This window comes from Zeus faber (genome assembly GCF_960531495.2).
Source record: "Zeus faber genome assembly, chromosome: 7".
Lineage (NCBI taxonomy): Eukaryota > Metazoa > Chordata > Actinopteri > Zeiformes > Zeidae > Zeus > Zeus faber.
The window spans coordinates 18,657,772-18,729,860 of NC_137203.1; the positions used below are offsets into that span (position 1 = coordinate 18,657,772).

At 43.3% G+C, this 72,089-nt stretch overlaps 3 protein-coding genes across 3 annotated transcripts in view; 2 read left to right on the forward strand and 1 right to left on the reverse strand.

Moving 5' to 3' along the window:
- The window catches only part of LOC307233036 (versican core protein-like), a gene marked incomplete at both ends in the record, with an annotated part of 14,788 nt that extends 10,968 nt beyond the window's left edge, over nt 1-3,820 (forward strand). Inside the window, 2 exons of the mRNA XM_080004248.1 lie at nt 1,485-1,730; nt 3,792-3,820. Of these exons, the coding sequence (XP_079860374.1) occupies nt 1,485-1,730; nt 3,792-3,820 (275 nt within the window). The remainder of the gene's footprint in view (nt 1-1,484; nt 1,731-3,791) is intronic.
- A 22,695-nt stretch (nt 3,821-26,515) lies between these two features.
- On the forward strand, nt 26,516-38,552 carry LOC307232751 (uncharacterized protein; the record flags this gene model as incomplete). Its single annotated transcript, XM_080003896.1, has 8 exons — nt 26,516-30,035; nt 30,197-30,310; nt 30,449-30,562; nt 32,341-32,499; nt 32,798-32,880; nt 36,220-36,364; nt 36,476-36,658; nt 36,776-38,552. 8 exons carry the CDS (start codon nt 26,516-26,518, stop codon nt 36,931-36,933), a joined length of 4,476 nt encoding a protein of 1,491 aa, XP_079860022.1. The 3' UTR covers nt 36,934-38,552.
- Nucleotides 38,553-41,132: 2,580 nt separating this feature from the next.
- On the reverse strand, nt 41,133-52,289 carry hapln1a (hyaluronan and proteoglycan link protein 1a). Its single transcript, XM_080003495.1, has 5 exons — nt 52,212-52,289; nt 51,998-52,122; nt 45,590-45,931; nt 42,572-42,874; nt 41,133-42,228 (listed from the first exon to the last, which is right to left on the reverse strand). Exons 2-5 carry the CDS (start codon nt 52,086-52,088, stop codon nt 41,939-41,941), a joined length of 1,026 nt encoding a protein of 341 aa, XP_079859621.1. The 5' UTR covers nt 52,089-52,122; nt 52,212-52,289; the 3' UTR covers nt 41,133-41,938.
- Nucleotides 52,290-72,089: the final 19,800 nt, after the last annotated feature.

The following is a 72,089-nucleotide window of genomic DNA, read 5'->3' on the forward strand; positions in this document are numbered from 1 at the left end:
GAGAGATTAGAATGGAATAGGGGAGGAGGGGAAACATTTGAGGGAAAGGGCAAAAGGGAAGCCCATCAACAACAGTTAAGAAGGATCTACATTGAGATTGGTCTTTTTAAACATTAAAAAAAAATGGTCAATTTGATTTGTGAGATTGAACAGTGTTATTAACTTCAGGTAGTCGACCATATGGATTGGTGACCGCCGCAGGATAAACACTTGTAAACGACTGTGGGAGGGCAGACAGAATGGAAAGCTCAGGACAACTTCAACAAAAACAACCACAGTAGATTGCTCTGAGTTTATGTGCAGTTCAATTCCTTTATATGGCTATATGATGCTTTCAGACAAGGTAGGAATTAAGTAAAAGTACAGTCTTGAAATTGAACAGAAAAGCTACGTTCATAAATAATGCGTAATGTGTTTTTTTGTCTGTTTTTTCTTAGGAAGGAAAGTGGTGATAAACCAGACTTCCTTTGTGGATTTGTCTGTGGAGGGACTCAGTACATCTCCCCCTCTGCACATGATGTCAACCACCAATCCTGTCAGCTCCACTGTCTTCCTGTCGCCGTTAGACTCCTCTACACTTGCTCCTATCTCTGAATCTGTAATGCAAACAGAAGAAGAGTCTGCTCACTCTTCAGTTGCCACAAATCCTCCATCCATGTTTTCAACCACTATGGTCCCACCGCGTCCAACTCCAACAGGCCAGGAAGTCTTGGAAGACTTTACCACCATTAGTGAGGAATCACAGGATGCCGTCCTGACCGCAACATCCGCAAGTGACTTTGACGTTGGTGACTTCATTAATGTGAATGTAACTCAGGAGGAGTCCGTTCCACCTGGTGACACCTTCCCAGCGCCATCAGACATATCAGAAAGCACTGATCAGCCAGACACTGCAAGGGTCCATGTCAGTGACACGACAGCACCCTTGTCCAGTCTCACTGAGGAACCAGATGATCATTCTGTGATTGAGGTGGCCACTATCCAACCTGACATCCCCATAGAGGTTGCTTCTCCCAGCACAAAGCCAATGTTTGCTGTGGGGAAGACAGAAGAAACCATTCTGGAAACTGGGTTCACCACAGAGATGATTGACCTCACTGACACCCAAACAGTCCCAACTGAACTGACCTCAGAAGATTTTTCCAGAGACTCTGGTGAGATTGACATTGGTTTGCCTGGAGAAAGTCTAACACCATCGAAGCCAACACAAGAGGAACTGGGGGCCACAACACCACCGGTGTTACCACCTATCAGTGATGATGGTCACTCAACAATACCAACTTCTACCATTCCTACCACCATTGTCACAGAAACCACTTATATTTGTGACACAGAACCAGGCAGTGTGGGGGGGATCACCCCAGCCACCACGGTGGCCACACCGGTTGTTGTATATAAGGAGGAAACCAGTGAGACTCCTACTCAACCCACACCTAAACCCTCCTACATTACGTCTGAGACTCCCACTTCTCCACATATTACAGCTTCCCTTATGGACAGTGAAACATCAAGTGAGGCTCTGACATCATCATCAACTGTCCAGATCTTTGATCAGTCCAAGACTCCAGAATCCAATAGTCAGGCCCTGACAGACAACCAGGACAGAACGACGAACATTGACAGCGAGTATTTCGAATCTCCTCTCATGACTTCAAGTGTGGACCCCCCCACAAGGACCACAGAGACTGTAGCAGCAGAGACGCACTCCATTGAATACACCACTGAAAGAGGTATGTCCCATTCAAAATTCATACAGCTTTTTTTGCATTGGTTGTTTTCTGTTTGAGTTAAAGTCTTGAAAAGTCTTCTAAGCTATTATAATGTATTTGCAAGATTTTATCTTAAGACGCCAATGCCAAAAGATTTTCAAAAACCGAGTCCAGGTGTATCTTGAAGCGATGGGTCTTCAGTCTGGTGTTTAGAGATTCTTCCATCTTAAGAGTAGAGGGAAGATCATTTCGTCATTGCTCTCCTCAGAAGGAGTGGAGTTCTTGTACCAGTTGTTGTGCTAGGCAAACTGCAAAGATGGAATAATAGAATGATTGAGCTGGAGTTTGGAACTTGACCAGTAATTGTAGATAGGGGAATCATTTTGTATTGATAGGTTCAGGGATATCCAGTGTTTGTTAAAGTGTATCGATTCGATGTGATATTCATAAACATTTTTAAATGTTTTTATTTGTTAGAATAAATCTAATATATCAGAATTTTGATATGATCTTCTATAACAGCATATCTAATTTGCAGTCAAGGGGGAGTATTTTTTTACAGATGTTTTATTGTGGGAGTTGTGCCGGATGATTCTCCCTTGATGATGTTGTCTTTGTGTCCTGTTTCTCTTTGTGGCAAAAGGCCTTCTTGCTTGGTTTTTAGCCATGAATCAAAGACTACCAGTTGCAGAGTTTTCCTTTATTTTATTTTTGGACATTATTGTATATTATTATGGTGTATTATTTAGTATTCCAAAGTTGTTTTGTTCAAGATACAATAATCAATTTTCGAACACACTCTGCTGTGTTGTTTGATTATAATTGTTTAAATGTCATGATCCCACTTAGCCTGGGGAGTCAGATCTTTGTTTAAACATTTATTTTGTAAAGGACCAGGATCAGTTGTTTTGCTGGTTCACTTTATAAAGTGTGTATGTCTGTCTGTGTGTCCTTTATGGAGGACATTTGTTAAAAGCGACTTAGTCTCACGACCACTGCAGTCTGTCCAGTTAAGCAGCTGTCCACACAATGACTTTAAAAAATGTACAAGAGAGAAATAACACAAAGGGCTGGGGGGTTGAACCAACAAACTCAACCAAAAATGACCAGGTATTGTGATGAGCTTAGCATAGTAAATCATTTTATATTAAAATAGTTTTGGCAGTAATAGTATCCAAATTATCACTTGATCATATTTTTCAAGTGTTTTTAGACCAATAATCGGTTGCCATTTGGTTGATATGTCAGCAAAGTGAACATTGGATAATGGTTGTATTGGAATTCTTGTCGATCTATTGTAGCGTTGCGGGGTAACTGAACGGGTGGAGAAGATCGGCAAGAAGACGATGATGCGTTCGTTAGCTCAACCGAGCCTGATTTTATTTACTTGCCGCAGCAACACCTAACTGCTGGGCTGAGGTGTCCCTGGTAACAAAGTGAAACAGGCTGGCTAACTCGCTGGTTCTCTCCTTGTTTCCTGCTGCCCGGACACTCTTCCACTTAACCCCCAATTATCCCACCACGGAAGAAATTCCTAGTCAATTACCCAATATGGTGAACACCTCCCTCAATAAAACATTGCAAAACAACAATAGATAAACAGGAACTTATACCAAGCGTTACACTATCAGATCATTTCAGTCAGTAATTTGAAGGAGCCTATTTAACAGTTTATTGGATAGTATCTGGATTTGATATATATATATATATATTATGTATTATGTCTCACATAGGAGATAAACAAACAATACCACATTAATCAAGCAATTAAGAAAAAAATGAACAAAAAATTAAAAATCAGTGAATTAATTAATGAAATAATTACTTAATTACCCTATGTAATATTAGAAATAACAGTGAAGGAATACACAGAGCAGCCACCACTGCATCATTTCCAGATGGTTCAGTTCTCTGTCCATCTTCGAAGCAAACATTGTGGTTACTCCTTTAGTGTCCCTGAAGAGCAGAGCTCCTGTGTTTGAGGAAGTGAATCTAGTGAAAACTGCAGGGTTCTCGCGGGTTGGCCTGATGTTTTGGCAGCGTTTTGGTGTTTTGGCATTGTTCATGCTATGCTTGCTGCAGCATCTGCTTTGGACGTGCAGGTGTCCTAGACCGCTCATAGAATCATTGTCTGTTTAATGAAGAGCACGTGCAGAGAAAGAGCACAAAGTGTGGTCAAGATGATGCCTAGAGGACATTTGTGTGTGTGTGTGTGTGTGTGTGTGTGTGTGTGTGTGTGTGTGTATGCTTCTGTATGTGGAAGTGTTGTATAATTGAGTTCAATTGTTTGTATGTCTGCCTCACCCATGTTTGGATTTATGCTTCCCAAGGACTCTGTGCCTGTTTGCAAACCCAGATGCGTTCATAATATTTCTGTCCTTGTTGGTGCCTGTGTGAGGCTCACTGACAGCTCGTCTGGCACTGGCAGCGTGGTGCTGGCAGTCTACCTGAGTAAGCACAGATGACTATGACTGTCCTGGGCACGGTTCAGACTGGACGCCACCTCATCGTTGATGTCATCGCGAGCACAAAGTCTCCCCTCTCTGTGAGGACAGCTGGAGGCTGCCTGGCTAAAGAGAGCCCCTTTAGGGAAGACCTGTGGAAAATATTGTCTAATGATAGTTTGCATTGTAGTGGTTTTCTCTGTTTTGATGGAAACACCATCAAGAATAATGCAGAGAAAAGAGGTATTGTTGCGCTCTAATGGGATTGTCACTTGTTTCCACGGGAACATTTATTTATTTACAGTGTGTATACAATGTTTTAATGACTTGTTGAAAGTTGATACAAGACGGCTCGTCAACCCCAGATGTCAAAACACGTTGGAGCAGAACTCTTCTACTTGGGAACGGAACATTTGTTAGATACTCATTCTCCCGGGACCAAGTAGTGTGAATTTAATGTGGGGTTTTAAACATATTTGTGCCACGCAGAAGAATACTTCCACGGCAAAATAAGAATTCTTCCAAATCCCTGAAACCCTTGAATAACCGCAGGATGACAAAGTGCCTGTGTGGCAGCTGAAGTAAAGGATTTGTGGACCTTACAGCAGCATGGATGTGGATGAAGGAAGGACTTATCTCCACAGCTGAGTGGTGTCAATTGCTGGGCTTTCATTTGAATTTCTGCATAATCTATCCCTTAAGGCAGTGTTTTTCAAAATCTGGATCACGACCCATGTGTGGGACGCAGGAGAGTTTAATTGGGTCGCCAAATCAAATTGTAGAATTTTCTCTTTTAAAACGATATTTCTATTCACAATGGACCTTCGAGCCACATTAGTGAGTTCCTGAGGTGTAGACTATCTTATCTCCCACTTTATTTTCCAGCAAGTATTATTATGATTACAATGACACTGAATTGTCAAAAGGTAGAAGTGCTGTTAAAGGGGACCTGTTATGAAAAACTCTATTTTTTAGTGCTTGTGCACATCCATTTGGGTCTTGATGGACCTACTAATATGCAAACTGTAAAATAAGACAACCCAGTCAGTATTTTGTGAGTTGTCTATTTCAGAAAACCTGTCATGAAACAAGCTATTCAGATTTGCAGCCCCTTCCTACATCATTTAGGGCTTCAGTAGAATTAGAACCCACCCCCCTCCACCTATGGCTCGAGCGCCACCGGACCCGTTCGAATCGAAGCTAAGAGTTAATCATGGAAACTGCTCTGTTGTTGGCTGCAGAGACCAGCACAAATATTTTAAAAAGAAAGAGGAATTAATGCCAACTGTCCATGAAGAAACTACAGATGATGGAAATTTAAGTATTCAAAAAATTATTGTCCTTCTTGCTTATTTCTCCCCTCAAATTTGTTCAGAAAGATTCAGGTGGACTGATGAGGTGAAATCAGTGAAAGTTGACTTACTTCATACAACTGGCTCACAGAACTGGGGCTCACAGTTCTGGAGTGGGCGTGGGGAGCAGCAGCATCTTCATTTACACATTGAAACAGAGTGTCAGGAACAGGAGGCTCATAGAGGCATGTTAGAATGGCTAGAATGCTTAATCTGAGTGGTATTTTCAGCAAAAAACTTCAAAGACATGTTTTGGGTACCTCAGAGACCTTTTTTGACTTGTTGAAAAGGATCCTTCTGTAATAGGCCCCATTTAATATTGGTGAAAATACGTAATTTTCTTTACTGATGATAGGAGAAAAAAACAGACACCATACTCTGCCTGAATGCAATTATTAGCCTCATTTTATTTGTAAAATTTATAAATACTCTCTACAACAACACCAGCATAAAACAAACTTATGATATATCAAACATTTCTCAGAGAAATTATTGGTTTACCTATTGAAGCTACAGTAACAGTGTTTAATGCAGAAATGTCTGTGAATAAGATATTGAGAGATATTTATTTAGGCACAAATTTGCTCTGCTCAAGATTAAAATTGAGTCCCTGGGAAAAAAAAGGTTGAAAAACACTATCTTAGGGGACCAGGGAAGTGCATGTGTCATATATGTCATTGTGTGTGTGTGTGTGTGTGTGTGTGTGTGCGTGTGTGTGTGTGTGTGTGTGTGTGTGTGTGTGTGTGTGTGCGTGCTTGCATGCTTGCGTGCGTGCGTGTGTATGTGTGTCGTACACACTGCATGTTCGGCAGGTCCATTGTTTCTCCGCGTTCCCAGGCCTTCACAGTTTTAAACAGCTGTCTGCATCTGGCAACCGGGGCTGATGCAGGTGTTATCCATCGCAACCAGTAATCTTAGTGAATCGCCACTTGTGGGAAGCAGAAGTAAAAAGCAAGATGGAAAGAGGTGGAGACTGAGAAAGAGAAAGAGGTAGAGAGAAAGCAAAAGAGAGAGAGAGAGAGGAGAGAGGACAGTGATAGTGTATAAAGGGGATGTACTTTTTCTGGAAGAATTCTTTAATGTTTGCATTGCAACAAGTAAACATTAATAAACAAATATGGCCTTGCAATACCAAAGTGGTCACAGACCACCACCGAGCGCTCTTTCCTTCAAGCCATTCCTTCAGGCAACCTGCCTTACACATAGTTCTAAATGCGTCAGATAAGAATGTGAGTCACGCCGAAGAATTGCCTATAATTTGTACAAGTAAACCAACATTAAAGTACATGGGTAGGTGTGAGCTGGTAATTGGCAAGAATAAGAGCCCTTGTGTGAGCATAACATCTGATGTGATTCTGATGTTTCTCTCCAGTGAGCTGACATGCGTTGGACATTCAGTGGATCTCAGCGAGTGGTGTTTTGCTTCAGTGTTCCTCTAATTTGTCTTGCGAGGTGGCAGAAGAGGATGTCCATCTTTGCTCAGGGGCTTAGCTGAGCTCAAAAGGCTTCCTGGGGAATCTGTCAAACCACTGAACTTACAAGAATATATTATTAGCTGGTGGTATACTGTATGGGTGATAATGTTTGCTATGAAATGGAAATAGAATAAAACTGCTGCTGTGTCACCCTTTGGATATCGGCAGCTGCCGATACTAACTCACATATGCTTCATTGGATTACTGTTATAGATCTGATCCCTATTTTTGGGATTATACAGCGCTTGTCTTTTGTTCTATGAATTATCTCTGTGGTAAAGCTCAGATATATATATATTTTAACAGCTTATTTTTTCCTTGTGTTTTTAGTTGACGAGGATTCACAGTCTCCTGTCATCCCAGTGGTGCCTGACCAGAGCACTCCATCATTGGTGGACGGTGAACCCATTCTTAGTAGTGGAGAACCAGACTTCTTCTCCCACGCTGCTGTCACCATCACACCAACTGTAAGCTTTATAAATGGCAAATATGAGATCACGCTGGAACCACAGGGCTCAGAAACGAAGGAGGCCTTGAGTGACCCATTTGTGACAAAGGTGGCTCTGGGGACGAGCGATGAACTGATAACAGTATTTGATTATAATTTGACAGATATCCCTGTTGATAACACCCTTGAATCTACAGAAGACCCTTCCTCAGCCATCTCATTTCCAACCTCCACAACCATCCCAGATTTTGATGAATATGACCCCTATTTGGTTCCAAATGTTGAATCAACACCCCCCCAAATTCTCCCTGAAGAGCCTTACCTGTCAACCCAAGGTCCTGTGTTGACAGACACAACCACTATATCAGCCTCAACAATGGAGGAAATGTCTTCATCCCAAGCAACCTATACAGCTGAGCCTAGCACTGCTGCAGAGGCCACAGAGGGACTAAATGATGTCACACCTGCCTCAGCTGAGTTTGTTGCTACATTAACAACATCTCAAGCAGAGGCCGACACAGCAGCTGAACAGGCCCAAAGTTACACGCCCTCAACCGTGGCTGATGTGGGAACTACCACTGTCAACACTATATCATCAGAGACAGAGTTGGGGGAGACAGTAACAACACCCACCATCGTCACAAGTGACTCAGAAGTTAGTCACACAGAATTGTTTGCCGGCCAGTCTTCTATTTCTCCCACAACTGAACAATTCACAGCCACAGATAAGAAAAATGAAAAAACTAGCACATCTCCAGCTGCTACAACTGGGCAAGGCACGGCTCAATCTACTTCTCGAACACTGTTTGCTCCCACGTCTGAACCATCAACCGCTGACGTAGAGCACTTAACTCAAATGAAGGAAGGCTCAACTCAGGAGACCCAAACCTTCATTGGATCTTCCAGCACCGCAGAGACCGCTTTAATAATTAGTGGTCCAGCCTCTCCTCAAGCGACTGCCAGTGCGGAGATGACACCAGCTTCAAATATAGGTGCAGAATCACCTCTACAAGTGTCTGCCAAAACTGAGTCTATGGGGAGTGCAGTAACAACTCATGAAGAAAATACAGGTAGCCAAATGCCCTCATTGGCTGTTACTGAGAAAGATATAAGGCATGCTTTTACTAGAGTAAGTGAGGGCTCAGGGGCCGAAACCCCAGACTTATTTTCAACCATCCCTCATTTATCCACAAAAGAACATATCTCTCTACAGACCACAGAATATTCAAGTTCAAGGCCTACATATACAACAGATCAGTCAATGATGGAGAAAGAGGTAACAGCATTAACATCTGTTTTTTCCATTAATGAGTCAGAACCAACCAACCCATCTGCTTCTTCAACACCCAAACTCACCGAGGAGGCTATTGCAACAACTGCTTCTCCATTATACGATGTCATTGAAATGATAAAGACAACAATGTCCTCTTTCACAAAATTCTTCAGTGAATCCACGACACAAGATGCCTCAATAATGACAAAAATGCCTGAACAAAGCCTGGATACACCTAGAGATGAAAGTACCAAACCCTTTAAGTCAGAAGAACAAACAGTTAGTTCTGTCTCTGGTGCATCAGACAGAATCTTATTTTCTACTGCTACAACTAAGGACAGTGGCTCAAAAACTACATTAAACACTTGGACTTTAACAACCACAGCCTCATCGACATTAACTGCTGGAAAAACAACAATATCAGTTGAAACAGCCAAGACTGGAGTGACATCGGTTTCTACTAAAGAGATTTTAACAACATCACCTTTTTCTATGTCTAGTACAGAGGAACTGACAACTCTTACAGCTGAGGAACAGAGTGCTCCTCTTACAGCTACAGAAGAACAGGGTTCAGGGACTGCAACTCCTGTGATGTTCACACAGTTGCCTCCAGTCACAACATCTTCACTGTACAGCACAGAGGAACCCCCTAAAACATCACCAAAGGTAACAGAAATTGGTTCCTCCAGTTATTTTAGTGCACAGCCAACCAAACCAGAAACAGCAACAGATTTCACTCAGACAGAGAGTGTTTCTGCAGAGAAAGCATCAATTGGACCAGAGGCTAGTTCCATTTTCTTAAACACAAGTGAAGAAGGCTCAGGTGATCCAACATCTGACATATCTTCTAAAGATACTATGACTCAACCAGCAGCAGCATCTTCACTGTACAGCACAGAAAATGCAACTGCGACAACAGAATCCAAGAAAACAATTGACAGTTCAAAGACAGCTACAGCTGCATCATCTTTGTACAGCACTGAAAAACCAACATCCATGTCACCTCAGTCTCCACATAGTTTTAATGTAAGTCAAATGGACAAGTCATTATTTACAACAGAGGAAAGTTCTATTTTGTCTTCAACCCTTGAAGAGAGTTCTGGTGAAACAATGTCTTCCTTGTCGACTCAAGAAACCATAACTGTAACATCTTCCATGTTCATTACAGAGGAACCAAAAATGGAGTCTAGTGTTACTGTATCTTCACCTCCCATCACCTCTGCAGAACGAACATCAATTTCAGCTGAACGACCAGAAAGAACAAGTATAGAAACTTCCCCACACACTATTGAAACAATTTCCATAATCACCACTTCAGATGAAGAAAGTTCAGCCCATCAAGCAACTGATATGTTTGGTAAAGATACCGAAAGTACCACAGCCTCCTCATTGTTTAGTACAGAGAAACCAACAACTTTTCTATCTGAGGAACAGAGTGCTGTCACAGGACAAACAGAAAAGACCTCAGTTTACCTCATTACTAGCAAGACACAAACCAGTCTTCCTCTTACAGACACAGAAGAAGAGGGTTCTGGTGCCACAACTCCTGATATGTTCACAAAGATGACTCCTGTCACATTTTCTTCTCACAGCACTGAGAAACCAGCATCAATATCACCTGACACACAACAGACTGTTTCTGAAGAGAAAGCATCAATTGCACCAGAGGCTAGTTCCATTTTCTCAACAACTGGTGAAGAAGGCTCAGGTGACCCAACATCTGACATATCTTCTAAAGAGACTGTGACTCTCACAGCAACAGCATCTTCACTGTACAGCACAGAGAAAGCAACAGCGACAACAGAATCCAGTGAAATAATTGACAGTTCAAAGACAACTGTTACAGCTGCATCATCTTTGTACAGTACTGAAAAGCCAACATCCATGCCACCTCAGTCTCCACATAGTTTTACTACAAATCAAATGGACAAGTCATTGTTTACAACAGAGGGCAGTTCTGTTGTTTCTTCAACCCTTGAAGGAAGTTCTGGTGAAACATCGTCTTCCTTGGCGACTCAAGAGACCGTAACTGTAACATCTTCCATATTAGGGACAGAAGAATCAGAAACAGAGTCTAGTGTTACTGTATCTTCATCTTCCATAACTTCTGGAGAACCAACATCAATTTCAGCTAAAATAACAGAAAGGATAAGCACAGAAACATCCCCACACACTCCTGAAACAAGTACCATACTCAGCACTTCAGACAAAGAAGGTTCAGCCCACCAAGTAACTGATATTGTTGGTAAAGATACCGAAAGTACCACAGCCTCCTCATTGTTTAGTACAGAGAAACCAACAACTTTTCCATCTGAGGAACAGAGTGCTGTAACAGGACCAACAGAAAGGACCTCAGTTTCCCTCATTACTAGCAAGGCACAAACCAGTCTTCCTCTTACAGACACAGAAGAAGAGGGTTCAGGTGCCACAACTCTTGATATGTTCACAAAGGTGACTCCTGTCACATCATCTTCTCACAGCACTGAGAAACCAGCATCAATATCACCTGAAACACAACAGACTGTTTCTGAAGAGAAAGCATCAATTGCACCAGAGGCTGGTTCCATTTTCTCAACTGGTGAAGAAGGCTCAGGTGACCCAATATATGACATATCTTCTAAAGAAACTGTGACTCTCACAGCAACAGCATCTTCACTGTACAGCACAGAGAAAGCAACAGCGACAACAGAATCCAGTGAAATAATTGACAGTTCAAAGACAACTGTTACAGCTGCATCATCTTTGTACAGTACTGAAAAGCCAACATCCATGCCACCTCAGTCTCCACATAGTTTTACTACAAATCAAATGGACAAGTCATTGTTTACAACGGAGGGCAGTTCTGTTGTTTCTTCAATCCTTGAAGAAAGTTCTGGTGAAACATCATCTCCCTTGGCGACTCAAGAGACCGTAACTGTAACATCTTCCATGTTCGGTACAGAAGAATCAGCAACAGAGTCTAGTGTTACTCTATCTTCATCTTCCATAACTTCTGGAGAACCAACATCAATTTTAGCTAAAATAACAGAAAGGATAAGCATAAAAACATCCCCACACACTACTGAAACAAGTACCATACTCAGCACTTCAGACAAAGAAGTTTCAGCGCACCAAGGAACTGATATGCTTGGTAAAGATACCGAAAGTACCACAGCCTCCTCATTGTTTAGTACAGAGAAACCAACAACTCTTCCATCTGAGGAACAGAGTGCTGTAACAGGACAAACAGAAAGGACCTCAGTTTCCCTTATTACTAGCAAGACACAAACCAGTCTTCCTCTTACAGACACAGAAGAAGAGGGTTCAGGTGCCACAACTCCTGATATGTTCACAAAGATAACTCCTGTCCCATCATCTTCTCACAGCACTGAGAAACCAGCATCAATATCACCTGACACACAACAGACTGTTTCTGAAGAGAAAGCATCAATTGCACCAGAGGCAAGTTCCATTCTCTCAACAACTAGTGAAGAAGGATCAGGTGACCCAATATCTGACATATCTTCTAAAGAAACTGTGACTCTCACAGCAACAGCATCTTCACTGTACAGCACAGAGAAAGCAGCAGCGTCAACAACAAAATCCAGTGAAACAATTGACAGTTCAAAGACAACTGTTACAGCTGCATCGTCTTTGTACAGCACTGAAAAGCCAACATCCATGTCACCTCGGTCTCCACATAGTTTTACTACAAATCAAATGGACAAGTCATTGTTTACAACGGAGGACAGTTCTGTTTTGTCGTCAACCCTTGAAGAGAGTTCTGGTGAAACAACGTCTTCCTTGTCGACTCAAGAGACCGTAACTGTAACATCTTCCATGTTCGGTACAGAAGAATCAGAAACAGAGTCTAGGGTTACTGTATCTCTATCTTCCATAACTTCTGGAGAACCAACATCAATTTCAGCTGAGAAAACAGAAAGGACAAGCTCAGAAACATCCCCGCACACAACTGAAACAAGTACCATACTCAGCACTTCAGATGAACAAAGTTCATCCCATCAAGCAACTGATATGTTTGGTAAAGAAACTGAAAGTACCACAGCCTCCTCATTGTTTAGTACAGAGAAATCAACAACTATTCCATCAGAGGAACAGAGTGCTGTAACAGGACAAGCAGAAAGGACCTCAGTTTCCCTCATTACTAGCAAGACACAAACCAGTCCTCCTCTTACAGACACAGAGGAAGAGGGTTCAGGTGCCACAACTCCTGAAATGTTCACAAAGATGACTCCTGTCACATCATCTTCTCACAGCACTGAGAAACCAGCATCAATATCACCTGACACACAACAGACTGTTTCTGAAGAGAAAGCATCAATTGCACCAGAGGCTGGTTCCATTTTCTCAACAACTGGTGAAGAAGGCTCAGGTGACCCAATATCTGACATATCTTCTAAAGAGACTGTGACTCTCACAGCAACAGCATCTTCACTGTACAGCACAGAGAAAGCCACAGTGACAACAGAATCCAGTGAAATAATTGACAGTTCAAAGACAACTGTTAGAGCTGCATCATCTTTGTACAGTACTGAAAAGCCAACATCCATGTCACCTCAGTCTCCACATAGTTTTACTACAAATCAAATGGACAAGTCATTGTTTACAACAGAGGGCAGTTCTGTTGTTTCTTCAATCCTTGAAGAAAGTTCTGGTGAAACATCATCTCCCTTGGCGACTCAAGAGACCGTAACTGTAACATCTTCCATGTTCGGTACAGAAGAATCAGCAACAGAGTCTAGTGTTACTGTAGCTTCATCTTCCATAACTTCTGGAGAACCAACATCAATTTCAGCTAAAATAACAGAAAGGATAAGCATAAAAACATCCCCACACACTCCTGAAAAAAGTACCATACTCAGCACTTCAGACAAAGAAGTTTCAGCCCACCAAGGAACGTATATGCTTGGTAAAGATACCGAAAGTACCACAGCCTCCTCATTGTTTAGTACGGAGAAACCAACAGGACAAGCAGAAAGGACCTCAGTTTCCCTTATTACTAGCAAGACACAAACCAGTCGTCCTCTTACAGACACAGAGGAAGAGGGATCAGGTGCCACAACTCCTGATATGTTCACAAAGATGACTCCTGTCACATCATCTTCTCACAGCACTGAGAAACCAGCATCAATATCACCTGACACACAACAGACTGTTTCTGAAGAGAAAGCATCAATTGCACCAGAGGCTAGTTCCATTTTCTCAACAACTGGTGAAGAAGGCTCAGGTGACCCAATATCTGACATATCTTCTAAAGAAACTGTGACTCTCACAGCAACAGAATCTTCACTGTACAGCACAGAGAAAGCAGCAGCGACAACAACAAAATCCAGTGAAACAATTGACAGTTCAAAGACAACTGTTACAGCTGCATCGTCTTTGTACAGCACTGAAAAGCCAACATCCATGTCACCTCAGTCTCCACATAGTTTTACTACAAATCAAATAGCCAAGTCATTGTTTACAACGGAGGACAGTTCTGTTTCGTCTTCAACCCTTGAAGAGAGTTCTGGTGAAACAACGTCTTCCTTGTCGACTCAAGAGACCGTAACTGTAACATCTTCCATGTATGGTACAGAAGAATCAGAAACAGAGTCTAGGGTTACTGTATCTCTATCTTCCATAACCTCTGCAGAACCAACATCAACTTCAGCTGAAAAAACAGAAAGAACAACCACAGAAACATCCCCACACACTATTGAAACGATTTCCATAATCAGCACTTCAGATGAAGAAAGTTCAGCCCATCAAGCAACTGATATGTTTGGTAAAGATACCGGAAGTACCACAGCCTCCTCATTGTTTAGTACAGAGAAACCAACAACTTTTCTATCTGAGGAACAGAGTGCTGTCACAGGACAAACAGAAAAGACCTCAGTTTCCCTCATTACTAGCAAGACACAAACCAGTCGTCCTCTTACAGACACAGAGGAAGAGGGATCAGGTGCCACAACTCCTGATATGTTCACAAAGATGACTCCTGTCACATCATCTTCTCACAGCACTGAGAAACCAGCATCAATATCACCTGACACACAACAGACTGTTTCTGAAGAGAAAGCATCAATTGCACCAGAGGCTAGTTCCATTTTCTCAACAACTGGTGAAGAAGGCTCAGGTGACCCAATATCTGACATATCTTCTAAAGAAACTGTGACTCTCACAGCAACAGCATCTTCACTGTACAGCACAGAGAAAGCAGCAGCGACAGCAACAAAATCCAGTGAAACAATTGACAGTTCAAAGACAACTGTTACAGCTGCATCGTCTTTGTACAGCACTGAAAAGCCAACATCCATGTCACCTCAGTCTCCACATAGTTTTACTACAAATCAAATATCCAAGTCATTGTTTACAACGGAGGACAGTTCTGTTTCGTCGTCAACCCTTGAAGAGAGTTCTGGTGAAACAACGTCTTCCTTGTCGACTCGAGAGACCGTAACTGTAACATCTTCCATGTTCGGTACAGAAGAATCAGAAACAGAGTCTAGGGTTACTGTATCTCTATCTTTCATAACCTCTGCAGAACCAACATCAACTTCAGCTGAAAAAACAGAAAGAACAAGCACAGAAACATCCCCACACACTATTGAAACGATTTCCATAATCAGCACTTCAGATGAAGAAAGTTCAGCCCATCAAGCAACTGATATGTTTGGTAAAGATACCGGAAGTACCACAGCCTCCTCATTGTTTAGTACAGAGAAACCAACAACTTTTCTATCTGAGGACCAGAGTGCTGTCACAGGACAAACAGAAAAGACCTCAGTTTCCCTCATTACTAGCAAGACACAAACCAGTCGTCCTCTTACAGACACAGAGGAAGAGGGTTCAGGTGCCACAACTCCTGATATGTTCACAAAGATGACTCCTGTCACATCATCTTCTCACAGCACTGAGAAACCAGCATCAATATCACCTGACACACAACAGACTGTTTCTGAAGAGAAAGCATCAATTGCACCAGAGGCTAGTTCCATTTTCTCAACAACTGGTGAAGAAGGCTCAGGTGACCCAATATCTGACATATCTTCTAAAGAGACTGTGACTCTTACAGCAACAGCATCTTCACTGTACAGCACAGAGAAAGCAACAGTGACAACAGAATCCAGTGGAACAATTGACAGTTCAAAGACAACTGTTACAGCTGCATCGTCTTTGTACAGCACAGAAAAGCCAACATCCATGTCACCTCAGTCTCCACATAGTTTTACTACAAATCAAATATCCAAGTCATTGTTTACAACAGAGGGCAGTTCTGTTTCGTCTTCAACCCTTGAAGAGAGTTCTGGTGAAACGTCTTCCTTGTCGACTCAAGAGACAGTAACTGTAACATCTTCCATGTTCGGTGCAGAAGAACCAAAAACGGAGTCTAGTGTTACCGTATCATCATCTTCCATAACCTCTGCAGAACCAACATCAACTTCAGCTGAAAAAACAGAAAGAACAAGCACAGAAACATCCCCACACACTATTGAAACGATTTCCATAATCAGCACTTCAGATGAAGAAAGTTCAGCCCATCAATCAACTGATATGTTTGGTAAAGATACCGGAAGTACCACAGCCTCCTCATTGTTAAGTACAGAGAAACCAACAACTTTTCTATCTGAGGAACAGAGTGCAGTCACAGGACAAACAGAAAAGACCTCAGTTTCCCTAATTACTAGCAAGGCACAAACCAGTCGTCCTCTTACAGACACAGAGGAAGAGGGTTCAGGTGCCACAACTCCTGATATGTTCACAAAGATGACTCCTGTCACATCATCTTCTCACAGCACTGAGAAACCAGCATCAATATCACCTGACACACAACAGACTGTTTCTGAAGAGAAAGCATCAATTGCACCAGAGGCTAGTTCCATTTTCTCAACAACTGGTGAAGAAGGCTCAGGTGACCCAATATCTGACATATCTTCTAAAGAGACTGTGACTCTTACAGCAACAGCATCTTCACTGTACAGCACAGAGAAAGCAACAGTGACAACAGAATCCAGTGGAACAATTGACAGTTCAAAGACAACTGTTACAGCTGCATCGTCTTTGTACAGCACTGAAAAGCCAACATCCATGTCACCTCAGTCTCCACATAGTTTTACTACAAATCAAATAGCCAAGTCATTGTTTACAACGGAGGACAGTTCTGTTTCCTCTTCAACCCTTGAAGAGAGTTCTGGTGAAACGTCTTCCTTGTCGACTCAAGAGACAGTAACTGTAACATCTTCCATGTTCGGTACAGAAGAACCAAATACGGAGTCTAGTGTTACCGTATCATCATCTTCCATAACCTCTGCAGAACCAACATCAACTTCAGCTGAAAAAACAGAAAGAACAAGCACAGAAACATCCCCACACACTATTGAAACGATTTCCATAATCAGCACTTCAGATGAAGAAAGTTCAGCCCATCAAGCAACTGATATGTTTGGTAAAGATACCGGAAGTACCACAGCCTCCTCATTGTTAAGTACAGAGAAACCAACAACTTTTCTATCTGAGGAACAGAGTGCTGTCACAGGACAAACAGAAAAGACCTCAGTTTCCCTCATTACTAGCAAGACACAAACCAGTCGTCCTCTTACAGACACAGAGGAAGAGGGTTCAGGTGCCACAACTCCTGATATGTTCACAAAGATGACTCCTGTCACATCATCTTCTCACAGCACTGAGAAACCAGCATCAATATCACCTGACACACAACAGACTGTTTCTGAGGAGAAAGCATCAATTGCACCAGAGGCTAGTTCCATTTTCTCAACAACTGGTGAAGAAGGCTCAGGTGACCCAATATCTGACATATCTTCTAAAGAGACTGTGACTCTTACAGCAACAGCATCTTCACTGTACAGCACAGAGAAAGCAACAGTGACAACAGAATCCAGTGGAACAATTGACAGTTCAAAGACAACTGTTACAGCTGCATCGTCTTTGTACAGCACAGAAAAGCCAACATCCATGTCACCTCAGTCTCCACATAGTTTTACTACAAATCCAATATCCATGTCATTGTTTACAATGGAGGACAGTTCTCTTTCGTCTTCAACCCTTGAAGAGAGTTCTGGTGAAACAACGTCTTCCTTGTCGACTCATGAGACCGTAACTGTAACATCTTCCATTTTCGGTGCAGAAGAACCAAAAACCGAGTCTAGTGTTACCGTATCATCATCTTCCATAACCTCTGCAGAACCAACATCAACTTCAGCTGAAAAAACAGAAAGATCAAGCACAGAAACATTCCCACACACTATTGAAACGATTTCCATAATCAGCACTTCAGATGAAGAAAGTTCAGCCCATCAAGCAACAGATATGTTTGGTAAAGATACCGGAAGTACCACAGCCTCCTCATTGTTTAGTACAGAGAAACCAACAACTTTTCTATCTGAGGAACAGAGTGCTGTCACAGGACAAACAGAAAAGACCTCAGTTTACCTCATTACTAGCAAGACACAAACCAGTCGTCCTCTTACAGACACAGAGGAAGAGGGTTCAGGTGCCACAACTCCTGATATGTTCACAAAGATGACTCCTGTCACATCATCTTCTCACAGCACTGAGAAACCAGCATCAATATCACCTGACACACAACAGACTGCTTCTGAAGAGAAAGCATCAATTGCACCAGAGGCTGGTTCCATTTTCTCAACAACTGGTGAAGAAGGCTCAGGTGACCCAACATCTGACATATCTTCTGAAGAACCCGTGACTCTCACAGCAACAGCATCTTCACTGTACAGCACAGAGAAAGCAACAGCAACAACAGAATCCAGTGAAACAATTGAGAGATCAAAGACAACTGTTACAGCTGCATCGCCTTTGTACAGCACTGAAAAACAAACATCCATGTCACCTCAGTCTCCCCATAGTTTTACTTCAAATCCAATATCCAAGTCATTGTTTACAATGGAGGACAGGTCAGTTTGGTCTTCAACCCTTGAAGAGAGTTCTGGTGAAACAATGTCTTCCTTGTCGACTCAAGAGACCGTAACTGTAACATCTTCCATGTTCGGTGCAGAAGAATCTGAAACGGAGTCTAGTGTTACTGTATCTTCATCTTCCATAAATTCTGTAGAACCAACATCAATTTCAGCTGAGAAAACAGAAAGGACAAGCTCAGAAAAATCCCCACACCCTCCTGAAACAAGTACCATACTCAGCACTTCAGATGAAGAAAGTTCATCCCATAAAGCAACTAATATGTTTGGTAACGATACCGAAAGTACCACAGCCTCCTCACTGTTTAGTGCAGAGAAACAAACAACTCTTCCATCTGAGGAACAGAGTGCTGTAACAGGACAAACAGAAAAGACCTCAGTTTCCCTTATTACGAGCAAGACACAAACCAATCTTCCTCTTAGAGATACAGACGAAGAGGGTTCAGGTGCCACAACTCCTGATATGTTCACAAAGATGACTCCTGTCACACCATCTTCACTGTACAGCACAGAGGAACTCAATAAAACATCACCAAAAGTCACAGAAATTGGTTTCTCCAGTTCTTTTAGTGCACAGACAACCAAACCAGAAACAGTGAACCTCTTCACTGAGACAGAGAGTTCAGGTGGACAAAGTTTTGATATATTTACTGATGAATCGTTCATTTCATCAACCATGTTCCCATCGTTGTACAGCACAGAGAAACCAATAGTGACTACAGTATCACATGAAACAACTGATAGTTTAAGGTCTGTTGTAACTGCAGCGTCTTCACTGTACAGCACTAAGAAACCAACATCAATGTCACCTGACACACAACCGACTGTTTCTGAAGGGAAAGCGTCAATTGCACCAGAGGCTAGTTCCGTCTTCTCAACAACTGGTGAAGAAGGCTCAGGTGACCCAACATCTGACATATCTTCTAAAGAAACTGTGACTCTAACAGCAACAGCATCTTCACTGTACAGCACAGAGAAAGCAACAGTGACAACAGAATCCAGTGAAACAATTGACAGTTCAAAGACAACTGTTACGGCTGCATCGTCTTTCTACAGCACTGAAAAACCAACATCGATGTCACCTCAGTCCCCACATCGTTTTAGTACAAATCAAATGGTCAAGTCATTGTTTACAACGGAGGGCAGTTCTGTTTTTTCTTCAACCCTTCGAGAAAGTTCTGGTGGAACATCTTCCTTGTCGACTCAAGAGACCGTAACTGTAACATCTTCCATGTTTGGTACAGAAGAACCAAAAACGGAGTCTAGTGTTGCCATATCATCATCTTCCATAACCTCTGCAGAACCAACATCAACGTCAGCTGAAAAAAAAGAAAGAACAAGCACAGAAAAATCCCCACACAGTTCTGAAACAAGAACCATACTCAGCACTTCAGAGGAAGAAAGTTCATCCCATCAAGGAACCGATATGTTTGGTAAAGATACCGAAAGTACCACAGCCTCCTCATTGTTTAGTACGGAGAAACCAACAACTCTTCCAACTAAGGAACAGAGTGCTGTCACAGGACAAACAGAAAAGACCTCAGTTTCCCTTATTACTAGCAAGACACAAACCAGTCTTCCTCTTACAGACAAAGAAGAAGAGGGTTCAGGTGCCACAACTCCTGATATGTTCACAAAGATGACTCCTGTCACATCATCTTCTCACAGCACTGAGAAACCAGCATCAATATCATCTGACACACAACAGACTGTTTCTGAAGAGAAAGCGTCAATTGCACCAGAGGCTGGTTCCATTTTCTCAACAACTGGTGAAGGAGAATCAGGTGATCCAACATCTGACATAACTTCGAAAGAAACTTTGACTCCAACAGCAACAGCATCTTCACTGAACAGAATAGAGAAAGCAACAGTGACGACAACAAAATCCAGTGAAACAATTGACAGTTCAAAGACAACTGTTACAGCTGCATCGTCTTTGTACAGCACTGAAAAACCAACATCCATGTCACCTCAGTCTCCACATAGTTTTACTACAAATCAAATGGACAAGTCATTGTTTACAACAGAGGAAAGTTCTATTTTGTCTTCAACCCTTGAGGAGAGTTCTGGTGAAACGTCTTCCTTGTCCACTCAAGAGACAGTAACTGTAACATCTTCCATGTTCGGTACAGAAGAACCAAAAACGGAGTCTAGTGTTACTGTATCTTTATCATCCCAAACCTCTGGAGAACCAACATCAGTTTCAGCTGCAATAACAGAAAGGACAAGCACAGAAACACCCCCACTCTCAACTGAAACAAGTTTTACACTCAGCACTTCAGACAAAGAAAGCTCATCCCATCGAGCAACTGATATTTTTGGTAAAGATACCGAAAGTACCACAGGCTCCTCATTGTTTAGTGCAGAGAAATCAACAACTCATCGATCTGAGGAACAGAGTGCTGTAACAGGACAAACAGAAAAGACCTCAGTTTCCCTTACTGCTAGCAAGACACAAACCAGTCTTCCTCTTACAGACACAGAAGAAGAGGGTTCAGGTGCCACAACTCTTGATATGTTCACAAAGATGACTCCTGTCACATCATCTTCTCACAGCACTAAGAAACCAGCATCAATATCACCTGACACACAACAGACTGTTTCTGAAGAGAAAGCATCAATTGCACCAGAGGCTGGTTCCATTTTCTCAACAACTGGTGATGGAGGATCAGGTGACCCAACATCTGACATATCTTCTCAAGAAACTGTGACTCTAACAGCAACAGCATCTTCACTGTACAGCACAGAGAAAGCAACAGTGACAACAACAAAATCCAGTGAAACAATTGACAGTTCAAAGACAACTGTTACAGCTGCATCGTCTTTGTACAGCACTGAAAAACCAACATCCATGTCACCTCAGTCTCCACATAGTTTTACTACAAATCAAATTTCCAAGTCATTGTTTACAACAGAGGAAAGTTCTATTTTGTCTTCAACCCTTGAAGAGAGTTCTGGTGAAACGTCTTCCTTGTCAATTCAAGAGACCGTAACTATAACATCTTCCATGTTCAGTACAGAAGAACCAAAAACTGAGTCTAGTGTCATTGTATCTTTATCATCCATAACCTCCGGAGAACCAACATCAGTTTCAGCTGCAATAACAGAAAGGACAAGCACAGAAACATTCCCACACTCAACTGAAACAAGTTCCACACTCAGCACTTCAGACAAAGAAAGTTCATCCCATCAAGCAACTGATATTTTTGGTAAAGATACTGAAAGTCCCACAGCCTCCTCATTGTTAAGTACAGGGAAACCAACAACTCTTCCATCTGAGGAACAGAGTGCTGTCACAGGACAAACAGAAAAGACCTCAGTTTCCCTTATTACTAGCAAGACACAAACCAGTCTTCCTCTTACAGACACAGAAGAAGAGGGTTCAGGTGCCACAACTCCTGATATGTTCACAAAGATGACTCCTGTCACACCATCTTCACTATACAGCACAGGGGAACCCAATAAAACATCACCAAAAGTCACAGAAATTGGTTTCTCCAGTTCTTTTAGTGCACAGACAACCAAACCAGAAACAGTGAACCTCTTCACTGAGACAGAGAGTTCAGGTGGACAAAGTTTTGATATATTTACTGATGAATTGTTCATTTCATCAACCATGTTCCCATCGTTGTACAGCACAGAGAAACCAATAGTGACTACAGTATCACATGAAACAACTGATAGTTTAAGGTCTGTTGTAACTGCAGCGTCTTCACTGTACAGCACTAAGAAACCAACATCAATGTCACCTGACACACAACCGACTGTTTCTGAAGAGAAAGCGTCAATTGCACCAGAGGCTAGTTCCGTCTTCTCAACAACTGGTGAAGAAGGCTCAGGTGACCCAACATCTGACATATCTTCTAAAGAAACTGTGACTCTAACAGCAACAGCATCTTCACTGTACAGCACAGAGAAAGCCACAGTGACAACAGAATCCAGTGAAACAATTGGCAGTTCAAAGACAACTGTTAGAGCTGCATCGTCTTTGTACAGCACTGAAAAACCAACATCCATGTCACCTCAGTCTCCACATAGTTTTACTACAAATCAAATGGACAAGTCATTGTTTACAACAGAGGGCAGTTCTGTTGTTTCTTCAATCCTTGAAGAAAGTTCTGGTGAAACGACTTCCTTGTCGACTCAAGAAACAGTCACTGTAACATCTTCCATGTTCGGTACAGAAGAACCAAAAACGGAGTCTAGTGATACCGTATCATCATCTTCCATAACCTCTGGAGAATTAACATCAACTTCAGCTGAGACCTCAGGTTCCCTTATTACAGACACAGAAGAAGAGGGTTCAGGTGCCACAACCTCTGATATGTTCACAAAGATGACTCCTGTCACATCATCTTCTCACAGCACTGAGAAACCAGCATCAATATCACCTGACACACAACAGACTGTTTCTGAAGACAAAGCATCAATTGCACCAGAGGCTAGTTCTATTTTCTCAACAACTGGTGAAGAAGGCTCAGGTGACCCAACATCTGACATATCTTCTAAAGAAACTGTGACTCTAACAGCAACAGCATCTTCACTGTACAGCACAGAGAAAGCCACAGTGACAACAGAATCCAGTGAAACAATTGACAGTTCAAAGACAACTGTTAGAGCTGCATCGTCTTTGTACAGCACTGAAAAACCAACATCCATGTCACCTCAGTCTCCACATAGTTTTACTACGAATCAAATATCCAAGTCATTGTTTACAACAGAGGGCAGTTCTGTTGTTTCTTCAATCCTTGAAGAAAGTTCTGGTGAAACATCGTCTACCTTGGCGACTCAAGAGACCGTAACTGTAGCATCTTCCATGTTCGGTACAGAAGAATCAGCAACAGAGTCTAGTGTTACTGTATCTTCATCTTCCATAACTTCTGGAGAACGAACATCAATTTCAGCTAAATTAACAGAAAGGATAAGCACAGAAACATTCCCACACACTCCTGAAACAAGTACTATACTCAGCACTTCAGGCAAAGAAGGTTCAGCCCACCAAGTAACTGATATGTTTGGTAAAGACACCGAAAGTACCACAGCCTCCTCATTGTTTAGTACAGAGACACCAACAACTCTTCCATCTGAGGAACAGAGTGCTGTCACAGGACAAACAGAAAAGACCTCAGGGTCCCTTATTACTAGCAAGACACAAACCAGTCTTCCTCTTACAGACACAGAAGAAGAGGGTTCAGGTGCCACAACCTCTGATATGTTCACAAAGATGACTCCTGTCACATCATCTTCTCACAGCACTGAGAAACCAGCATCAATATCACCTGACACACAACAGACTGTTTCTGAAGAGAAAGCATCAATTGCACCAGAGGCTAGTTCCATTTTCTCAACAACTGGTGACGAAGGCTCAGGTGACCCAATATCTGACATATCTTCTAAAGAAACTGCGACTCTCACAGCAACAGCATCTTCACTGTACAGCACAGAGAAAGCCACAGTGACAACAGAATCCAGTGAAACAATTGACAGTTCAAAGACAACTGTTAGAGCTGCATCGTCTTTGTACAGCACTGAAAAACCAACATCCATGTCACCTCAGTCTCCACATAGTTTTACTACAAATCAAATGGACAAGTCATTGTTTACAACAGAGGGCAGTTCTGTTGTTTCTTCAATCCTTGAAGAAAGTTCTGGTGAAACGACTTCCTTGTCGACTCAAGAAACAGTCACTGTAACATCTTCCATGTTCGGTTCAGAAGAACCAAAAACGGAGTCTAGTGATACCGTATCATCATCTTCCATAACCTCAGGAGAACCAACATCAACTTCAGCTGAGACCTCAGGTTCCCTTATTACAGACACAGAAGAAGAGGGTTCAGGTGCCACAACCTCTGATATGTTCACAAAGATGACTCCTGTCACATCATCTTCACTGTACAGGACAGCGGAACCCATTAAAACATCACCAAAAGTAAATGAAATTGGTCCCGCTAGTTCTTCCTTTAGTGCACAGACACTCAATCCCGAGACGGCTAATATTTTCACTGAGACAGAGAGTTCAGGTGGACATGGCTCTGATATATTTACTGATGAATCGTTTATTTCATCAAGCGCAATTTCTTCTTTGTTTAGTACTGAGAAGCCAGTGGTGACGACAAGTTTGCATGTACCTGCTGAAGAGTCTCTTCTTCTGGTATCCACACCCTCTTCAATGCTCAGCACCAAGAAGCCGATGGTAACAGACACAGGAACGATTGGTGTCTCATCGTCAGTTTCAACTGTTATTTCCTCATTCTATAGCACTGAAAAACCTGCTCAAACTACAACTACGACATTGTTTCATACCACTGAAAAACTACTCAGTACTGACGCACATACAATGACCACAACAATATCAGAAAACATTGCCCCAGCTGAGTCAGACAGTGTTTCTACTACTAAACCAGCTTTTTTGTACAGTACAGAGGAAACAGCATTCATACCCAGCATCACATATTATGAACAAGGGTCTGCGACAGTGTCACCAGCTGAGGCCACCAGCAAATCTCAAGACCAAAGCACTGTGCCTACAGATGAAACTGAACTGATTGAGACAGAGTTCTCATCTCAAGATTCAACGGTTGAATCTTCCTCCCAGTCCACTCTACATTTTACCACACAGGAGCCTACATCTGTTGCTGAGATATTAGTCTCAACGAGTAAAGCTGACGTAATGGAGGAAATTACAGCATCAGTGTTTGAGGAAAGTAGTGGATATGTGATAGATACAGAAAACTCTGGGGACGACATATTTATGACAACTACAGTGTTCACACCGGATATACTCACTGTAACACCTGCTGTGTCATTCACAAAACAGTCTACAGATGAAACTCCTTTGGAAACACCTTTTGTGGCTGGACAGCAAGAACCCTTAGTGGACAACACAGTTACCACATCAACTACACTGCCGACAGACAAGGCCAGTGTGAGCCCCTTACAGGATACATCTACTTTCATTGACATGGAAGGTTCTACTAGCTCCTCTGCAGAAGATGACCTGGAGTCAACTCCTGACACCTCAGAAGATGAACTTCCAATGGAGACAGCCACCAAACCACAGGATAAATTTACTGTTACCACAGTTGGGACTGAGATGGATCATTTGCAGAGCCAAGAAAGTGTTGACAATGGAGCCGTACTTTCTGAATCAATGCCCTCCGTCACAGATGCAACTGCAAGCCCCACTGAGCCAGCTACTTTTAGTACTGCACCCCTCACTCGAACAAGTTCACTTTACACTGAATCAGAGGGTTCAGGTGTCCAGACAACTGATATGTTAATTAAAGAGGCTGTGTCTTCAATGTTAAGCACAGAGGATCCAATAATGACAACAGCTTCCCATAAAACTGCAACAGCTACCAATTTGAAATCTGTTGTAACAGCTTCTTCTTCTTCTTCTTCTTCTTCTTCTTCTTCTTCTTCTTTCTTAACCACTGAGAAGCCAATCTATGTCAACTTAATAACAACAACAGCACGTACTGTTACATCAGGTCACACAAACTATTCATCTCCCTCATTAATTGACAAATCTACATCTATTCCATCCATTACGTTGATAGACGAAGAAAGTTTAGATCACCAAACTTCAGGGATATTCACCTCAATACCAACACTAATCACATTCGGAGAAGCCACAGGCGAAACTGAATCTTTTGTTTCAGTCACACCGGGGTCTGAGGAGCAGGCTACCTCACAAGAAGTCCCCATTATCCCCGATACAGAAAGCCCCATCACCTCCAAAACAACACAGTTTCCCACTTTTAGCATTGGGGAGGAAGAAATAAGTACAGGTGAGCACTCAACACAACATTTTTATCCGACCATAACACCTGATGGAGCTCTAACGTCAGTCAGTGATGACAGGATTCACATCACATCTATGTCTACCCCTGTTCCTTCTATTATTTACCATAGTGTAACAGACCAACAGGTTATGATCATTAGCCCCACAAACAGCCAAGCCAAGACTGACTTAACTGACCAGACCCCTACAATGGTCCTTCATGGGGCCAAACCATCAGCCACCACCACCATTATATTCACAGAAGAAGCCACAGATGAGGATGAGCTGTTCTCTACAGTCACAGACAGCATGAGAAAAGGCAGCTCAGAATCTCAGGTCCTTACGAAAGATGATACAATCATCGACGCTGACACTATTTCTATGGTTCCCTCCTCTCCATTTTATCCCACCATCCAAACCAAAGAAGTAGGGGGGGTGACAGCAGTTACCATGACCCCAATGCTGGAGGTGACTGATGGACCAGAAGGCTCAGGAAATGATACTATCATGCCTTCTCGTGTGGATTCTGATTCATCATCAGAATCCACTTCTTCTGAATACTCTCATTTGAGTTCAGAATCAACTAGCAGCCATACAGGGATCAAAATTGTAGTGACAGAAGCCAGTCTTCACTCTAGTAGTGAGTCATCTAGTACCGAGCCTTTAACATCTATAACACAAGCAAGCTCTGCTGCGACTTCAGCCAAACCAACTGCACAGCTGATGGAGAAGGATTTTTCAGGCGATGGCATGACTAAGGAGGACAGCAAGGCTACCACAGAGACCCCCTATACTTCCTCTATGTCTTATCAAACCTTCACTGAATCAACAGACAAAAGCGCATACACTCCAGCGTCCAGTGAAGAATATATGGTCAGCTTGGATTTTAACAACACATCCACAAGCTCATTAAGCGCACCCTTAAAACCAACGAGTGATGGCACAACTGCTATATTTACTGGAGAGCCTATTGCGGCACATGTAACAGTCTCATCAACCTCAAATAAAACTGCAACGGAAGAGACTGAACAGCCATTAACAAGTACTTTCTCTTCACTGAATACCACTGAGATGCAAACTCTTTCCTCCATCTCTGATGCAAGCCGGGAGAGTACCTCAACTTACCAAAGCAAAGAGTCTGTAGCAACACTCCATCCTGTTTATAGCACAGGAGAAACAGTAAGCACAGTACCAAGCTCTGTCTCTTCTCTTTACAGCACTGAAAAAACAACAATTTACTCTAAATCAGATACCACAAATGAGAATGGCTCGGGTGAGCAAGCCAAAGATATGCTCACTGAGGCTCAAACATCAAAAGGTGAAGAAACTGATCAATCGACTACAAAATCAATTTCATCAACAGCAGTGCCTTTTCATTATAACACTGAGGAAACAAAAACAGCTTCTTCACAGCAAATATTTTCATTTCAATCAACCACCACCACACCATCAAAGCCAGAGGTAAAAGTTGAATTTGTCACCACTTTTGTGCCAGCACTGGAAGTAGCATCATCTGCCGAGTCTTTCCAGCAGGCCAGATCCGAAATCACATTTACTCATTCCCCCTCAGACATTGCCTCGGAGGAAACTCAGGCAGCCACCACCATCTTTACGGTATCTGCTGAGAGGACAAGCCACCACTTAGACAGTGCTCTCTCCACTCTTGCTCCAGAGACTGAAGATTCTTCAACAACAAAGCAAGATTTGATGCATGCAGCATCAAGCCAGGCAACTGTAATTCAAGAAGTCAAAACTACTGGTGGAAGTAGCACAGAGAAATATACGCTAATCAAAGACACTTCCACACTGTCCCCCGTAACAGTTTCGGGAGAAAGTAAAACAGACAGTGAAAATGTCTTGACTCTGGATTCAACAGAGAGTGAGGAGATTTTTTTCACAAAAAGCACCTCTTTTTCCCCTTCAGCCATGAAATTGAGTTCCACCATAACATCCAGTGTATCCACAGAGAAGATTAAATTATCAACCACATTCATCCCCTCCATGTTTAGCACAGTGAAAACGGTGATGAACACAGCGTCCGCTGAATCGGCAATACCTGAAAGCCCTAAGTCTTCTGTAACTGCGGCTTCATCGCTCTACAGCACCGAGAAACCTACCACCGTCGCCGAAGAGCAGGAAACAAGCACATCACCTCCTGCAATCGATAAAGAGAGCTCACACACAGTTCACTCAGTACTCAGTTCCACCTCTACCCCAATGTCATCGCAATACACAGACGGAGAGGGTTCAAGTAGTGAGTTACCAGATAGGTTGTCTGCTAGTTCTGTTATCATTCAAGCTGTCTTGTCTGAATCCAGCACAGCCCAGACCCATCATATAATTTCTACCGCAACCCCACATCAAACCTCTACAATCTCAGAAGAAGAACGCTCAGAAGCTCAGACCAAAGCTACAGTCACCACAATCCCTCCGATGAACCTGTCTCCCAATCAGACCTCAGAACACAGCGAATCAACCTATCTTCCTCACTCGCCCGCCGTCACGGTAATTCCACCAGAGGCTGATGTTGTTGTCCAGTTTGTCACATCAGTTTCTCCTGTATCAGACCTAATAACCTCCCAGGAGTCATTTGAACAAGCTAGATCTGAGGTCAGCCTAACACACCGTCCCAACACTGACCTTGCTTCTGAGGATACATCAGTAATCACAACCAGTCCGACGCTGTCACTTGATCAGACCAGCCGGAGTACAGAGTCAACTGCCTTCCCTGTAGCTGTATCCTCTTTAGATGGTAATGGGACAGCTGAATCAACAACAGAACCTGTTTCAAGTGGTGCAGAAAATGCAGTTATTGAAAATGGACAAATTACTAGTTCCTCAGATCACAGTTCACCATCCACTACCCCAACCGATACAGACATATCAGTAGACTATGAAGCGCCAGACCTTTCCACAATTGAATCAATTCCAACATACATCCAAACAACCCCTAAACCTGAAGTAGCAGCTGTGTCCATCACAGCATCTGCTTCTCTGCCTCAAACATCTCAAAGCCAGTCTGTCAGCTCGGAGAGCATGAGCAATTCCGGAGAGATGGTGACAGCAAGCACCACAATAAGGCCAGAGAGTGACAAGGTGGAGGATATCACAATTGAGCTTTCGACTTCCACGAGTAGCTCGCCCTCTGTCCTCATTACTAAGGCCGATATTGAATCTTCAAGCTCAGAAGGTTCCTCAGGTGAGGTAGCGGCTACTGAGAAGCCAAGTGAGGACAAACCCTCCCTGCCTCCAGGTGAAATCCAGACTGTATTCAAGGTAGATGCACCCACAAGTTCACCGATGATCGAGCCTCCAGATACAAAAGAAGAGTCTACCGCTGTTGAAAGCTCCTCTGACAAAGTGACCGAGATGGAAACTGAGACGAAGAAAGCGACCCCGGCCGACACGCAAAGACAGCCGGGTTCCGTCGCATCGGTCGGTACCACTCCTTCATCTGTCCCTGAGGATGAGGATGAGGCAGTGGAGCGAGGCACAACAGTATTCACACCGCTCGTAAGTGGAGAACTGCCGCCCGGAGGAGGGGAGACCACCATCTCCGCTGAGACAGGACTGGACGTAGGCCACACTATTGTCGGAGAGACCGTCGAAATTCCAGGTTGGCTTCTTTAAATGTCTTTTTAATGGTATTCACTGACTATTATTTTATGAAGATTGAACGTCAAGGAAATAAGCCACAAGATTGTCTTAAATAATTTTCTGCCGTTGCCTGTATATTATATCCCGTTTTTTTGGTTTTTTTTGTTTGTTTCTCAAAAGGGGTCCACTCATGTACAGAAAACATTTGTTTGAATGGAGGCTCATGCTTGAAGAGTGGCACGATCCATACATGCAGCTGTGCTCCTGGTTACACTGGAGTCCACTGTGAGACAGGTATGTCAATAATGATTCCTCTAATTACCGTAACAGGCTGTAAAATACGTTATCAACGAATAGACCAGGACTTAATAACTATCCAAAGTCTAGAATCAAAAACTCCAATTGACAGATGCATGTCTTTTTTCTATTCAGATATTGACGAGTGCCAATCAATCCCGTGCCGTAATGGAGGAACGTGTGTTGATGGGCTGGCCTCCTTTACGTGTGTCTGCCTTCCCAGCTACGCTGGACTGTTTTGCGAAGAGGGTAAGTTCCATATCACTGTGATAAAATGAAACAGTAACATATCACTACTTCGTATGTCACAACCATTCCTTTAAACTAATGTAAATAAAATGTTTAATTCTAATGTTGAGATGACAATTCCAATGAATACCAAATGCTTTACATCTTGTTTTTTGTGTGAATTTTATGAAAAGTCAAGAAGAAGAAAATTTAGCTAAGCCCTTGAGACACAAACTGGACTGACTAGGCTCAGTATCAGTTATTTCGATAGAAGGAGATTCACCTCAGTAAAAGTTCGGTCTAGTTGTTACAGCAACTCTTTCACCAAACAGCAGGACTCTGTCTGATTTGTCTCCTAGGCAATAGGTGAGTCATAAATGCTGATTTTATCTCATCAGGACAATCACTTTTTACTGTCTCAGCGTAGCGCGGCCTGAAGGTAGTCGGGAGTGTTAATGGTCGGTTGACTGAGCAGGTTGCCTGGGGCCTGGGTTTCCAATAGCGCCAGACAGACAGTGCACATTCTACACAATAACTTCCACATTGCACAACCATTTTGTTATCAGGGCCAGCCCAGGTGTGGTAAATGCTCCAGGTGTGCTAGAGTTCAAATATCGTCACCTAAAAGAGAAAGTTGAGTTGAGGTCCTGTAGAAGCTCGTTAATACTTATAAATCTCATCTTTTTTTTTTTTTTTTTTTTACCTGAGCTGTCAGCATGCTGGGCATACAACATGGAGTATTTTTATGCCATTACATCTAGGACAGAGTTAGTCTGCAAGTGGAGTTCGAGTTCTCAACCTGCAATGCAACTCTTTATTCATTCTTAAATCGTTATGAAATGCTGCAATAACTCTGTCCTGTGGACGACCTGTAGGATGACGAGAGCACAGTTTTTGGTCACAAAGAACCACCACCAACCCCTCTCTGTGGAGAACTATTTATCATGTTTGGGTCTATAAATAGAATCTTGATGAATACCGTTATTGATGGCGATCATCAGAATAACTGCCACCTGCCTTTAAGGGTCTTTGCTGTTTTGGCAGCTTGCCATTTTACTTACTTCATCCCCATTGCCGCCCAGATTCACCCCGAACACATTCAACCCGAGGCTTCATCCATATTGGCCTAGTTGTCCTGACTCGTGTCCCCCACCCAAAATGTTATTAAAATCACTCAACGGTGAATCACACCCAGGAATTGTGTACCAAGACACAGCTGCCGACTTGGTCTTGCTGAGAAAGAGAGAGAGAGCGGGAGAGAGAGAGAGAGAGAGAGAGAGAGAGAGAGGGAGAGGAAGAGAGAGAGAAAGTGAGAGAGAGAGAGAGAGAGAGAGACAACCGAGATGTCTGTTTAGTCTGTGACTCACAGCTGGATTTAGGAGGAGAGTCTCGATAAAGAGAAATAAGGAAGCGCACACACACACACCCACACCCACAGACACACACACACACACACACACACACACACACACACACACACACATATACACACAAATACGCAAGAACATTATAAGCAATCGTTTTCAGAACCCCCCCAACATATTTCAACCTCAGGGCCGATCCGTCTATCCCAGCGACTAGTGTTAGCATGATAATGTAGGGATAGAATGTAGGGAACCAAGGGGCTTGGTGGAGAAGTGGTTGCCCGTGACAACAGCCATTCTTACAAGACAGCGGTCATCATTCAGAAATAACTGGCCGCTCATTACTACTATTGACCCAGTGAATCGCGTATCCCACGGAACCGTGTTAAAATACGTCATAACGGTTTCCTCTCCGCCTCTCCTACCTCTAACCAGATACGGAGATGTGTGACTACGGCTGGCATAAATTCCAGGGCCACTGCTACAGGTACTTTCCCCACCGGAGAAGCTGGGACACCGCAGAGAGAGACTGCCGCCTGCAGGGGGCGCACCTCGCCAGCATCGTCACCCACGAGGAGCAACAGTTTGTCAACCGTACGTTTGTCAAACTACGACTTTATTATATAAACATGTCTGTCGAATTAAGTTTAAATGAGCTCGATTCCAATCCCCCCCCCCCCCCCCCTCCCTCATTAAAAAAAGAATGTAAGTAGGCCCGGCGAAAGGAGATTCATGCGTAAAAAATGCTTTTGATGTTTCTGTATTTTTTTTTCCCTCTGACTCTCACGCACACGCTGAGTGCTTTTTCTGCCGCTGAAAAAAAGTCCAAATAAGGGCAAATGGAAACAGAGGGAGGTCAACCTGTTGTGCCTCACTCTGCTCCGTATCGCAGGTCTTGGCCAGGACTACCAGTGGATCGGCCTGAACGATAAGATGTACGACAGCGACTTCCGCTGGACCGACGGCAGCACCCTGGTAAAGAGACCGGACCCCTTTCCCGCACGCTTTTTTGAAATTTTTTTATCTTAACAAACATAGCACCGCGTCTCTGTAAATATTTGGAAGCGAAGCTGCCGATAGATAGGCTCGTGTGGGAGAGTCCCGCTTTGGCCGTTTTCACCGCGGCTTTCTCATGACGTACCCTCTCGTCTTCCCTACCCGCGCCCCGTCGCCCCCGTCGGGCAGAGTGAGCGTAGGATGGGCGGAAATGTCCGCCGATTCGCGGCTGCTGAGGCACATTCCAACGTCGTCACGAAACGGTGAAGGAAGGCCCCGGCGGCCCAGAGCCAGTGGCTTTATTCCGTTCGGCTCGCAAGCGGGAGCGTGTTTCTTTGTTTTTCGGTTTAGGGAGCAGAGCACCTCCCCCGCCCCTCCGCTACCTTGGAAAGTGGCTAATTACAATGTGCGTCCGTGTCGCACAGATTGATGTCCTCGCTTCAAAGACAACCCACCTCCAGCGGCAGATAAGGGGAAGCATGGGGGGAGGAGGTGACCTGCCTGGAGAGGGGTTGAAACGATAAGCGCCGTCCACCCCAACCCCCGCTCAGCTGAGAGATGGAGCAGGAGCGGAGGGGTGGAGGGGTGGTGAAGGGGAGGGTGTGAGTGACGCTGTCTGGGGGGGGGTGGTACGACAGGCGTGGACAGGTATTGTTTCTCGGCCCCCATCAGCCATCAGGAAGCTCAGCAGGCAGCCCCGCCACCTGGGGGGGCGAGTGGAGGAGGGGGAGGAGGGGGCCACCAGAACGACAGACACACAGATGGACAGCACCTGTTTATGGCTGCAGAAAGAGGGGGGAAAAACACAAAACAGCCCAGGGTGCCCGGGTGGGTGGTCACGCCGCCGTATCAATCCAAATAAATACAATTAATCCCTAAAAATCCGAGGCGGATTTCTGAAACGGTTCCAGTTATCCAAACAACATGAGAAAGGTCTCACGTTGGACTCTCCAGCTTCGCTGATGAAAACTGATTTGTTTCAAGGTTGTGAAACGGCTTCGCGGGGCTGCTGTGTGTTTGGGGGGGGAGGGTGGGGGAGGGGTGGGCGTGGTGGGGAGGGGTGGGCGTGGTGGGGGGGGGTAATCCGTTGGTTAGCTCTGAGCGAGCCAGGCAGGAAGCCGGTGTGTTTGCTAACCATAATAACAGGGTAGCGGAGCCCCCCAAGGCACGGCCGGGGGAGTCGAGGGTCACAGCTTTGAAGAGGTCGTTTGAACCTCCAACACGTTGAGAGACTGCAGGTATTATCAACGCGAGGGTGAATTCCTCCCACTGCCACAGCTGTGTGTACGTTATACTGTAGGGGCAAAAATTAGGGGCATCCGCACGTGCATACGTGTTGGTGTGTGTGTAACATTGTGGAAAGCATAATATAGAAGGAATGAAATGCCAGGGTAGCAGTATGTGGGATGTCACGTGTGTTCCCATCAGCTATGTAGAGAAACATATCTTAAAACAACCGTTTAGTCCGACTTAATTTCTATCGATGGAAATTTGGATCCGAGAGGCAAATTCACAAAAGGATGGCGTGGCTTTTGGGGACTGTTAAACCTACGCAAATAACACAAAAAGGAGCCGTGTAATTCTCAAAGCACCCGCAGAGGGTGAAATGCACCCCTAACTGCGTTGCCACGCAAATAGCGTCTCGGCGCGCCGATGCTATTTGCACATATTTGAATTTGGTCTTATTCATACATTTGACACAAAATCGGCCCCTTTCTATGCAAATGGGACCTAATTGCAAAAAATATGCAATGAGGTATGCTCCGCCCCCTTGCGCGATCAGAGCTTACCTGTCAACATTGGCATTTGAAAATAAGGGAAATTGTTGGGGAATCCCCCCCCCCCCCCCCCCCCCCCCCGGTGTTTCCAGTGATTTGTAAATAATATTTTGTAATTATTACTGTAATTATTATTACTGTCACGGCATCTGAAGTTAGTGATGCCTTTAATGCTTAAAAAGCAACTTGTTGAAATATTGAACTATTTATTGTACAAAAAGGCATCACAAACATTGACAAAAACAGCTCCAGAATTTCTGTTAAACTCAAAAGATATCAAAAAAACAACTAAAAGTTCAATGGAATAGCGATAAAATGAGAATTGGCATTGAACCACAGATGGCATTAAATGTCAGGACCATGGACAGCTCTGCTCAAGCCAATTTTTATACGAGAAAAAAATGAATGAAATTTAAGGTTATTATATACGGAAGAGTATTAGGACCACGCGGGGGAAGGCCTGGGCCACCACACGGATGAGTTTGGAGACCCTATAGCCCCCGGAGCCGGGCCACTGCACCCGAAAGGCTGCAATGTTTGGCCCGCACTGAAAAAATGTACTTTGTGGTAGAGTAAAATATATAAAATTAACCGTTATTTTTATTAATTAACTGTCAATTTCTACATTTTAATATTAAGATTCAATGAGAACTATAATTTCTTAAAAATATATATAGTAAATAGTAAATATATACACATTTTATTTATATATAAATGATCTGTGTGGGAAGAGTATGTTTTATTATATATTTACTCATACTGTTTAAATGTGTGTGTATATATATATATATATATATATATATATATATATTCACTGCACATTAACCTAAATAAACTAATTAATTTTTGTCCAAAAGTATTGCTTGTTTGAATTCGCACATCTCCGTGGATCGTGATCCACAATCAGATGCAAAACAAGGGCAAATTGCACTCAGCGGCAAAACTTCAAGGGCGTGTTTGTGCTGTCATATCATTAGCGCAATATCTTTTGTGGCTGGGACGTTGAGACGGGGCAGACCGCGAGCGCAATCGATACGCAATTCATGGCGCTTTTAGCAATTTGGCATTCTTTGCGAGTTCGCCCCTCGGTATAAACCAAGCCAAGCTGAAGTCACAGCAAGGTGAAATAGCATTTTGCTGCATTTGCGCCCTCTTGTGGACACCCTGACAGGACATTCGGACAAACTGCGGTGAGCTGTCGCTGAGGGGAAAACCTGCTCACATGGAGAGCAGTGCAGGATCTCTATTTTCAGGACCACTTCACTAACCCGCTGACCTTTGCCTCGTAGGTGGCTCTAGTTTGATATCACGCAGCTTTTCGGGTCTTCCAATTACACATGGAGGATAAACTTAGCACTTAAACCACGGGTGGCTCAGTGGAAATGTTTATATAGGTGCGATAATACAAATCCCTTTTCTGGAAATGTCTATCCAGACCCATTTAGGTCGCAAGACACTTTCCTGTCTCTCTCCCGAGTGGAATACAATTACTAAGCGATGTTCCGGAATCTGTGAAATCTGTGGAATCTTCTCTTCTCAGCAATATGAGAACTGGAGGCCCAACCAGCCAGACAGTTTCTTCTCCGCCGGCGAGGACTGCGTGGTGATGATCTGGCATGAGGACGGCCAGTGGAACGACGTGCCCTGCAACTACCACCTCACCTTCACCTGCAAGAAGGGAACAGGTAGACAGAGAGAGAGAGAGAGAGAGAGAGAGAGAGAGAGAGAGAGAGAGAGAAACAAACCATATTCCTCTCTTCTGCCTTTTCTGTCGTCCCTCGCTCCCCTTTCCTCAGTGGCATGCAGCCAGCCCCCTCTAGTGGAAAACGCCCGAACCTTCGGCAAGCAGCAAGAGCGTTACGAGATCAACTCTTTGGTGCGGTACCAGTGCCAGACGGGCTTCATCCAGAGGCACGTGCCCATCATCCGCTGCCGGGGCAACGGCCGGTGGGACATCCCCAAAATCGCCTGCATGAGCCGTGAGTGAACCCATGATGTTCCGCACGCAAGCCGATAGATTCACTCGTAAATTGACAGGTAGACGGATGAGAAGCAACATTTTAACCCTCATTCACTCTCCTGTGTCTCTCCCCCAGCGTCCAGCTACCAGAGAGCCTTCTCCAGGAGGCACCACCACGGCAGCCTCTACAGCATCAACAACTTCAAGCAGTGGCCCCAGGACGCCAGCCGCTTCCTCCACCACCGCTACCGGGGACGGAGGGACGTGACTGGACGCAAGCTGCGCAGGCAGTGAGCCGCTGACATAGAAAAAAAGATATATATATATATATATATAAAATGAACTCCACCCGACGGGAGCAAAAGGACCCTCGAGGAAAAAGGAAAGACAACAAGAGAAAGCTCATCAGAGACGCGTCTGAGGATCGTGTTGTTTTCTTGCATTGGCGAAGACAGAGGAGCCCGCGGTGCCTTCATAAAGACGTCGGTGATATCTTTGGAAAGGTGCCCGAGATGCCAAGATGGAGAAAATACTTTCAGCCGGCTACTGGAAAAACAAAAGAACATTCTTCTACTCTTTTTTTTTTTTTAACTTTTAACCAAATTGCGCATTCATGACAGAACGTGTGCTGCTTCCTCCTTCTTTGACAGACTGTGTTCCCACACATCACCACAAGTGTTCCGTATACGCAGAAACAAAAATTATAGCGCTTACGTCATGTAATGGAATAACGTTTTTGAGAAGTTCGAGCAGGACTTCGCACATCTTGATGATTATGAATGCATATCTACGGCAAAGACCTCTTTGCCCAGCGTTGTACTGTTGAAATATGGATGTGCCTTGGTTCCATACAAAGTCGTCTTCATCCTTCAAAATGTATTCATCCTCAGTGGAGGAAACAGACATATTCAGCAGTCAATGCCGTTTCAGTGTAATAAGATGCAGAACATGTTGCGCCCGATCCCTTTTTAAACTGCTGGAGACCTTTGCAATGGCAGCTTTGAAATGACCAAATCTTACCAATGTCGTTTATTCCCATTTCAATACGTTGAAATCACTCCCACCGATCTAAAGCCATAGTCATCACTAAGAACTAACAGAACTAAGAACTAAGAAAGGGAAGAGTGTGGCTGAAAACAAAATATATTTTTCTGATAATCTGTATTTTCTACACTTTAATGCACAAAACATACAATTTCCTACTATGTTTACAAAATATATATCCTACATATAATCGCAAATGGTTATTTGATGTGATAGTGATAACCCTATAGATAACGTTCCTTCCCTTTCCTTTGGCTCTATGTAACTCAACAGTGGAGAGAATGTATTTTGTGAAAGATATAAGACTTGAACCAGAGATGCATATAATTTATTTACAAGCTGCTCGTGATCCTTCACAGATAATACAGGATCCAGTCACCCGGCACAGCAATGAATAGTGTTACCACATCCCGAACGTGTGTGTAGCGGCAGACCATCCACAGCTTGTGTAAATGGGGTGTGGTGGAGATGAGAACTTACTAAGCACAACATTTAAAGCATTTCATTAAGGCCCTAAAGGACCAAAGAGGAACGAATGCCCCATCTGTTGCGATCAATGAATTATTGTTAGCAAAGACAGTGTGTGGTCTCCAGCGGTGTGTGTGTGTGTGTGCATGCATGCGTGCGTGCGTGCGTGCGTGCGTGCATGTGTGTGTGTGTGTGTGTGTGTGTGTGTGTGTGTGTGTGTGTGTTTGTGTTCGTTCCTACATTGAAGTGCACACAATATCATTTTTTTGTATTTATAGCATAAAAATTTTGTATTTTACAATGTGAATGTCTGGGATGTTTGTGAATGTATTTTAAAAAGCCGTCGAAGCTGTTCCTCTCTGCTATCCACCACGAAAGTAATAAAAGGAAACAAAAATATACATTTTATTTCAATGTTTGAATTTATTTTGTTTGCTCATCAAGATGAATCAATTGGTTAATCAAGTTGTGTCATGGTTTTATGACTGTGGGCAATGAGAGGACGAGACTGTGGTTGATATGATGTAGTATGGCCAGAATAGCAATAGGTGGCGCTGTCACACCAACGCTCCCGTTGGCTTTTCACTGCCGGGAGACATTTATTTTCCTTTTCACACTGACCAAAGAAAAGTTCAAAATACCCTCCCGAATCAGAGTGAAGGTTTTCGGTTTTAAAAATGTTTTGGTGGAAATATTCTCAGGGTTATGTAAAGAGTTTGTCTGAAATACTGCCTTACCGCTGAAGACTCATTTCACCACTGCCCCACTTTCGGGGTCCCAGGGCCCCTTGCACGCAGGCTCTTTTCAGGCAATACGTCTGGAAAAACGCAGTTGGAGCCCCGTTGCCCCAAATCCCTCTTTTTTTTGGACGGGGGACGGTGAGAAGTAATGAATGCCAGCGTTAAAATGCTGACGCAACAAAAGCGAAACAGTGGCAGTGCACTCATATTCTGCCTAAACGATTCTGATTTAGCGGCGTGGACATGACTCAGAAGTCATGACTCAAACGAAAACATTTGGCGGAAACACACCCACAGCACAACGAGAAAAGGCTCGAGGTAAACGCAGCGCGAGTAGCTCAAGTTGATGTGAGCAATGCGAGTTGAAGTGTTGCGGTTCTGCGGTCGGTTGCAGCTCTGTCATTAGAGCAGGTTTAACTTTGTGATTGGAGGTCGGACGGTGGAGCTGGATGTCCCAGCGAGAGTAAACCCTGCAATCTTTACTCGTTAAATGCAAATGTGTAATGAAAACAAGAAAATTAGGGGGGGGGGGGGACAACTTTCTGTGGTACGGTTTCAGAAAGGAATTCTGTTTCTGGCCGTCCCTACTGCTTTGTGGTCACCGATGACAAGCATTCCTTTATTATCCCAATAATCCCCCTATGCAATTTGACTCTATACCTGCAAATAGATATAAAGTTATATTATATACAGTCTGCTATTGATTGCTATTAGTCTTGATTTTGTACATTTAAAAGCATAATGAACAATGTCAGACCTGCTGTGGGGGTGGCGGAGGCACCAGTTGGCAGCAGGTCAATGGACGCCTCAGCGTCCATTCCACTGGCATCCTGCTCCTCTATTAAACTAAATCTGCGTTTCCACAAGCAGCCCCTTTAAGACTGGGCTACTCTTTCTTTTGTTACATTTGGGTTGGCACAGAAATAGAAAAAGCAAGTGAATTAATTAAGGGGACAAAAGAGGGGAAAAACAAAAACATCAGCCTGCGCCGAAAGCACGTTTCGTAGTTTGCAGACGTTGTAACAGAGAGCCTGAATCTCCACTTGAGAAATGCTGATTGGTTCCGGGGGAAGTGACGGTTTACTCCATCACTGTATGTTTAATTGAAGGAAACTTTGTTGAGAAAGAGTGTTTATTTTCAGTTCCCTAAGTTGGTCCAAAAGAAAATGACAAAGCTCACCTTTACTAAGTTAGATGTTTTTGGTGATTATGAAGAGTTATGAAGAGACGACCATGTGCAGTCGGGGATAATGTGCAGCCAGCCGTCATCATGGCAAAATAACACTTTTTCACTCCGAAGAGTTGGCTGCCCATTGTCCCGCTGATTATTAAATGAACACAATACAATGAGACTTGGAATTATTTTGATTTGAAATCGCTTTTTAACTTTATAACTAGAACTAGAACTAGTATGCCGAGCACGTTGGCGTGCTTGCCGACTACAGAGCTTCCACGGAGAAAAATAGTCCACAACAACGTAGAGAACTATTCACCCAACAAAATAAAAATAAAAAAACATTCGCCCCGAACCGATTTACTGTTGGTGAAATGTGAAATTGGACATATCCACATTCATCTCAAGCCTTCCATTGAAATTGTCATGGAGGCGACAGTGAAGACGGTGTGAAATGAGTGATGTGAATACAGGCAGGAAGGGCTGGTTGCCCGCGGCAATGGTCATTATTTACAGATCAGCTTTGATTATTCAGAAATGGCTGACTCACTGTATTAACTGATTATTGACCAAAAAGAACGGAGTCTTCCACGGAGCCGTGTCACGTGAGACGATGCAAAGCCTGGCTAACCAGACGCGTAGCAGATCCAAGTCTAAGCCGCCGGAGGGCCAGGCGGTCCGGCCAAGTCCAAGGGAATTTGTGACAATTTACTGCAAACCCAAATCTTTGGGTTTTCGCGTCGCCTTGTAGAACGGAGACCAGCTTGGATGTTGAGGATCCTGGTTTTTGAAAGGACAACAGAAAGGGCCACCCCCAACGTGTCACCCGTCCCAGAGCTCCTTTTGACATCACCAGTAAACTGTTAATTGTTTCTAAAGATAACATGGCTTAATTTTTACAGCCCAGTAACCCCTGAGTTATGGATCTCCATTTAGACGCAGCGTGTCAGAAGTACGCTGTACATCACTTAATTGTTACGAGTTTCTTTTTTTAAAATTTCGTAAATAACGTAGATAGGATGAAATCATAAATGAACGCTCATAAAAGGAAAACACAGTGACTGGCATTTGGACCAAAATCGTTGTTTTTAATTTTGATCATTTCAAAAAAAAAAAGAAAAAGTCAAAAGAGACAGGAAAAATAAATCACAAAACAAATACAATTAGTAATAACCAACACTATAAATGAAAAGAAATTAAACCATGTTATACAAGTATAAAAAACAGAAAGAAACAGGAAAAAAAAGGCTTTTCAGAGGGTTTTTTTTGCACATGAATTAGTCTTATCAGAGCCATCCGTCAAAAATAAAAATAAAAAAAGGCGGTCCACACGTTTACATTCATTTTGTTGTGAAACAAAGCTGCTGAAGGTTTTTTTTTTTTTTTTTATCACATCAGGTTTGGTGGAAAGGCAATAGGTGATTTGGGAGAATGTTTCTTTGCTTTCTGCGGCTCCACGGCAGCAGCTCCGTTACATGTTGGACTCGGCGACTCATCTCAGCTCGTCGTCTGAAGGGCTGTTAGGATAGTTGTGTCATACATTTCCTTCTTTAGCTGGATTTAAAAGCAATTCACCATGGCTCTAAATCTCTTCACATTCAGCCTTTAAGTCCTTGTCTCGTTATCACATTGTACCTCAGTAAAAGAAAAAAAATGCTTCGTCACTTTTAGTACTAAAATAAGGTTTACAGTTTTTACTATTTGTTTCGAAAGATGAAAACAAATCACAGATTCGGGAATAAAAAAAAAAAAGATAAAAAAAGAAAACTGTGAATGAGCTTGTGCTGGTTAAGCTCTATTGTTTAGCTTTTGATTATACTGGACGTGGTTGTTTCTTTGGTGGTCTTGGATTCACTGGTCACCCGCCACCCTGTCACTCCGCGGACCTGAAGCAGTAGACCCCGTACAGCTTCTGCTTCTTGTCGGGGAAGCCCACGAAGCGCACGGCCGCCTCGTCGGGGCTGCAGTACTTGCGCGGCCTGGAGATGGGGTAGCGCACGCTGCCGTCCGCCAGCCAGCCCGAGTCGCAGCGGTCGTAGCCCTGGAGCTTCCAGGCGGCAAACATGTGTCCTACATTGGCGATCTCCGCGCCGTCGTCCAAGCAGGCCTCCACCGCCTCGTCGTAGGTCAGCCTGTGCGGCTGGTCCAGCCAGTAGAAGAGCCCTGGCCAAAAAAAAAAAAAAGAAGAGCCGTGAGAGGAGGTTCACAAAAAAAGAGCCAAAGAGAACTGACAGAGAACTCTGCCCTCCAACTCAGGTGACCAAGAAACAACAACAAGTCAGTCTATAAGAAGGAGGCAAACTTTCGGGAAAAGAAAGTGACGAAGACGAGGGCAACCCCTGATGTCGCAGTTTTGAATGAAATTCTGGGACGTGTAGTGGAATCCAACCAACACGGATGACGCTCTGGATTACCACTTTAAACCGAATCAAACCCCATATAACCTCACATGAAGTTAAAACCCATTAATAAGTTCAACAATTAAAGCGAAAACCCAGGAATTTACCGTTGAGCGAGGGAACGAAGCAGAAAGCGTCGTACTGGTTGTTGGCCTTGTCGCGCTTGCCATAGCTCCTGATGCCGGCCTCGGTGTTGGCCCCGCCGCAGGGCTCCCTGGGGTCGTTGATGGGGTACTGCACGGTGCCGTCGCTCAGCCAGCCGGCGTTGCACCAGTCCATGCCGCTGTGCCACGCCTGGAGGAGCTGCTCGTAGGAGGCCATCGTCGCGCCCTGCCCCACACAGGCCCGCTCGGCTTCGTGGAAGTTCATGTTGTAGCGTCCCAGACGGGGGAAATAGGGGAACACCACGCCTAGTGGACAGAGAAGACTTAACAGAGACTACATAATACGACCGCCCAATGCGGCGACCACCAAACATAGCGACTGCCCATTCAGAGGGAAGCATAGCATAGCCGTCTTTGAACGCAGTGACTAGTCGTACAGGTGAGTGTCTTCGTTTCTTCAGCTATCAATGTCAAACTTGGTGCAGTCCCCGATAGAGCCGTCCTTGGCGTTACTGTGATTGTTTAGATATTGCAACAGAAAAACGGAAATTCATTGGCTTTTATCTCAGTCATTCTTTACCCAATCCCTTAATTTTATGGCAATCTCGCCCAGGCATGTCCATAGAACTTATATACCAAATGAGGTGTTATTTGGACGTACGGTTCATGAGGAGATTTTAAAAGATTTTCCAGAATTTTCAAGATGGCGGAAGATTTATACAGATGGACTTGTTGAGCATGAAAAAAATACAAAAATGGCTGAGGTTTCTTTAAGGTTTGACTGATTATTCTAGCGCCGCACTGTGGCCCAATTGGTTGGGCTTTTAAGACCCTAGTTTATCAGGTTTACTATCACCATGCCAAATTTAAAAATAGATTCCACGATCCAGGCCTGAGATATATAGCAGTTGATAGCGGTATGATAAATATAATGCTAATAATAACAATGATTATAATAATAATAATAATAATAATAATAATAATAATAATAATAATAATAAAAGTAATTTTAATAACAACAATAAATATAGCTGCATGCAGCAATACACGGGGTCCAGGGTAGTCGGCCATTCGTTATAGTTCAATGGACGAGACTGCTTGGCCCTTTGTTCCGGTGTGTTTTGTGATGCAGACGTCCATTCGTTTCGGCCTGGTAACAGTGTCATTTTATGATCGGGCGGTGTTTGCGGCTGTGGGTGGGTGCACTACGCCCCATCTAACGGGTTATCATTCTGAGGTAGAGCTTCATAATTAAGGGCTGCAATGATAATCACGATTATTTTATATTTGCAGGATGCACAGATTATTTAATTTGCCACGCATGGATAATTCAGATCAGACAAAAAACAAGGAGAAATTGCACGCAGCGGTAAATACAATCGGCGAGCGGGCCGATTGGAGCCATTAACACCGCCTGCCGGAGCCGACAATGATCCACGGAGTCCTGGCTATCTCCCTATAACGGTGTGGTAGAGTGCAGTGCTATCACATGATCTGTGTGCAATAATAATAACAATAATAATAATCATTATTATTATTATTATTATTATTAGTAGTAGTAGTAGTAGTAGTACTAGTATTTATTATTATTTTTTAAATTATTATAATTATAAACTAAGCTAGGCTCAATCAATGTGTCAGATCTTCTAATTGTCTCCAAATGTTTTTAAGCATTTTTAAACAAGACATGCACACTGCATTTTCTTTGTTTTATTTCCAACACCATAATGATGTTGATTTATGATAATTTGTTTTCAATTACAGAGAGAGAGAGAGAGAGTGTGTGTGTGTGTGTGTGTGTGCGTGCGTGTGCGTGCGTGCGTGTGTGTGTGTGTGTGTGTGAGCGTGGTCTCTAAGGTCGGTTGGGGCTCCACAGGGAAGCTGGCGTCTAGTCTGACAGTTTTTAACTTAACGCCTCACTACTTGTAGACTGTGGATAGAGTTGTTGTCTCCCAAATGGGCGGACTTCACTAAATGCCTCATTTCATGGCTGGATGCACCTCTCCAGGGGAGGAGGGATCATTGCGGCCAGGCTGGTTGTTAACTTCTGCCCATTTAAAAAAATAATAATAATAAACTAGCTGCTTTTTTAAACTACTGTGTTTCAGCAGTAGGACACAGAAAGTTATTTATTCATTTAATAAATATGTTTTTATTACATTTTTATTCAATATTTTATCTTATTCTATTTATGTTGATTCGTTTTTATTTATATTATATATATATATAAATATTTTTTTTTTATGGTCATGCATCTTTTGGAAAGGAAGAGAGGTTGTCTTAAAACATGTTTGTTGATCTTCTTAAGATCATTTATTTTAGTCCATTGGCTGTAAAACATGTTGTTGTGTTGGGATGGTGTGGTTTGAGCAGCCACACCTGTCCTGGGTCTAGGTAATTGGGGATCCAGGATCAGAGTGGCTGCATAGCTGTTGCTTGTTGGTTGGTCTAACAAGCAACAGTTAGACCAATGTCTATCAGCTCCTGGGCTTATTCCAACTGGCCAACTCTCTGCAATAAACTGTGTCTGTTTTCTGTGCCGGAGGACCCTGAAAACGCTACTTGTGTGGCGTGTGGTAGGCAGAACTGCCACACATGTATTTCAACAAGCCCTGGCAAAAACAAAATGATTCCTTCATGGATATAATTTAATATTGTTCAGTTTAAACTCCTGTCTAATGCAACTTTTTGTATCCCCCATCCCTCATCCAAAGTTTGGCGGTTGCTTTCAGCCATTTAAAACAATGCAATATAATAAAAAAATCTTTTAATTGAGTTCAATATATTTCCTATTTGATTGATCCCAAGTTTACTGATGCTTAATAATCCTAATGTAGTGTAATGTGGAGACAGTAGCTTCAGTAAAACAACCATACTTTTTATGAGGAATCACAATGTACAGTATACAAGAGCACAATTTCCCACAGATAACCTTTATCTCATTGACCTTTCAAGTTGGAAGCACTTGGAGGGGATGCTGTGTAAGCCAGTAGACATGTTAAAAAAATAAAAGAGCCTTACCATTGTCACCTTCCACCTTTAGGACAACCTCCTGGATGCTGTCGTCCATGCCCTTCATCACCTCGCAGCGGTAGTTCCCGGCGTCATCCGCAGAGACGTCCATCATCACCAGGGAGGCGTCCTGGTCATCGGCCTCCCGAAGAAAGACTCGGCCGTTGAGGTCGCCGAAGCTCTTCTTGTGGTACCCCATGGACACCAGCACATCCTCCTCCTCTTCCTGGGCATTGTTCTCTTGGACCCGGCTCCACTTTACCCGCATGCCAACACTCCCGAACGACATCATGTCTGAGCTCGTGTCCAGCCGACAGGGCAGCGTGACGTTGGAGCCCAGGCTGGCATGAACTGGCACGAAAGGAGAGAAGAGGGTGGACTGAAACATCTACATTTGGTGGAGGCCCGGAAGTAGAGGACCAGTGGAGAGCCGGAAGTAGAGGACCAGTGGAGAACCCGAAATAGAGGACCAGTGGAGGACTGGAAGTAGAGGACCAGTGGAGTAGTTTAGTAGAGTACAAGTGGGGCACCGGAAGTAGAGGACCAGTGGAGGACCGGAAGTAGAGGACCAGTGGAGGACCGGAAGTAGAGGACCAGTGGAGGACCAGAAGAAGTTGTTATTACACGGCTCCCTGGAATACCTCCATGCAGATTGGTCAATAACGGCAATCAGCGGTGAATTATTTCGGATAACTGTTGCCAGGGCAACTACTTCTCTGCCTGGTTTGATGTCCCCAGTTTCAACCCGCTTACAATAGAGGGCTGTGGATAAATTCTCCAACTTCACGTTCATTACAGGAAATAGGTTTGTCATACGTTGGGCAGAGTTATTTTTTTTTGTAGGGTGAATAGTTTGCTACTTTGTGGGTGATTTTCTTAGCGGAAGCTTTGCAGTTGCCAAGCTTGCGCCGTGCTTTCCGCTCGTTAGAAAATGAGACATGCTAGTTATAAAACCATTCCAAATCAGTATTTCGTCTCAATGTATTATTTTATTTAGTAAGTAGGAATGTAATACGCTGAATAATGTGCAGCCAGACAGTCATTGTTGTAGAATAACTCCCTGCAGGGTAATCGGGGCCTGCTGGAAATGACCGACTAGCTGCACATAATCCCATGTGTAATGCATCAGGTTCAAGGTTGTTTCTGTCTCTATTCCCTTTTCATGATTCCCCTGCTCTGTGAAGCTTTTAATGTTAACTTGAGAGCAATAAAGACACCTCAGGTTTTTAAAGACGCCACTTTCAAAATAGGTTTAAATTCAGCTTACTTTACGGTTGGCACACTCTCCGCCATGGGGATGCTTGTCTTTGTGGTGCAGAAATATTGTGCTGACTCTTCATTACACACACACACACACACACACGCACACACACGCACACACACGCACACACACACACACACACACACACACACACACACACACACACACACACACACACACACACACACACACACACACACACGCACGCTGACAATAATGAGCACACATCGTTCTCTGTGAGAAAGTCATTCAATCGGCATAGATCGTGTCTGGTTATTAGATGCAGCCGTGGGGACGCCAGTCGCCGGTTCCTCCAGCCAACATCTGTCTTCCATCACAGCCTTCCTGCTCCAATCAATACCAGTCCGTATCAGATGATTCTCTGTTTTAACTATTCAATAATTAAACGAAGATAAATCCTGTTAAACTCCCATTATGTGCTTTGTCTGCTACATTATTTATTTTGTTAAACATATTGGGAAAGCTACCAATGGAAGTTAACAGCCAGTGTCTGTATCGATACCTATATCAATTCAATCCAATGAGAGGTGAGCTATTATTCTCCGAGATGACCGTTCCCACAGTCTCCAGTGACCCCCCACCCACCCACACACACATGCACACACTCTTCCACGATAAACATTCAATATAATTTGTTTGCTTTAGAGCAGCCCACCAAAGGGTGTCCAGTGCAGACATGAGCACCTGGGGGTATACATGACTTTTGACCCCCACACCCCTTAAAGGTTGAAGGGGGTCAAAAGTGGTGCTGGCTATTTTGGTAAAATAAATACATATATCACGTCTCAACCCTTCTCCTCACTCCTTAAAACAATATTTGATCTTCTACGTCTAAGTCTTTACCTTATGCTCAAAATGTCTCTTAAAAAACCAAACCTTCCCACGCGGGCCGTTCCAGATAACCCCGCCACCCTAATTTCTACCAAACAAGGCCACACACAGCATTCCTCTCCTATCCCATGGTTTCAGACAACCAAACAGACCTTAATCAACACCCTCCCCCCGAGTCCTATCTGCCCTCATGTTTCAGCAGACGCACATCTGGACTTCATACTGCTGTCTTCAAGCGTCAGAGTTTTCGTGTACGGATGGTTTTTATTAGAAGGCGCTAGCCGCTGACAAAGCTGATCTCCCTTTTCCTCTTCCCAGCTCACACCACATTCCCACTTCTTTCAGAAGGCTGTGAGAATTCTCCCAAAATGTCCTATCAACCAACGACCCCTACTCAGCTGCCGGCCACTCCCCGTCACCTCACTTGCACCTTTGCTCTTCGCATGGTAGACGTTAATTGGCAGCTTTAGCACTTTCCCCCTATGTTTTTTTATGGGAGAAAGCATTATAGCGTTTAACGCAGTACTTTGGGCTGCTTTTGCAGTGGCACCAAGGAATGTTTCCCCGGCTTCTCGCTTTACCCCTCGCACCGCAATTCCTCTGCCTGGGTAATAGTCATATAAAGCGTGATTTAAACCTGTAAGGTCTCAGTGGAATGACTCAACCGCTCTTCGAGCGGCGTAGGCACTGGGTGACGTCGTCAACACCGGCTCACCAAACGTACCGGCGTCCAGGATTTACAGCTCAGAGTTTCCAGGTTTCCGAGACTCTGGAGAGCTACAATGGACTCATTGTCTGGAGGTAGGGAAACACGGTTCTATTTGGAGGCAAAGCCAACAAGTGATTGGAGTCTTCAGCTGAGTGATAGAAGGAAGGTGTTGGACGAACATCAATGTGGATGCCATTTACACTACATTTATGTCTTCAAAGAGAACTTCGTAGAGGTAGCAGATGTTTTGAGGCAACTCCATAGACCTACATATGCCTTAGAAAGACCGGGAAAGATTTCTTTAATTTCTTCCTCTTATCCATTGGCTGCCACATCATCGTCTATGCAGTTCAGGGATGATTCATATTTGCCCGAATATTCATACAAATGTGTTCGTAATATTATGAACCGTTCTCTGGCTCTGATTTGAAGAGGGGAAAGTACTGATACTCCAGCCAACCAGCACCTTTGGCCATTTTACCTCGCCCCCCCCCCCCCCCCCCCCCTCTCTGAAAGTTTGTAGCAGCCACTGATTGAAACAGTCTGCTGCTTTGAAACACTGAGCGCTGCATTAACAGGTACATTAAAGCGCTCCCACAAAAACGACGTGACCTGTGGGCTCTGGATCTACAGCAGTTTAACTAGGCCGTTAAAATCCCAAAGAATAGCCTGCACTGTTTGTGGCTTTTCATTCATTAAGGTGGAAGGGGGGGAAAGAAAATATTAATTTCAGAGTTTAAGAGCATATGTCTCGGTGCCATATTTTCTGGAATGCACGGACACGCATGTTACTGTATGTCACGGTGCGTACCGTATATAAAGTTGAAAAGCGGAGCAGCTTGAGACGGAACGCTTGACGACGTCTTATGGCTCTCGGTCAATACAGAGAAAGGAATTAACAAGCACAGCTGGAGAGGCACAGTGGTACTACACACTCTGCAATAAACTGCTCTCTGCTCACAACACACACATGCTATCAATGTGTGTGTGTGTGTGTGTGTGTGTGTGTGTGTGTGTGTGTGTGTGTGTGTGTGTGTGTGTGTGTGCGCACGTGTGTGGGAAGCCATTGAAGAGGGGAAAGTCTTTCCTGCAAACATCTTATGTTATATTAAACAGGAGAATTGTGATTGTTTTCAATCCTTTCAATCCTCCTTCAATTGCTTTCCACTTCTATATTTTTCAGCGTGTAAAGGTATAAACTGTGATTTTATATTGTGGCGCGATGCTGTACATGTGTTTTTATTTATTTATTCATGTTGTGTTCAGTAACATGGTTCTGCTGCTTTCTTGGCCCTCTCAAAGGGTCTCTTGAATTAATCAGAATCTCAAGTTGAATAACCTGATTCTATCTTTTCCAGTCTCCGTTCCAGGCAATTCCAGTTCAAACACTCGACTGGAACCCTAGCCCCTTTGCAGACAAGCCCCCCCCCCCCCGGTCCTAGCAACCGGTAACCCTGGTAACCAAAAAACACAGTGCCCAGAGTTTAACGAAATGTAGAGTTATAGATGGAAAGATGCCGTTATTTGGCATCTATTAAAAAAACAAACAAAAAAACAGCACCTTTCTGTGGTGAGTCAGGAGGTAGAGAAACAGCCAACGCCTGTGCACACACACCCCAAAATACTGGGAGAAGGTAAACTAACCCACTGAGATGATATAAAACTAAATTGGACAAGAGCCTTCAGATGAAGTGAAGTAGGAGATTGACATCATCAAGACGCACATGCACGCACACACACACCCACACACAGACACGCACACACACACCCACACACAGACACGCACACACACGCGCATGCGCACACCCACACACACTCACACACACACACACACACACACACACACACACACACACACACACACACACACTCTCCTTAAAGTCTATATACACTGACAAATATAGACATACATTGTCTAAGATACGTACACCGGCCCACACACAGACAGATAGACCCACCCACCCACCCACCCACCCCCACACACACACACACACACACACACACACACACACACACACACACACACACACACACACACTCTCCTTAAAGTCTATGTATACACTGACAAATATAGACATACATTGTCTAAGATACGTACACCGGCCCACACACAGACAGATAGACCCACCCACACACACACACACACACACACACACACACACACACACACACACACACACACACACTCTCCTTAAAGTCTATGTATACACTGACAAATATAGAAATACATTGTCTAAGATACGTACACCGGCCCACACACAGACAGATAGACCCACCCACCCACCCACACACACACACAAACACACACACACACACAAACAATGTGGAAGGTATCTGGCTGTTTAGACAATCGTACGTCATCCCAGCGCTGTAAAACACAGGACTTCCTCCCATTAGTCAAGTCTTTATCTGCCTCGGGGGAGGGAGGGAGCAGATTTGACTATCGGCTCAGTGACACTGAAGGATTTTGCCGAAAACGCATGAAATATCACTCGTGAGCCGTGAGGTTGCCAGTTCCTCTCTCTCCATATACAAAAGTGGACCTATGATTTTACGTAAGAGAGCTCTCTCATTCCATCATTATGGCATTTCTTCTCTCAAAATATAGTACATAATATCATATAATATACAATAATAAATTCTGTAATTAGGAATACAGGAGAAAAGACACTTGTGACATAACCAATTTGTGAACATTTTTTCGTCATACTAATTTCAGCCACCTGCGTTAAATTCAACCCATCCCTGAACTGAAAGGAAGTGAAGCGGCAGATCGTGCCCAGTTCCAATGAAAAGCAGTGAGACTGTGACACATTGAGAGAGTGCAACCATTACTACTAGCCTGGCTCCAGTTCAGCCTCTGTGAGTGGCACGCTGATTTATTCACTGACCGCTCATTCCCCAGTGCTGCGGTTTGGTGTAATGTGGTGTGGGGTGGTGTGGCTTTCTGATCCGTAGGCAGAAACTCAATAGCTCTGTAGAGAGTCCCACTATGCATGTCACCCTGGAGAGCGTTGCAATGCCTACGCAAAAGCCTTGTTGTAGCATGAGCCCTGTGCTACGGTTCCACTCTATTTAGGTACTTTACACATCTTCTAGAGCAGTGATTCTCACCCTTTTTCAATATCAAGGACCCTATTTGATAAGACTTTGTCTCTGGGCATGCCAATCTGTCAAGATCTTCATTGTTAGGTATGATTCAGTCCAAACTTCCATACCTGTCCATAAAGTACTATAGTTTGGGAGATAACATAAAAACCAGGATCAAAACAGTCATCAAAACATTATTGTAAATACCCTAACGTCTTCTAAATGAAACAATGGTGAAGTTTAACGATTTGTCGTTTTGGGCTGGGGACCCCTCTAGGACCTCTTGAAGGACTGCTGGGAGGTCCCCAGCTCCCCATGTTGAGAACCACCGCTCTAATCTACAGTTGAACAGACAACAAAGAAATGCATGCAGAAACATCTAGATCCACTGAGGTCACAGAGCAACTTCCGCTTCCCAGACACGCACTTCAATTCACATACATTGCACCGATAACCAAACAAAATGACAAACATAGACACATTTCAATATATTTTTGTGTCTTACCTGTTATTGGTGCAGTAGTGCTCTTGACCTGGCTGTCCACACTGCTCACCAGGGTCAAGGAAAGCAAAGTGGTGCAAAGCAGACTCAGCATTTTCTCAATTTTTTCACTTCAAATGGCCTCTTGGCTGGAAATGCAGAATAAAACACCGATATTGGCAACTGCGCTAAGTTATTTTAATTGCAAATGTTTCGGGAGAATTAAATGTTTATTAACTCGCTATCTATCTCCTCTTCTTTCTTTCTTTCCGCCTGCGTGGTGCATCAGCCGCCGGTTGTGCTCCTGGTAACTTTGGGCTCCACACAGGTCCTGCAAAGTGCCTTTTATTGAAGCCTAGTGTTGTTGAAACCACTCCCCCTCCTCTCAGCCCATCACCCTGCAACACACCACTCAGGCTTCCCTTTGCCACATCATTCATGAACAAGTCCTCACCGCTCTGAAAGAAAATGCAAGACACGCCACAGAACTAAGATAAACACGTATTCAGAATACACTTAACATGCTAACAGCCTTTCACGTTTTCATTGGACATATGAAAAAAAAAAATCAACTTCCATTGCTTTTGTAGATATATTTTTTGCACCTGACCCTGCTTTTTAACTCTTTGAATTCTGAACAAGGCTGGTGCAGTGTGATGAATAGAAGCAACCCTCTTTCTCCATCCTCCACGTTCTACTTTCATTCAGTAACACCAACACTGATGCTGCAGCCTTGGATCGATTGATCCATACCTCTACTATCAGTACTCCATGATCGTTTCGCCTTCACTCTCTCTGTTTTTCTCACACTCATTAACTTCCATATTTAACACCATATCATGGACTCAGCTGAAGATTGCTGAAAACCTCAGAAGATATAGAACTAATTGGCTGATAACCTGATGATGAGCCCATGTGGAGAGGGTTTCCCTATTTAAAGCCCTCATTGATGTAGATGGCTTTTCCCGTCAGTGGGGTGGAGGCCAGAGGAGGAAGGAAGGTGGCAGGTTGAGCTGCCACATCTAAACGTTTTCTCAGCCGAGTGCCGACACGATGATTGTCCTTGATAAATGGGATGACAAGGAGGTGGAGGAGAATCCACTGCAACTGCTCTTCTAGACTTCGCTCCGACAGCAGTATTGTTCCAGCTGGAGGAATCGCCCAAACCCAGCCCCATTCAGCCACACCCCGTCTCCACTCCACTGTCTATGCTTCTTCCTTTCTGTGGTCCAATCTGTATTTCCATCCAACACCCAAACACTTGAGCCTTATACCTGTGCCATTAAAAGGAACCAGAAAGACTCTTTTCAAGTCCGTCCTTAGCCCTCGGCACATCCTCTCCAACTGAAACCTTCCATCCTTGAATCCTCCAGACTCAGAGATCTAAGGACATGTTACGGCCCTGTGGGCTCAAAGACCAAGGATGGATCTATAAACACACACACATACACACACACACACACACACACACACACACACACACACACATACACACACACACACACACACACACACACACACACACACACACACACACACACACACACACACACACACACACACACACACACACAGACACGGTTCCGGGGTTTGGTGTCCAGACAGCTGTGATGATGACCTGACCGTAGGAACAGATGGACAATCCCCTGAGAATATTGGATGCATTGCCATCGCCGTTGCGGACATCCTGCTGTTTAACGCATACATGATGCTCTGGCGCTCTTCTCTTAAAAAGTAACTCCAAACAAAACAAACAAAGAGAAAGAAAAGATAAAACTGGTTATTCAGACATAATTAATACAGGCAACCACATGTCTGAAAGAAAAAGAAAGGTCCGGTCGAACAAAATCAATCAGTTCAAATATAAAGTCAGTTCAAATATAAAGGTAATAGGTTACAGAAGCAGCTACCGCATGAGCGATAAAGGATACACAGCGGGGGATCAAAGATACCATTGCCAAACTGGGTTTTGGGTTTCCCAAATCCTTTATAGAACATCTAATCCACATGCTGGAGCTGTAAATATTTGGGTCATCATAGCAATTGCATTTGAGCAAGCTTCGCAGAGTGGTATAGTCTCTGGGCTATAGGAGGCACTTTGAGGCTTTATTTACTCATGCTGGGTTCCCAATGCGACATACAAATCTATAGTTTCCTGCTAATAAAAACAAGCAAGCTTTGAAGTGATTGTCACCCAGACTTTCTCTGGGATCCGTCAGGGACGGCGCGTTCCCTCGGTTCTCTGCTGCTGCATGAAAGCAGGGAGCGCTCGTATGGCGCAGTTTGACCAGATGCACTGGAGAAATAAAACTGGAGGAACATTTCAAGTGGAAAAGAAGTCTGTTTGCCAAACATATTGTGGAAGGAGCAATAGAGGCACTCCAACTCATTCAGATGTGTGCAAAAACATTCACCATCAGCGTGAAATTCAATAATTTCATGGTTTATATCAGTACTTAGACTTTCCTGTCATTCATCACTTAACCATCAGTTTTTCCATTGACGTTTTAGTCGTTTATGTCTGTGTACAGCAACCTCTGTGTACAGAACACTTATATATATACTGTATATACTGTGTGTATATATATATATATATATACAACATTAAACATTACATCATTAAAACCACTGACAAGTGAAGTGAATAACATTGCTCATCCCGTTCCAATGGCATCTGTCAAGGGGTGGGATATATTAGGCAGCAAGCGAACAGTCAGTTCTTGCGGTTGATGTGTTGGAAGCAGGAAAAATGGGCAAGAGTAAGGATCTGAGCGACTTTGACAAGGGCCAAATTGCGATGGCAAGACAACTGGGTCAGAGCATCTCTAAAACGACAGGTCTTGTGGAGTGTTCCTGGTTTGCAGTGATTAGTACCTACCAAAAGTCTTCCGATGAAGGACATTACATATCATTTACATTTAGCAGACGCTTTTATCCAAAGCGACTTACAATTATTCAAACACCGACGGACGCAGCCATCAGGAGCAATGAGGGGTTAAGTGTCTTGCTCAAGGACACTACAGCATGCTAGCAGGAGGAGCCTGGGATCGAACCAGCAACCTTTAGATCACTAGACGACCAGCTATACCGCCTGAGCTACCGTCCCGGTGAACATGGACAACCGGTGAACAGGCGACAGGGTCATGGGCGCCCAAGGCTCATTGATGTGCATGGAGAACGAAGGCTAGCCGTCTGATCCGATCCCACAGAAGAGCTACTGTAGCACAAACTGCTGAAAAAGTTCATGCTGCTATGAAAGAAAGGTGTCACAACACACAGTGCATCACAGCTTGCTGCGTATGGGGCTGTGTAGCTGCAGAATGGTTAGAGTGCCCATGCTGACCCCTGTCCATTGGTGAAAGAGACTACAATGGGCACGTAAGTGTCAGAACTGGACCATGGAGCAATGGAAGAAGGTTTTCATGTTTTCTTCGGCATTATGTGGATGGCCGATCCAATCGAACATCTGTGGGATGAGCTGGAAGCCCGATCCATGGAGACCCCACCTCTGAACTTCAAGGACCTAAATGATCTGCTGTTAACGTCTTGGTGCGAGGTACCACAGGACACCTTCAGAGGTCTCGTGGAGTCCATGCCTCCACGGGTCAGAGCTTTTTGGCAGCAGGAGGGGGACCTTCACAATATTAGTAGTTATTAATGGTGGTTTTAATGTTGTGGCTGATCGGCGTGTATACAGCTTAAGCTAACAAGTTCAAGTTTGTAGCTGTTCCAATTCGATTTTTTTTTATGTGTTTCTGGAAAGAATAAAACTTTCGATTGAAGTATTAGCCACTTTTGGTCTAAATGCTCCTTGTAACATATTGGAAAGTGTGGCATACATGATTACATGACATGTTCATGAGAATGGGACATGTCTTGGCTTCATGTCATAATGCATAGTTATTTAGTATTTGTGTATATGTCCAATGTAACCTATGCTGTAGATTGTTAGGGAATGTCTAGAGTTTAAGGATTTGAAGTCCCACCCAGAGACGCTGCTGAGAGATGACTCTGCTCATTTTGTGCCAAGTCGCTTAGTAATGAGTCCATGTGCAGCTGGCTGCCTGTAAGTTGAGGGTCGGGCTCTTGGCATGGTGGTTTTGTTCCTGATAACCTATAGATTTTCACTGAGTCCCAAACATTAAGGGTTTTAGGGGGAAAAGACGAAGAGACACTTTCCAAGAGACCTCTGTGGTAAAAGTTCTCAAAAAGCCAGACCAGAAAGGGTCAAGGCTAAAGAGGCAGGTTTATCCCATGTAAGCTCCACTAGCTACAGCCTCCACCAAACATGTGTTCTAAATCATTTGGACGGATGCAAAATGCGATCATGGAACCGGGGGGAAACTTTACTCCCAATTGCATGAAGGAAATGTGCAGTCTGCTTCCGTGAACTAAGGCAAAGGAGACACAAAGATACGAGAGACAACATCTCTTAAATCGCCGGGGTGGGGATGAGGATGCAAGGGCGCTGAAAGGGTGAACAGAGAGGCCCTATTTTCAAACCCAACACCAACCCCACCCAAATGTTAACAAGAAAAGCTTCAGATAATGAGTCACCAGATAAAACTGTGAGTTTCGGGCGGCAGCTATCCCGAGGGAAACTTGAGAGGGAGCCAGCTACTAGATGGTTCCTTTAGTCTTTCTTCCCTTTGCCCAAGTTGGAAGACCTCTTTGCACGTCAGCAGTGGAGTAGGTTATGTTTGTCTCGGTGTCCTTCCCCTGGAAATTTTGAGAATCAAACACTACATTTCCTGTATTCTGGTGAAATTTTATGCACCAATTTGTGCCTTTTCGGCATCAATTTATGGTGGAAATGTCTTTATTTATGAAAAGGAAAGCTTCTTTCAAAATAACACAGCCGTCACATTGATCATGTCATTTTGGAACCCACTTCGACTAATGAGCATCAGGGGAAGCTATGCTATGTACTGTAAATTATCAGTAGCTAGAATGTTTCGAGAAATTGGCACGGCGGTCATCAGTTCATCAAGTACTCACAACTTTTTGAAGGGCACTCGGCGAGCCTTGTGCTCCTCTGATAGTTTTTTAATTTGTTTTAGTTTGGAGAATGAGCGCTCGGCAGTCCCAACCGGAAGAGTCAGAAACTGTTGACAAGTGAAGTGATGACGTAGAGATTTTTTTTGGCAGTTGTTGATGATGTATTACCCCCCATACATTTGGTGACGAATCACACTTACATCTGCATGTTGTAATGTGAGCCTGCAAATAAAACAACTACTCATGCAACAAAACATTTCAAAACGATTTAGTTCATTTAATGGTATTATTTGAGTCATGACTCAAATTGTTGTCAATTTACTACCAACCGTGATCGTAATTCCTATGTGATTTAAGCGGCATACAAACAATGATTTGGTAATGCTTTAACGGTGAGATTGGGTCAGCTCTCAATCTAATCATTAAGTTAATACTGGTACATGTTATTTGCCCGCCCTGCCGACATGCCAAGTGACCGTGCAATCTACTCAGGCCCCCGATAGTAGGTAGGCCCTTCTGGCATTTGCCCAAATGCCAGATCGCCAATCTCTCACTGCCTCCTTTCCTGATTAGTGTTTGGGCTTGGCGGTCTTCTCTTGGCTAGGCGCCATCTGTACTCCATGTAGGCTGCGAATTATACAATGACAATCCCGGTGGGTCAAGTTTTTTTCTCCAGCGGGAAGACTTTCTCATTGACCTTTTTTGTTCCATTCAATTAGAAAATGGAGGAAAAGAAATAGGTCTACAATAAAAACAGTTTTTATTTGCTTTGTTTGGATAAAAGATCACTCTGATCTGAGCTGCAGCGTAGCGCCCTCCGCTGCGTAGCTGCTACCATTACACTGAGCATCGCGTAAGGTCCACTTTAGGGGTGTCTCAAATCGTATTACAAGATTCCTCCAGGCATGAATATGGTAAATACATTGTAATATTTACAATATAAGGTAAGAAGAATATTTAAATGTTGCGACCCCACCGACTTGTTGTTAATTGCCTTTTTTGTGGGGGGCTAAGTCTTAATTAGGTGGCAGCGGCCGAAATGGACTAGAACGGCTCTGGTGTCAGTGCCAGTTCCCCGGTGAACTTCAAAAGTAACGATGGCTGCCAGATTCATGTTTGATTCATCTTGTTGATTAGAGAAAAACACAAACCAATACCAGAATATAACAGTTATGGAACCCAGGCAGGTTTAAGTGATTCCACGTCTAGGAAACAGTAAAACAGCCAGCAAATAGCTGATATAAGCCATTTAGCCCTGGAATTTGATGCATGCTGGCCACACACTTTTTGACATTGGCCACTATAAAAACGAAAACATATAGGTGACAAATAAACCTCTTGAATCATTGAGGTGACTGTTGACCTTAAAGGATCATTTAAGTATCTATGTATAATACACTGCAGAACAGCTCTCTCTGTTTCTTATTTCAACTGTAGGAAACTGTCTCTTTCCCTTGGCTGCTGGGAACGCTTACTGGGCAGAATGTGGGTGTATGGCTCCACATTAGCCACAGCTGTTGGCCATTCTGGCAGAGGGCTGTGGGAGAGTCACCACAATAACTGTTGGATAGGAACACAGCTTGAGTATTCACAACAGTTATAAAAGCTTGCCAGTAAATCATGTATTCAAGAGTTGGTGTTTCACGGCATGGGTTATTGGCCAGAGGGAGTTTACTTTTAACAGCCATAATTTTGACTGCCAGACAAAGAGAATACTATATTTATTGTATCTGTCTTTGTCACTATGGTAACATACGTCTGCACCTCCACAGCAGCACCAGATTACTGATGAGCCAGATGGCGCGTAATGGAAAAGCCTTGAAATTTTCTGTAAAACCTTGACTGGTGAGATTGTACTATGCATTGGCAGTGTTGGTTATACAAGTTTTTCACACACACACACACACACACACACACACACACACACACACACACACACACACACACACACACACACACACACACACACACACACACACACACACACACACACACACACACACACACACACACACACATTGAGAGCTTGAGAGCCAGAGTAAAATGTAATTAATGAGATTATTCTATGGAACAGGGTATATATGAGTTAATGATGAGTCATTTTACACATGGTTCATGGCCTGAATGCACAGTGGTGCGTAATCGGTAGCTTTTACTGCATTCATTTGACCGCTGTTGAGGTGAGCTAATGGGGTCTGCTAAGCAGTAACACGGTGAGTAGCATCACAGTAATTTCCCTTGTTTGACTCACTTTGGGCTGGGTTCTGATGAAGGCCTGCACTTAGCGTCATTTCCAGTCATTTTCTATGTCAGCGGCTGACATTGAATTTGTAGCACTAATTCAGAATCAGAATTTTGGAGCCCTGTGTTAACTGTAGTAGAATACTATTCCAAACCAATTGTTCTATATCTGGCCGACGTGTTTCACCGTGATACCTGTTGTGTTTAGACTGAGACTTTATACTTTCAACCATGTTAAGAAAACAACAGGTGCAAATACACTCAACACACATACATGCAGGGAGTGGTGACAACCACAAACACTCACACATGCAGGGAGTGGTGGATGGAGAAATTCAGCCTCTACATATTCTCCCATCCCAGCCATCCTCCCTCCAGTGGGCAGCGCTCACTTTGATGGAGCCTGGGGACCAATTCCGGGTGTAGATCCATATCATGGTCAGGGACAGGACAGGGTCCTTCATGTTTATTGGAAGAGCGCTATGTGAGCACAGGGGGAACATGCAAATTCCACACAGAAACGCCCCTAATCGGGAAACAACCCACCTGCGCACGGTGCCAAAAGCACCCCAGGTGGCAGTCGAACCCAGGACCTTCTTGCTTTGAGGCAGCAGTGCAAGCACTGCACCACTGTGCCACAAGCATCTTCCATCGGCTTCAGCATCATGTTTCATCAGCCAATGAAACATGTTTCCCAAATTTTGAAATCCTATCACTGGGCCAATGGACAGCTTTAAAGGTAAACGCATTTCCATATTTATCTCATAAAGTTAAATCCAAAATAATGGCAAAATATAAGTGTAATTCCTGAATTTATTCCCAAAGAGGCGGGATCTGATGCCAGGGGAAGCTGCTAGATAGAATTCACTAGGCCTAAATGAAGGTTTTCCTTGATATGCCAGGAAGTCGACTCTTTTTGGAATCAATTCAACTCTCCAATCTTACAGAGCTTTTTTCACCTCCGACGAGGGGGTCGTCACAGGGAGTTGGAGTGGACCTTGTTTAGGACCTCCACTGTGAAAGCGGCTCGTAGGAGTTGTTACTGCTTGTAATGGTGGCAACCTGAGAAGCCATTAGTGTACACAAGAAGGCTTTCTAAACTTCTAATTCAGCAATAAAGGCCATGAAGAATAACCTCAGAGCAGCTTAAAGTAGGTTTAGATAACCAATGGGCTGCTCAGGGGGTAAGGTGAGACTTCATCAGTGGAGCTCTGACCTCCATTGGGGATATTGTCAGAAGGTGGCTTGAAAATTTTGATGAACTCCTAAACTCCATATGGCAGGCAGGGCTAGACGCTTCTGAAAGGTCTGAACCCATTTCCGTGGCAGAGGTCGCTGGGGTGGTGAGGAGGCTTCTCGGATCTACTTAGAGCTCATCGTTCTATCTGGTCATCTCCCCTGGGGACCACCCTTTGGACATGTTTCAGACATGTCTGTCTGGCACGGACGTCCTGGATGCGTCGGAAGAAATCTATCTCCCGGCTGCCCTGCCTGCACCCCTGAGGAGGAGCTTGGAGGAGTTTCCTGGGAAAGATCTATCTTGACTGCTCTGCTTGCCCTGTCGCCACCACAATCCTGACCAAGACCAGGCAGTTAAGAAAATGGATGAACGTCAGTGCTGTGGTTAAATAGGTTGGATGGGACAGCTCAGATTTAAGAGTAGCTCATAGGTTGAACTACAGCCCACAGGAGACACTGTCCAAAAAAATATTTTACCAATGTCACACTGGCCCCAGTTACAAAAATCAATTCCTTCAGTATTGTATTGTATATGCACAGAATGTACTGTATAGAGGGAATGCACCATTATTATTTTTTGTCGTATCTCAATGCAATTTCTTCAATGTAATCATCACACCATTTCTTAATTTTGAAATATATTTTAGAGAAGAAAAAAGAGAGAAACATGCAAATGCTAGGAAAGGTCTGGAGCTGAAATCAACTTCAGCTGAATGACATCAAATTACAATGAGGATATTGAGACCCTGAGTGTAACAGGATAGTTAGGGTTGGTTCATGGCAAATAAGAAAGCCACATGTGCTCTTCATTTGTGATTGATTTAAGGAGCCATAAATAAGAGTCTTCAGGGTCCAGAGAAATGTTTCGGCCAAGGACATGGGAGGAGTCAGTCAGCCACCTGGCTTTTTGAAGAAAAGACAGACATCAACTTAAATTCGTCCTGCAACACAGGACTTACTTTATTGTTGAAATGATTCAAAATACTCACACTTCTTCTTTGACACCGAATAAATCAGTTGAGCCTTGAGAGGTCTGGATGTATCTCGATTACAACAAGGTTTTGTCTAAGGTTTCTTTAACTTGAAGGCTATATCATTAGTACATCAGGAGCTAATCACTTTAATAATAAACCTACAGATCTCTAGTTTTCAAAGGAGATTGGTCATGGTACTGGTGTATGGGTGTGCGATTTTAGCTGTTTGTATTTGCATGCCTGTGTCTATATGGCTGTTTAAATTTCTCTAAAACCAAAATTATCGACCTGCCAGCACTATTATACCAATCCCAATAGGTTGTGAAAAAACTATCCTTTTTTAAATAAAAAAGGTAACCTTTGCCCCTTCATTCACAACCAAATAAACAGGAAGAGCGTTTGGTGAGCCTAACACAGAGCACCAGCTCCAGACATCCGTTTTCATCTCAGCTCCAGTCCGCAGTCGTCTTCTCTGCATGTTTCCTTGAGGTTGCCTTTCAGGTTTTCTCCCCCCACCAGCCTGGGCTAATTGGAGACCTTTAGAATTGCCTTTAGTTGTAAATTGTGGAGGAAGGACCCATGTCCAATTTCCATTCTCTCTCCCTTAGCCTGTAGTGGTAGTATCCTGGAACAGGCTCAGCCCTTGACAGGAATAAGTGGGCAATGAAAATGAAAAACGAACCTAAGTAAATTAAAAGTAAAAATTGCCTCAGCCAATGTTCTGAACATCTGCATGTACATTCATATTTACATATGTGACAAAACTTAATATTTCATTAAATTTAACAGTGTACATAAATTGCTCTTGCAGTAAATATCTTCCAAAAAAAAAAAATCACTCAATTTCTATTATTTATTTAATTATCTATTTATTTACTTCTTTCTTTATTTGTTTGTTTGTTTATTTATTTATTTATTTGGGGAATTTAGCAGACACTTTTGTCCAAAGTGATTTGAAATGAGTACATTTGACTCGAGAAATAGAAACCACAACATATCATAATTGATAAAGTAGCAAAGACAAAAAAAAAATTAAAAATTCAGTCTCTCATTTGAGCATAGTGGCTGCTACATAACAAGGACAAGTGCATAGTAAGCACTACAATATAAGTGCTAGTGAATAAAGAAGTGCATGCAAATTCATTGTTTATTATTATTATTTTTTTTTTTTTTCATTTTTCCTTTCATCTTTTCATTAGTTCTGTTCATGATATCCACGCCTTTCCAGGCATCCTCAAATAAAGGTTACTTTCATTCAAAATGTCTAAATTGATTCTAAATAATTCTAAAGTAAAGCCACACCGAGCGAGCATCGAACACATTTTTTCAAGGTTCATGAAATATTTAAAAAACAGCACTGCACCGTGCTGGTTTTCAAGGTGTGGCAAAGCAGGTCACTGCATAATTTGAGTGGATGACTGGAGTCGACTGGAGATGTCATTAAAGTTACTGCAATTAAGTCATAATTACAAAGAAAGTCATAATAACAAACTAAGATGTGTTTAGTCTAACACTGAGCTTGAGCTGTCTAGTACATGAAATTTGATTTAGTTCATGAGAGCTGTCCGTATTGGTTTGTATGAACAATGCAGCAATGAACCATTTGTACCACAGAATTGTTATTTACTTTGGATCTGGATTAGTAAACGATGCCAGGACTTCAGCGTTTCAATCCAAGACGCTCCCTTTTCCCAGCAAAAATATGTCTGGTTGTGTAAACACTGGCTTACAAACTCAATTCAATCTTGTGCTAAACTACGATCGGGAAATAAAGAAGACACTGAGATTTGACTTCGATTTTTTATTGCTATCAAATGTGCGTGAAAAAAAAAAAATCTGCTTTCGAGAACCACATTGCTTGGCTAAATATTATAATGATTTGGAGAATTTTGGAGAGTTATTATCAGAGGATCTCATCCCCTTTCCCACAAATCATTGACTGCCTGCAGGCTGGCTTCCAGGAACAAGCTGAAAGAACGATATGATGAAAAAATATGTGATTATACAACACGATTAAATGACAATTCTTCCAAATTTCGCAGGTGAAAGTTGTTTTCACTGGCCTACTGTTTTAATATGTATTTGTAAAAACGAGACAAGAGAGAGAGGTGAACTACTCACAATGGCTTTTAAATGTATTTTAAGGATGACAGCCATTGGCAACGTTGAACGTGAAGAGGAGGAGGGAGGAGGGAGCGTGAAAACCAAAGATTATTAAAACATTATGTTGCTCTTTACATGTCGAGCCACACTTTCTGCCATTATTTGTTTAATAGCGCTAACGCTGGAGAACTTCCCGGCATTTAGAGAGAGGGCACACTTTCAGAGGGGTGCACATGGCCCGTAGTATCTCACCGGCGGCTCGATCTGGGTGTCTCAGATCGCACTCCAAGGTCAAACATGCCGGTTTGGGTGTTAATGATTCGTAGGCTCTGATGTTCCAAAAATTCCAACGAGATAGCCCCACCAACCACACCATATTGTTCTGATAAACAATCTTGTGCAATTTAACAAAAGAAAAAATTATCTTTCAACTTTTACAGGGCAGGTTTACAGTGCATTGAAAAAAGAAAGTCTTCACAAACAAAGCCAAACAGAAAGAGGGAATATGTCCTTTATTGGGGACAGTAACAATCAATTTTGCTTCCAGTTTAATAGCATCTAAAAACCTATGTCAGTGTGTTGATCGAACAACAATTGTTTTTATTCACATGAGCTCGATATACTGTAGAATAGGCATTACGACGTCCTAGGGTTTGAGGACCGCGCTTATACAGTACCATTGTTGGTATGGTTTTAGGGTGGTCCGGCCTTCATATGGTTTTAGGACCACCTCTGACGGCCCGGTTTGGGGTGGTCCTCAAAACCTAGGATGGCATGATAGCAGTCCTAGGGTTTGAGGACCACCCTAATACCATAGTTCTGCTGGTACGGTATTAGGGTGGTCCTACTGGCAGATGTACAGTACAGAGAGATCACTCCCAAAACCTCACAAGGCTGCAGGGCCAGTGTTGCCAGCTGCTGTCACTCTGTCGAGGTCCCCGGGACTTCTGGCAACTGAAGAAACATGTTGGTTTTAATAGGGACTTTTTGGGTCTGCGGTGGGGGGGCTGGCGTGACATAAGGTGTGATGTTCTCGTGAGTACTTTAAATCTAGCATCTTGTAAATTAAGAATAAACCAAGCACGGGGGAAACTTCTGAAGTTTAATGGAGGTAATTTACCCCAAATGCAATGCAAATGGGATAAGCAGATTTTGGCAGCAGAGCCAGACAGTGAGTGCTGTGTAATGTCGTTCTCCTCTGAGAAGAGCGCCCTACATCCACTCAATACTTTCTTTTCTCCCCCAACCAACCAAGCATTTCATTTTCTTCTTTCCTCATAAGGATTTTTTTTATCATAGAAGCGAAGAGATGGTTCCGTCTTGTCCTTGAAACGGGTTGTTCTGTATATGCTTGTGTGTGTGTGTGTGTGCGTATGCGTGTGCGTGTGCGTGTGTGTGTGTGTGGGTATCCTGCCGCCATCCCTGTTCCCCTTTTTTCCAGCTAACCTGGGGGTCGCCACTGTAACCGAAAAATTGCTCTCTTCAGAGAACTAGGAATGGAGAGCGGAAGATGAATGACAGAGGAAAAGAAGCACATGGAAGGTAAAGATATAAAATATTAAATATCCTCCATGATTATTGTAGAGGATAAACCATATGCAGCAGCTATAGCGACCAGGAAACTGCAACCAGCTGGAAACAGAGGCCGCTATCTTATCCAACCAGGGTCTCTTATTGTCATATGCAATATGTTAAATATCTGCCTTTGAAAGAGGAAATAAGCAAAGGCCTACGCACATTTCATTATTTTCTTGTAAGCTTTCCAGAGAGCGTGCATCCCCCTCGGACCCTTGAAACACGTGCACGCCAGCACTGCCTGCTTAACAGCGAAGATCAATGGACGTCTCAGTCTCTCCCTGTTTCCCATCTATCACTGGCCTTGCTGGTTTCCCATAAGCAACTGTCAATGGAATAAAAAGTATATATACAGCAGAAACAAAGCACCGTGTAGATACAGTGATTAATATATGAGCTATGCAGTATCTGCAGGAGGGGTTGGTGGGATATGAAAATGAGAGAAATGGAGACAGAATTCAGCTTTCACAGAAGCGTGGCGGCCGTCCACTACAAAGGTACAAAACCATCTGAGACCACGGGAAAACTAAAACACTGTGATGTTCAAAGTGAGCACCGTGTCATCCAAGTCTGTCAGAAGCCTTTCCCATCTCCAGTGCTCCACATGCAAAGGTGTTCTGCTTGAAATGCACTCGGGTAGAAGTCTGTAAAAATGCAGATGTTTTGTTTTGACTTTATCTGTCGTGCCGGGATGTTTATGACTGTTTTAAATTGCGCTTGTGTTTATCTTTTTTTAGATAGATAGATAGACAAACAGACAGACACATAGATAGATAGATAGATAGATAGATAGATAGATAGATAGATAGATAGATAGATAGATAGATAGATAGATAGATAGATAGATAGATAGATAGATAGATAGATAGATAGACAAACAGACAGACACACAGGCAGACAGATAGATAGATAGATAGATAGATAGATAGATAGATAGATAGATAGATAGATAGATGGATAGATAGATGGATAGATAGATAGATAGATAGATAGATAGATAGATAGATAGATAGATAGATAGATAGATAGATAGATAGATAGATAGATAGATAGATAGATAGATAGATAGATAGATAGATAGATAGATAGATAGATAGATAGATAGATAGATAGATAGATAGATAGACAAACAGACAGACACACAGGCAGACAGATAGATAGATAGATAGATAGATAGATAGATAGATAGATAGATAGATAGATAGATAGATGGATAGATAGATGGATAGATAGATGGATAGATAGATAGATAGATAGATAGATAGATAGATAGATAGATAGATAGATAGATAGATAGATAGATAGATAGATAGATAGATAGATAGATAGATAGATAGATATTTTAAATTTTTAATTATCCAAAAAATATGCAACAAACTATAAAAATGTGACAATAAACAATAACACTAAACCTAAACCTTGCTTTTCATTTCCACGCCTCGGCACATCCTTGCTTTGATATGTCTCATGTAAAGCACTTTGAATTGCCCTTGTGTAGGAACCTCAGCTTTACATGCTTCTTTAACCATGTTAATGTTCAGTCTAGGAACCAGCAGCAGGAGCAGGCGGAATGCCAGTCTACCATTCTACTCATTCTTTGGGGATAAAGTGAGATACTTTGGCACTGGCTGGACGTCTAAAAACCCAGTTTCTCTGCCAAGATTCACTGGGTGTTCCAGGCAGCTCTGCTCAGGTTGACCCCTATATAATGATGCCGGTCTTCACCCTCGCTAATACACCACCTACCCAACCCCCCACCCTCCTAAAACCTCCGGTTACAGCAGACCCACTGACCCGACTCTCCACCACCGTCCCCCCTCACTTCCGCTACCGTCCCCCTCACCCGCTCAAACAACGGGGCCACAGTGTGGCAGCCCGGAATTCCGCAGCACCGGACGCCGAAATCCGTGGGAGACAGTGAGACGCATTGGTTATTCCAGGGCCTTAAACCCCAACCCCCACCGCCCCACCTTCCGCCACCCCCTCTTGATGCTAAAGAAGGCTTTGTTTTAACCTTTATACTCGCTGTCACCGCTCTGAGCGCTCCCCCTTTCAATGCGATTTGCTCCTAATTTTCCGTCTCTAACCGTTACCATTTCTGTCCACCGTAATTGCTTTCAGACATGCCAAATTAAGCCTCACTGCTCTTTTTTCCTCTCTTTCTACCCCTTTTCCCCTCTTCCGATACAGCTTCCTCCTTCCACCGCCCGCCAGTCGATACTTCTCCAGCGTGATAGCCCTTGTTCTTTTGTTCTTCTTCTTCCCCGTTTTTAGCCGATTCTCCTCGGGTTCAATGAGGCGAGATAAAAGACACAAATAAAAAAACACATCAAGGTTAAGGAGTGTTTAATTCGCTGACGCTGAGCTAACACACATGTGTTGGAAGTGACATCTGACTCGGTGGCTCTCGGGGAAGCCCATAATGTGCATTTGATACGTGGGAGAAAAGCTCTATAGGCTTCTGTGCACTCCACCACTCAGCAAGGCCTCCAACGCACAGCCCCCTGCTTCCACTTCGACAGATCCACGGTGGGCTGACCCCAACCAAAAACATCTGGATCCCATGTTACACCGGGAATAAAGAGCCTCTGAATTCACACAGATGGCCTTACCATATGGGCTTGTATACTAGTGGGAAATCGATAAAGACTCTAAATAGAGACTTGTTATCCACATTGTGTTTAGGCTCGGCCCATCTCGCTGCTGCAGCAGGACAGAAATAACCAATAAACACAGGCCGATAAATAACAATACTACAAATAGAAGAATAGAAGGATAATAATAATAAACACAGCTGCAGTCAGCGATACGTGGGGTCTGGGTTTGTCGGTGCGACGTGTGAGACGGGGTGACGTCCGTGACTTCATGATGTTAAAGGCCTATTTGCAATGCAGTGGGTTTTATTGAGTTTAATGTTATAACTAACTACTATTCAAGGTGACATATAACCAAATAGATTGTCTGTAATGGAATACACACTTATTTTATAAAGGAAACACATCTAGCCATTTACCTCTCTCTAGGTCTCCGAGTGCAGTGCTGAGTCCCTCACAATGCGCTCTGAGCTGCTACCACTTACTTTATGTGGGCCAATTTTGGAGGAGGAGTTCTGGAAAAAGGGTAGGAAAGAAGTCAAAATGGAGAGGAGAGCATGACAACTCGTAATTGATGATCGTTTTATTGAACGGCTGGCCAAAACAGTTGCACAAAACAACAAAAGCCCAAAATATATCAATGTCGTTAAACGTTGTCTGACATGTAATACTTTTTGCGGAGCACAAAGGAGGCTGCCTTTATAAAACGTGGATTGACTACTTCTTTTTCGACAGTATCTGGTGTAGTTGCTGTTGCTGTTTCATCCAGGTCGATGTTGATAATGCTAGTGACCTTACTGGTCTCAGTGTAGGAGTCTCGGACGTAGCCACCCTGCAGAAAATGTTCCTCTTTGGTTACGACGTTGCGCAGTAAATAAGATAAGATAAGATAAGATAAGATAAGATAAGATAAGATAAGATAAACCTTTATTAGTCCCACTACGGGGAAATTTTCATTATTACATCAGCAAAAAGTGACAGCAGAAAAATCGAGAGCATATCAGGGTAATCACTATAAATAATATAAAATATATCGATAAAACCCCACCATAAATAGGAATCAGAGTACTAAGCGTATTGCACATATTTTGTGCACTTGTGGTGAATGGGTGAGCATGTACTTCTCCAAGTACTTCTGCAGTGCAGACATTGGTCACTTACTGTCCGTGTCCAACAATTCTGGATCTTGCTTTTAAGCACTGCCGTCAAGCTGACAGCTGAACACTGCTTGTTCCTTGGAGCCTCCAAACCGTGCACCACCCTGATGAAGTGAGCCTCTTAACACCCAGATGTGTTGGGAATCAACAGGTATATTTAAAAGAACTTCATCTGTCTTCAATTTTGTCCCAGATGTTGTTGCAACTTCCTTTTCAGGTGTTTTTTTTAGTCGTTATTTCAGGGATTTTTTTCCAGGGATTTTTTCCAGAGTTTTCAGAGTTCCGAGTTTTCAGGGAGTATTTTGCCCTTTTGATAAGTGGAGAGTAGCCGACCTCTAAGGCAGCACCTTCTGCCCATCGCTTCTTTACTGTATTAGACCTTTGGCCTTAAGTGGCATCTGGAACACGAAATCACAGGAGAAATTATTTCACAACACAGACACAATAAATACATGTTCCTTTCGCTGTGTAATTTATTATATTTATTATTATAACTAACTACAATTCAATAAGACATTGTATCTGTAGATATATATATTTCTGGAATTTCTATAAGTCTTACTCATCGTGGTGTGTGTCAGAATACAGCTGCCCTCACAGTAGCTGTCTTCACACATCTGTGAATTCACCCACATTGTAGTTACACATTGTGGATGTTTTTTATTTTTTTTAACCCTGTTACACTGTAATCCTATAATTACAACATCTTGGCGGTTGCAGATGGGATTTGCACGACTAAACTTAACATTGGTGAAATTACATACACAAAAGCACATAAAGAAAAGGAGAGCATCAAGCCGGTGCCTCTATGGTCACCGCCATCTTGAGCGCTGGCAATAATGAATTGCGCAATCAAAAGTCCTCCAGTCACTGGTATGCATTGATTTCACGAGACCGTTTCGGAGATGAGAAAACCAAGGTTATTATTAACTTCTCCCGCAAAAATGCACCAATATGGATCAAACTCGAACGACAGCGTTTCTGGACTGCCCCGAATAGAAAGACCATTTTTTCGTGCCCATGGGTTCGACAGTTCGGGGCTGGACCCCTTATAATAATAACAACTGTTTAACAAACTGTGCATACAGTATAAGTATAAGGGTCAATACTTGCATCCTTGCTGCTACTTGTGGCCCCTGTCATAGCCTCTCTTTTTTTTACTAAGCATTCCTTTTCTATGCTACTGACCGTATGAAAATTGTACTCGACCAATAAACAGATTCTAATTCGGATTCTTATTCTGAATTGGGCAAATTGCAGAATACCGTAAAAGTTGAATGTTGTTGGCCATCCATTCATGCGAAGACAGCAAAAAGATGGAAGTGCTTTTCCTTTATAAGCTGTCCGTTGGCCCTGTGATGGAATTTCGAAATTTGAAAAGCATGTTTCGCTGGCTGATAATTGAAAGGTGCTATGAAAGTAAAGGGAATGTGACTGGCTTTAAGCACCGTAAAATCTTATTTGCGGACAGAAAATCAGTTTTCTATGGACAGGCTGCATCTACTTTACTTATGGGTCAGTGTTCTTAACATTCCTGAAAGGAGTCTAAACACAATTGGTATCATAGTGGCATGTGTCAGCCAGATGTAGAACCATTGGTTTGGCATAATAATCTACTACAGGCAACACAAGGCACCGAAATTCTGATTCTGATTCAGCACTACAAATTTTATGTCAGGGGCTTCTAGGATAACCTGAACAGAGACCTTTGTCATTGACAAAGTAACATAGTCATATCTGAATGTACACTGCACACAACTTGAAGCATTTTTGAGTTATTACATGAATTATGTGCGCTCTGAACCCAGTCAAACCGAATGTTTTTTATTCTAATCTTGCCACCGATTGGTAGCACTGATGCTGTTTTCCAAATAATTCAGACCACCATGTAACATTGCCCTTTGTTAGGTGTAACAGTGCCAGGAAATGACGCTGAGTGCAGGCCTTCATCAGAGCCCAGCCCCAAGTGAATCAAACAAGGGAAATTACTGTGGTGCTACTCACCGTGTTACTGCTAAGCGGACCCCATTAGCTCACCTCAACAGCGGTCAAATTAATCAAGTAAAAGCTACCGATTACGCACCACTGTGCATTCAGGCCGTGAACCATGTGTAAAATGACTCATCATTAACTCATATATACCCTGTTCCATAGAATAATCTCATTTATCACATTTCTCTCTCTCTCTCTCTCTCTCTCTCTCTCTCTCTCTCTGTGTGAGTGTGTGTGTGTGTGTGTGTGTGTGTGTGTGTGTGTGTGTGCGTGTGTGTGTGTGTGCGTGTGTGTGTGTGTGTGTGTGTGTGTGTGTGTGTTTTTCTTCCTGGAGTTACACAACGTCTGTTCCGTGTTTTAACATTTGATATCCCAGATGAGGAGGTTGGATCCCGGTCTGCTGCAAACAAGACAACACTGCACCATTGTTAAAAAACGGAGGGAAAAAACATTTGAATTCACTTATTTCTGAAAACGCCCTTGTAGCGTTTCCCTGCAGGGCAAGACAACAACATCTTTCTTCTGTGCTTTCTGTGCCTTATCAGATTGCACACAACGATCTGGCTGCTATGTGGGGTATATACAGTAAATACTGTTTACATTTAGACACATTATCGTTACTATCGTTTTGTGTAACAATTGATCTCTGCAAATCACAGTCTCCATTTTCATTAAATATACATAAATATGAAAATTGTCTGCTTGCTGTTTCGGCAGTTAACACAAATCTAAAGGTACTATTTGCTCGTTGACAGTTAATGGAACATCAACACATTAAATGCTCAGAGGGAGGCTTTGTGCGTAGTAAAATTTATTGTATGCGGTAGTTTGAGAGTTTATCTGTTTATCATTTCCTGCTCCAGAAAGAGTTGCTGAGTGTTCACGGCAGAACATATAAATTAACTGTGGCACAACAATGGAAACAAAATGTGAGAATACCTTTGTCACATATAGGTGTCGAGTGACAAATTGATGCAATAAAATTTTAGTTGTACTCACCTACTGGGATCTTCCATTTGTATTGCAGTCATCCCTCATGGTGCAGAACATATTACACCTGACAGTATACAACATAGTGCAGCATACAAAATATTACCCCAGTACTGGACACACACAAACACACAAAATATTTAATGCAACAAACCCACTGCGTTGACACTTGTCTTTAAATTACCGTATTTGTTTGATGTCGCACCTAAAACACTTTTTGTGATCTGTCAGCAGGCTGGGCAGGCAACACAGG

Excerpts from the sequence above, each read along its gene's own strand:
- hapln1a (XM_080003495.1), bottom strand. The coding sequence starts at position 52,088 with ATGCTGAGTCTGCTTTGCACCACTTTGCTTTCCTTGACCCTGGTGAGC. Across the intron at positions 42,875-45,589 it reads AAAGGTGGAAGGTGACAATG|GCGTGGTGTTCCCCTATTTC; the intron begins GTAAGGCTCTTT and ends TCTGTCCACTAG. Across the intron at positions 42,229-42,571 it reads CTTCGTTCCCTCGCTCAACG|GGCTCTTCTACTGGCTGGAC; the intron begins GTAAATTCCTGG and ends TTTTTTGGCCAG.